Source organism: Vicia villosa, linkage group LG4 (genome assembly GCF_029867415.1).
Source record: "Vicia villosa cultivar HV-30 ecotype Madison, WI linkage group LG4, Vvil1.0, whole genome shotgun sequence".
In the NCBI taxonomy this organism is placed as follows: Eukaryota; Viridiplantae; Streptophyta; class Magnoliopsida; order Fabales; family Fabaceae; genus Vicia; species Vicia villosa.
Genome location: NC_081183.1, coordinates 188638476 through 188710564, shown reverse-complemented (window position 1 = coordinate 188710564; position 72089 = coordinate 188638476). Strand labels below are relative to the sequence as shown.

Genomic DNA, 72089 nt, shown 5'->3' with positions numbered 1-72089 from the left:
GCCAGGCATTAGCTGTTATAGAGTATTTGGTATCACATGGATCTGAACGTGCAGTTGATGACATTATAGAGCATACTTTTCAGATCTCTGTAAGTGCCATTCTCCTGTATTTAGCTTGTTTGTCTTGCAGTTCTTAACAGTGCTGATTAGTAAATCATAAGAGCATTTTCTTACATAAACATAATTTATTTTGATTGGTAAAGGCACTTTCTAGTTTTGAATATGTTGAGCCCAGTGGGAAGGATGTGGGACTCAATGTGAGGAAGAAGTCAGAAAACATTGTGTCCCTTTTGAATGATAGAGAAAAAATAAGTCAAATCAGAAATAAAGCTGCTGCAAACCGTGACAAGTATGTCCAATTTGTCAATATTTCAATCCGATAATGATTTGTTAAACTAAGCTACTATTATGTTCTCAGCAAACTATTTTCTTGTTTTTATTTTGGGGTGCTTAATTTAGGTATGTTGGAGTTTCATCTAGTGGAATCACATACAAATCTGGGACAACCTCGTTTAGTAGTGGGAGTTCCCAGAGCAGTAGTAAATATGGAGGTTTCGGTTCAAGAGACAATGATAGGTATAGTGATAGCTATGGAGACAAGGGGCGCTATGATGAAGATAAAGTAGACAACGATTACTCAGGAAAATCACGCCATGGTGTCTCAAGTAACGATCAAGAAAACTCCTTCAAGAAGGGTTCTGCACGGTCTGTCAGGTAGGGTGTGTCTAACTGCTAATATAGTCTGCAAATAATGGTAAATGTATTTTATGTTTGTTCAGTAGTTCCAAACTGTAGTTAGATTGTATTGCGATAAATATTAGTTCCAAAGTTTGAATCTGGTGTACCTAGTAGTAGTAGTAACTACTTATATCTTTCTTTACCTTATACATTGTTGGGGGAAAAAAAGGCTTGAACTTCGACACTAGTGTTTGTTCTTCATCATGGAAACTTGTTATTTAAAAATGAATTATCTTCTGGAAAACATTTCCTTGAATAATATTAGTTAGCAGGGCACTAATTGTAATTTGCTCTGTTTTATTTTCTTATAGGTTTTATGATTCAATTTTCTTGAGAAGAGAATGTATCTTATTGATCTATTACAATTAAAATGTTGGGAAGTGCCCATAACAAAGATTTCGAACTGATTAAAGTTATATAAAAGCTGAAATAAATTTGTACCTAGTCAAAGGCAGGCAACCCAATACATACTACATGCTCACAGGATAGATATCTCAACAAGCTTTTTTGACTTTTGAAAACATTATGTAAGAATATGGCTAATGGTTGAGAATTGAGATACTTATCTCAACCCATCCTTTTACTTTCTATTGCTTTTGTCTTATGCATGGATAGACACATTTTTCTGCCTCTTCATACTGCAATCATTCTATTCTGTTACCCGTATTCTTATTTCGGAATGTCTTCCTTGCAGTAAAAGTAAGGAGAAGATATCATCAAGAGCTTCAAAGTCATCTGCAAATGCAAGTTCAGTTCCTTCCCAAAGTACAAGTGTAACTGCAAATGATACTGAGGATGACTTTGATGATTTTGATCCAAGAGGAACGTCTACTAGTAAGTAATCTGAACACAGTCTTCAACTTTGTAGTTGTTGATTCAATTCATTGAAGAGAAGCATTAAGTTATTCTTTTTAAGCTGAGTTTAAATTACCAGGATGCTCATTTTACTGTTTTATGTGTGGTGCACCTGCAACTTTCATAATATCAAATTTAGTAATTGACTAGTTTTTATCTTTGAATTTGTATTTTTTTTTTTCAACAGAGACTACAGCTGGGAGCTCAAACCAGGTTGATCTCTTTGGACAAGATTTGATTGGTGACCTCATGGATGCTCCAACATCTGTTTCTGTGGAAAAACCAGCAACTAATGATGTGTCAGAGGTTGATCTCTTTGCAGATGCGGCATTTGTATCAGCACCACCACAAATGGACAAAGGAGCTAGTTCTCAACCACAGGTTAGACTTCGTTACCTATAATTTTTGTGTTGCATTTTTTTCCTCATGTCATCTACCATGTATTCACATGTTTAACGGCATGAATCTCCCCCATTAAGTAGGTCCTATCTCAAAACTTCTAGATTCCACATTCATTGGGGCTCCAATAGCGGGAATGTTGCCAATATTGAATAGGATTGTTAGACTGCATTCTACTCCATTGATGTAAATATCTCTGGTCTATTATTTATGATGAACTATAACTGAACTAAATTTGAGACTGAAATCCCTCAACTGTAAAAGTTAGCATGCTGGAATTGTATGGAAGGAAGAGCCATGAGGTGGAACATGGTACACCATTGGCAGATATTTGGTGTTGCATAAATTTTCACACGTGTGTATTAATTGCTGTGATAAAAACTATTCAGCTTATTAAACTGATTATAATTTATTCATATTAGAGAATAACGAATCTGGACGTTTGTTTAGGAGACTCCTAGAACTACAAGAGAGAGTGACTAAATAGAGGGTGGTGGGTGGATAGTTAAATAATTAAAGATAAATGGAAAACTATAGCCCAAACCATTAAGAGAGATTTAGAATTAAATGATCTATCATTGGAATTAATTCATGGCAAGATAGTATGCTGTTGTTGGATTCATGTGGTCAAACCCACCACCTAGTGGGGAAAAACTTTGGTTTTTTACTTCGGTATTTTTTGAAAGAATTGTTGATTTACCTGCTTAACTTCTTTTCTTCACATTTTCATTCAGTGCTTAAATTCCATTTATGTGTATCTTATTGATTGCATGGACAGGAAGAAGTGGATCTCTTTTCTTCACAACCAGCCATTTCTTCAGCTACACCAACAGTTGACTTGTTTTCCATTCCTGCACCGGCTGTGCAGCCTGACAGCAAGTCGGAAAACTCTGTTCCTGTGAATAACAGCACTTTTGATCCCTTCGCTTCTGTTCCACTAAATAATTTTGATGGATCTGATCTTTTTGGCGATTTTACTTCTCAATCTGATACTGTATCTTCACAGCCCTCACCTAATGCTATTACCGATGGTAGTACAAGTGCTAAATCTTTAGCGGTCGTTTCACCTAAAAAAGATGCTTTTCAGGTGAAATCTGGCATTTGGGCTGATTCCCTAAGCCGTGGGTTGATTGATCTCAATATATCTGCTCGTAAGTTTTTATGTTGACTACTTTAACAGCTTTTTCAAAGCATAGTATATTATGTGTTAAGTTGCTGCTATATACTCTGTACCTGCATACCTTCACTCACAAACACAAGAAATCATGTACCTGCATGTCTTCACTCACAAACACAAAAAATCATGTTCCTGCTGTCTTCACTCACAAACACAAAATCATGTACCTGCATATTTCAAATAATCTGTAATTGCACGGTCCTTTTCATCCATGATTACATCAGTTGGAAATTCCGCTATTTTTGTGGTCCGCCCCTAGCCATGTAATTGTGGCATTTGGGCTGCCTTCTTTGCATTCTCCGACACCTTTCATTGTGTTGGGTGTGAAGGGTAGATATAATCTTACATTACTTAGAGATATCATCTGTGTAGTGTTAATAATGTTTGAGCACCTTCAACTTACAAGTCGGTTTTGTAAGGTTGAGTTAGTAATAACCCAAATTTTAATATGCTATTAAAGTCTATCCAAAATCTATTACACTGCCTGCCATCAAATTTCTGCCAAGGTTTGTCAGAATCGAGAGTTTACTTTGAATCGAAAGAGGATAGTAAGATCGAAAAATTGTAAATCGCAATCAAAATCGGTGGATTCTACTCAAATAGTTTTGTTGAATCAAAAGGGGAAATCAAGATCGCATAATATATATATATATATATATATATATATATATATATATATGTACATATATATATATATATGTATATGTACATATATATATGTACATATATATATATGTACATATATATATGTACATATATATATGTACATATATATATGTACATATATATATGTACATATATATATGTATATATATATATGTACATATATATATACATATATATAATATGTATATATGTACATATATATATACATATATATAATATGTATATATGTACATATACGTATATATATATATATATACGTATAATATGTATATATACGTATATATATACATACCTATTATACGTATATATATATATATATATATATATATATATATATATATATATATATATATATATATATATATATATATATATATATATATATATACACACACACATATATATGTACATATATACATATTATCTACATATACATATATATATATGTACATATATATATATATATATATATATATATATATATGTACATATATATACATATATATATATTATAGGAATTTTACTCTGAATTAGGATTCTACTCACGATTCAAATCGTTTAAGGTGAGCAAAATCGCAAAATCCATGGATTTCACGAGTCTGATCGCGATTCTGACAACAATGATTTCTGCTATAGCGGCACTTGAATCACACCCTAGATGTCTAGTCATGTGCGTGATGAGTGTGTTAAGATCCCTAAATTGGATGAGAGATGACATGAGCATATTTTATAAATGTGGACAATCTTTACTTTACAAATCACATTTGTAAGGTTGAGTTAGAAGTTAGAACCAATCTAAAATTCTATGAACATCCAAAGCATAATTTACTTTTTAGGGTTCTAGTCTTGTGGGATTCAATCTAGTGTCTAAAAGGTGATTAATGCATCACATTGTAGTATGTGTTATCTTGAAAAATGATGCACAAGTCTCTTGCACAAGATTATGTACATAAGTTTGGTTGATGGACCAGTTTAAAAACTACTTCGTGTGTTTGTCCACTTCCCTGTTGCTCCCCATGTATGTGCACAATCACGAGTCAATGGTTAAATGATGCGCTCATGAAATAAGTGCACTGTACTAGTCTACCAATTATTTTAGCAGCTTCTGTAATTATCTTATATTATTTTGCAGCCAAAAAAGTATCCCTTGTAGATGTTGGAATTGTGGGTGGATTGAATGATGGGGCAGATGAAAGAGAGAAAGGCCCTCCAGCTGCATTTTACATGGGTAGAGCCATGGGTTCAGGATCTGGCCTTGGTATGTATGGTGGCACTCCTTCACAGCCAACAACTGGAGACGACATGTTTTCGAACTTTGGCAGCCAAAATTATCAATTTGGTGGGTTCCAAAAGTAAAATTAACAAGCTGTATACTCCTTTCACTTATTCTTTGTGTGTCGGCATTATCAAGATTGTTGAGCTATTTGGCATGTTGGATTTTGTTAATATGTATTTTTCAATCTATTGTGATTATATTATTATAGATTCATGTTACTGTTGCATCTTAATGTTGATTACAAGTTCCAGTATACTGCAGTGCCCAAAGATTTGGTGACACTACTTTAAATTGTAAAATGCATGGTTGCCTTGGCCTTTTTTTGGTTTTTTAGTCTCGTTCATTCGTTAAAGATGTTGAATGAAAAGCCTTCTGGTTGTGCTCTGATAATTACAGCTGCAATTCAAAAGCACTGTTTACCCATAGGATTGTCAGATCAAAAGCTTCTCTCATTCGGAATAGTTGTCTTTGCGTTGGACATAGAAAGAGGGGAGGAAATGGCGGGGGAGAGAAAAGTCAGAGAATTTTGAAGTTGAGGAATAATAGGTTATAGAATAATCCTTTTACTGCAAAACTAAACTAATATGTAATCTATAATCTAATGTGAAATAATATTATTTTAGTTAAAAAGTAATGTTGCTCGATTTGAACACGTTAATTTTAAAAATTAATCAATTCCAACATTCAATAAAGACCCCAAAAGAACACATAAATTGTTAGCAAGTTAAATTCAATTGCTTTTCATTTTAAAAGATCGCAAGTGGCTTATATTCATATCCATTTGGTCTTTCATAAATATATAGTTTTGTTAATGAGAATATTTCATTGTCTTTGCAACGGCAAGCATTCTTCACCCTTATAGGTATACAAGTGAAATATGTTCATACAACTGCAAACAATTGAGATGGATTAACAAAACTATTTGATAGATATCTTATATATAAATGCAAGGTTGTCATGATGGCAACCCTAGCCATGTGTCATCATGATAACAACTCTTCACAACTTTTGACACATGTCACTCTAATATCAATCATAATTCTATTTTAAAAAAAACTAATTTTACATTAATAATTATTAATAAAAACTCTAATTATAAAATACAAACTCTAATTATACAAACTCTATATTAAGATAAATAATAATTATTATTATAATATTTATAATAATAATAATAATAATATAATAATAATATTAAACCACCAGTATTAATAATAATTATATAATATCTAACTAATAATAATATTAAAAATAATAATAATAATAATAATAATATATTCAATCAGCACTATTATATCTTATTATTTTAAATCTCATTTTTTATACAAAAAGTCTTTAATTCTCCAATACTAATAATAATAATATAATAAAAATTATAAATATATATTTAATTTTAAATATAAATATTAAATAAGTTTTGTTTAAAAAAAATGTCAAATAGATATGTTATAAATTTTTTATAATTTATATCCCATTTAACATTCTTTAATGTATTAAATCCCACTGCAATGTTAAAAAATTATGCTTTTTTAATTATTCTCTTTTATTTATTTTGTTTAATAATAAAATTATAATTTTTATATAATCATGAATTACTTAGTTTTTCTAAATAATAAATACAAATAAAAAATATAAAAATATTAATAAAATTGATATAATTATATAATATCCAAATATCTAAAAACAAATATTAAAAAATGTATATAACTAATTTATGATAGATAATAAATAAAAAATATAAATACAATATATATATATATATATATATATATATATATATATATATATATATATATATATATATTTAACATTTTAAAAATATAAGTTAAAAATCTCTCTTTTCCACATTTCAGATTTAAATTTAAATAATAATAAAAAGTAACATCGTTATTTTTTTTATAAAAATTAAAAATATTATAGTATATTTTTCTTTATATTTTTAAATTTTGATTTTTATAATAATATTTTAAAGTTTTCCATATCATGTTGATTTAATTATTATTAAAAAATTTCTCAAATCGAAAAAAGATATGTTAGAGAATTGAAGTAAATAAAATATTGTGAATAATAGTTATTTTTAAAAATAAACTAAATATTAAGTGATATGATAATTTAAATGTTATATACATTTTATTTTAATACTTTCATGGTATAAAATAAAAATATTTTTCCCAAACTCAAAACTATATGTTAAAGAAGTGCAGTAGATAAAATATTATAAAAATAATAATTTATAAATGGAATTAAAGATAAAATGATATGATAGTTTAAAGTTTATAAGCATTTTATTTTAAATCTTTAGTAATATAAAATAAAAATATTTTTTAACTTTATTATAAAAAAATTCATGTATATTAAATATTTATTTATTTTATTCTTTTTAAAGATTATATATATATACTGGGAGCTTATTAAATCTGATGTTATTGCTGCTGTTCTCCAATTCTTCTCCCAAAGCTGGCTGCTGCCTAACTATAATGCTAATAACCTGGTCCTCATCCCTATATGCAAGGAAGCTAACTCCATAAGTCAATTTAGGCCTATTGCTTTAGCCAACTTCAAATTTAAAATCATTTCTAAGGTCTTAGCTGATAGGTTATCCTCCATTCTTCCTTTTTTGATTTCCAATGAGCAAAAGGGATTTGTGGCTGGTAGGAACATAAAAGATGGAATATGTCTTACTTCTGAGGCTGTTAACATTCTGAACAATAAAAGCTTTAGTGGTAACATTGCTCTTAAGATTGATATTGCTAAAGCCTTTGATACTCTTAATTGGAATTTTCTCCTTCAAACTCTTTCTTGCTTTGGTTTTGATAGTAAATTTTGTAATTGGATTCATGTTATTCTGCAATCTGCTTATATTTCTATAGGCTTCAATGGCAAGTCTTTAGGCTACTTCCAGTGCAATAATGGTGTGAGACAAGGTGATCCCTTGTCTCCTCTGTTGTTTTGCATTGCTGAGGATGTCTTAAGTCGCAACATAACAAATCTTGTTAATACTAACTGTATAAACCTGATTAGAGCTAACAAAAATTGCTTGATTCCATCTCACACTTTATTTGCGGATGATATAATGATCTTTTGCAGGGGTGACATAAAATCTCTAAGCTCTATCTCTGTTCTTCTCAATGAATATGGAAACAGTTCTGGGCAGTTTTGTAATCTCTCTAAATCATTGATTTATGCTGGGGGAATGAGCTCCTCGAGACATGATAATTTGGCTGCAATCTTAGGATTCACCAAAGCTTTTCCTCCTTTCATTTATCTTGGAGTGCCTATTTTTGTAGGTAGACCTAAGGCATGCTATTTTCTTGCTATTGCGGATAACATTAAACTAAGGCTTGCTGCTTGGAAAGCTAAGATTCTCTCCATGGCAGGCAGGGTGCAACTGGTGAAGGCTACAATTCTTAGCATGTTGGTTCATTGTCTTTCCATCTATAGTTGGCCTGGGAGCATAATCAAGATGCTGGAAACCTGGTTGAGAAACTTTATATGGTCTGGCAGCTTGGAGAAAAGGAAAACTGTCACTGTTGCTTGGAAGGTTTGTTGCAAAAAACAGAATGAGGGTGGTCTTGGTATTCTGTCTTTGAAATCCTACAACCAAGCTACTAATCTTCAGCTTGGATGGAGCTTTATGAATGACAAGCAAAGCTGGACCAGTCTTCTTAAATCCAGAGTTATGAGGAATGGTAGATCCATAAAGTATGCTATCAAATCCTCCATTTGGCATGGCATAAAAGAAAACCTTAATGATGTTCTGGAAAATTGTATGTGGAGCATAGGGAATGGCAAGAAGGTTAATTTTTGGCTAGATAATTGGTTAGGTGAGCCTCTTGCAAAAACTTTCAACATTCCAAATCAATTCCATTCTGCCATCAAAACTATGGTGAGTGATTGCTGGTGCAACAATGCCTGGAACTTAAAGAATAACATCCAAATTGCCTATCCCAATATTCTTAAGTTGATTGAAGGAGTGTCTATTCCAATTGAGGACATTGAGGATTTATATGTTTGGAGAAATACCAAGAATGGTCTGCTTACTTTAAAAGATGCTTATAACTACATTGGCAAACAAAGGCCTGCGGCTTTTTGGAACTCGTGTGTTTGGGACTTGGATTCTACACCTGCTCACTCCATGATTGTTTGGAGGATTATCCACAACAAACTCCCTACTGATGAAAATCTCAAAATGAGAGGAATCTCCTTCCCTTCTATATGCAGCCTTTGCAATTCTTGCAGTGAAACATCCTTGCATCTATTTTTTGATTGTACTTTTGCAGGTCGTATTTGGAAGTGGTTCACTAACCAACTCCAAATGAACTTGGTGGTTAGTAAATTAGAAGACTGCAGGGAAATTCTGAATCAGTCTTGGTCTCCTCAAGCTAGGGCAGTGATTCGGGTTTCCATAGCTTGTATCATTCATCATATCTGGTCTGCTAGGAACTCAAACAGGTTTGACAACAAGGTGCCCTGCTGGAAATCCTTTGTGTCGACTATTGCTGCCCATGTCAAAATGGTTGGAAACAATACTAAAAGGACTTCCAATTCCTCTATGCCTAGCTTCTCTCTGCTTAAGATGTTTGATGTTCAAATCAGGCCTAAGACTCCCACTGTCACTATGGATATCCTCTGGTCTCCTCCTACTGTTGGTTGGACAAAATGTAATATTGATGGCGTAGTGGTTGGAAATCCAGGTTTGGCTGCGTGTGGAGGAGTGTTTCGTGATCATAATGCTATCCATATTGTGAGTTTTTGTGATTTTCTGGGCAGGGAATCTCCTGAATTTGCAGAGCTATACGCTGCAATCTTGGCCCTGGAGGAAGCCAAAAGAAGGAACATTAACAAGCTGTGGCTTGAAACCGATTGCCTATACGTAGTTAACGCATTCAGAAACCGTGCTTTGGTGCCTTGGAAGCTTCGTTCTCGTTGGCTTGTGTGTTGGAGTTTCACGATCACCATCGATTTTATGGTAACACACATATTTAGATAAGCCAATTTTTGTGCTGATTCTTTGGCTAATGTGGGTTTAAAATGCAAGACCTTCAAATTATTCTACTTTGTTCATGAAGATATCTCTAGAGATTACTTGTTAGACAAGTTGGGTACACCTAGAATTAGAATTTGTCATGCTGGGGTTTAGGCTTGGTCCCCCCCTTGTGTTCCTTTGTAATCTCTTATTGTTTTAATGATATCTTCTTTTCTTTGCTTAAAATATATATATATATATATATATATATATATATATATATATATATATATATATATATATATATATATATATATATATATATTAATTTGAAATGTAAAATAGGTGTTTTCTCTTTTTTTTTTTTTTGACTTTTTATATAAATACATATATTTTTAATCCTAATATATTCTCATTTCTAAGATATTATTATTGTTATTATTAGATTCATTTGTACGAAATTTATTTTTAAAAAATAATTTCATTATAAATATGATACTCAATATAATATTATATATATATATATATATATATATATATATATATATATATAATTTAATAAATTGAAACTATATTAATACTACCTCCGGTCCTATTTATAAGAAAAGATTCTTTTATTAGATACATTGAATAAATAATGTATCTAGACAGTTTATTGTCCACATATATTATTTATTCAATGTATCTAAAAAGAGAATATTTTCTTATAAATGGGACCAGAGGGAGTAATTATTAGAAATATATGAAAAATATATAACATTCATCTAACAAGATAACAAAAAATATATATTTAAGAATTGAAGTAGCAAAAATATTATAAAAATAATAATTTTAAAATAGAACTATAGATTATCTGATATGACAGTTTAAAGTTTACAAACATTTTATTTTAATATTTTAATAATATAAAATAAAAACATTTTTTAATTTTTATATAATATTTTTTAATTTTTTAATTCTTATATAATCCACTAACCTTATTAATCATCCAAAACTCATATATTATAGCAATAACTATCATATTACTTTGTCTTTCATATTGTAGTTATTTTTGGAAAAGTTATATGGCATTCAATCCATTCATTATAATAATAAATAAATAATTAGAGTAATATTTTCATCTCCCCTAACCTATGATAAACTCCTTCATTTTTTTATAAGTTATCACTATTCTCGGATAAGCTCATTCTTTTATTTCATTCTAACCACACATCAATGTTAAATGTTTTGAGAAAATTTAATCATCTACTACAATATCGGATCAAAGGATTAGCTCCTGAAGTTAACTAATGTTTTTTTCTATTATTATTTAAATTCATTTTACCATTTAGTTTTTCTTTTTCAGTGATTACATTATTATTAAAAAATGTAATTATTTATCACGGACTAATATGTACTATATATAATTAATCAATAATCATGTAATTTTATTTTAACGTTCCACTATTATTCCAACTCTGCTATATATTTCTTCATGCTAACATAAGAATTAAACTTTTGAATGTTAGGTTGAGATTATTTTAAGGTCATATCTTCATCTTCATTTTCTTTTATATTTTGTTTTCATTTCATTAAAAAAATCACATTATATCATAATAAAACTTCGGTAATATTCTTTTCATCTTACTCGCACGCTTTTCCCTTTTCAATCTATATTTTACTTATTTTCTTACAATTGATACTTTTTTATATTAAAAATATGATTAACAAATTATTAAGAGCAAATTATACAAACTTACCCGTGCATTGCACGGGCAAACTACTAGTTATATTTAAATTCCAACAAAATTTATTTAGATGAGAGAACAATGCTCTTTCGTCTCTGACAGCTTCCTTCGTTTGATCGGCTTCATCAGATGCCTCCTCCTTCTTCTTCAACTCGCGATGTTTGGGTGCTTCGAGAGAACTTGAAACTTCTTCGACAGTAACTCTCGAAAGATTCTTCGACTCTTCTATTGCTCATATTATATTTTTGAACTTGTCTGTCAAAGATCTCAAAATCTTTTTGACAATTCGAACATTAGTCAATGCTTCTCCATTTCGACTCAACTTGTTTGCCACCGTTTGCACACGCGTTATGTAGTCCGACACTGACTCCGTCTCCTTCATCTTCATTCTTTCTAATTCACCTCGAAGAGTTTGCAATCGAACTTGCTTCACTCTATCTGCTCCTCAGAACGCTCTTTCAAGAGTGTCCCACACTGCTTTCGACGTAGTCGAACCATGATTAAATAAAAAATAATAAAAAAATATTTTCTCTTGCCTATATGTATTTGTGTTTTGTAGGTATCAAGCCAAAATATCAGGCGGTTGTAAGTTTTTCTGGTACCTTTTCCCAAAACATGATTTAAAACAAAATTTTCAAAAAAAATAAGGTGCAATCGATTTGCACATTTGACCATTTTTCAGCACTTTTCAAATTTTGAACTAAGTGCAATCGATTGCATAGCACAAAATGCTGAAAAATTGGGCAATTTTCAAGTTTGTGGGCTTGGGCTCTAATTGCATTTTTTATTTTCTTTTTAATTTCGAAATTAACCACCAATTAATTCATTTTGGCTCTAAATTTCATTTTTCAAGCTTAATTCTAAATCACCATTGGATCTTTCTTTCTCTCCAAGATTAAATCCAAGCCATCCATTCTCATTCAAAAATTCTATAAATAGAGGTCTAGCCTCATTCATTTCTTAAGCTTTAAAAGCCAAATAAACTCTTCCAAAATTTCTCCTCACTCTTTCATTTTCCCCAAGTCACCCACACTCAAAGCTCTTTCTCTCTCTTTTTCATAAGAATTGTGAATTCATCACTAGAATTCAAAAATTCTTGAGCTAAGCCTTCATTCACTCTCTTTTTCTTCATCAATTGAATTTAAAGAGAAATTGGAGCCTCTAGGAACACCAAACAAGGTGACAATCAAAAAAAGAAAGTAGAAAAAAGTAGAAGAAGAAAGCAAGTCAAAACAGCCCCAAAATAGGCCAAAAATCACATTCTACGAGGCAGAAACCGGTTTCTCAAAATCAGGGAACCGGTTTCTGCTTCGATTTTTTCAATTTTTTTTTTGTAAAATCAGGCAGAGAAACCGGTTCCTGTATTTCTGAAAACCGGTTTCTGCTGCGATTTTTGCAGAAACAACATTTTCAAAAGGGAAAAAGTTCATATACACATAATATCAAACACCTAGTGTTCTCTTGATCATTGAGCACGAAAACTCCACTATATTTTTCAGATCTTAACATGAATGGAATCAAAAAATGAAGTGCTCAATAGATCAAAACAACACAAAAAGCAAGTAGATCACATTTTGCAAGAATTAAAATCAACACCTACCACTTAATGATCTTGATGAGCTTGTAGAGGTAGATCTTCAAATTTCTTCAAATCAACATCACAAGAACTTCAAATCACCAAAGAAATCAAACAAAGAATCAAAAATGTTGAAGGCTTAGCTCATGATTTGATGAATTCTAGTGTTGAATTCAACAAATCTTATGAAAAAAGAGATAATGAGCTTTGGTGTGGGTGTGTTGGTGGAGAGAAAAAAAAGTTGAGAAATGATTTTGGAAGAGTTTATTTGGCTCTCAAAGCTTAAGAAATGAGAGGACGAACACCTCTATTTATAGAATTTTTCAATGCACATGAGTGGTGGTGATTTAATCTTGAAAAGTGAAAAGTAAATCTAATGGTTATGATGTAATCAAAATAAACCATATAGTAAAATTAATGATGAAAAGAATATTCACAAAAAATAAATGATGTCACATGCTACCAAAATTGAAAATGCACATGAATTAATTTTTTTAGAATTTTCGCACAGGAAACCGGTTTCTCCATATAGGGGAACCGGTTTCTCCTTCGAAAAAAGTGGAAATCAGTGGTGGAAATCAGTTCCTCCAAATAGGGAAACCGGTTTCTGTAGGTAAATTTGCAAAAATCCCTTTTTTAATGGATGCTCTGACTGGGTACCTGCAAAAACACATAGAAGCAAAATTTTTTTTGTATTTTTGTTAGAAATCAATAATCAAAGCAAATATGCATCAAATACACAGGACAACAAACAAAGTGCTTGGTAATCTCAGAGGGACAAACTTGAAGATAGGATAACCGAGGGAACCAGACCTAGTTTGTGATCTTAATGCATTGATAATGATGAAAATATGAGGGATCTTAGGGGCAAAAATTGGGGTACAATAGCTGCCCTTATTTAAGTGTCTTCTATCTGGAGATAAGAAGGGAACCTTCGATTTGACAGGATAGGAGATACTTAAATATAAGATAAGCCCTATTTTTGGCCCTAAGATGCCATGTGATGCAATGTTCAATGATTATGCAGTATGTGGTAATGAACGATTTCCACAGTGGAGACCAGACATCGCTGGGGAAATAAAATGGTAATGATGTCCACAGTGGGAGTAAGACACTGCAGGAGATGTAAAATAATAAGGCCATGCTGGGGAATCGTCTTAAACGAACGAAGCACCAAGATACTGGACTCTGGGGGAAACCAGAAAGGTCACACCAGGAAATCAGCAACGAACTCCGATGGGGGAAGGGGTAACCAACTCTCAGGGGAATACGACAAGAAGGGCTCATTGGCAATCATCCGGCCAAAATGAGGGTTCCAATGACAAGCATCCGGTCACAGGAGACAAGGTAAATTCACTGGCAAGCATCCGGCTATAGTGAGAAGAAATTCTTTCGGCAAGCATCCGGCCCAAAGAAAAGAGTTCTAATGACAAGCATCCGGTCAGAGAATAATAAAATTTCTGGCAAGCATCCGGCCAATATGAGAGTTCCAATGACAAGCATCTGGTCATAGGAGACAAGGTGAATTCACTGGCAAGCATCCGGCCATAGTGAGAAGAAATTCTTTTGGCAAACATCCATAGTGAGAAGAAATTCTTTTGGCAAACATCCATCTCTTCATCATCAGCTTTTCCTTTTCCTTTCTTGGAAACATCACTAGTTCCATCAACTTTCTTAATATCATCAACGGTCTTAGCGAACACAGGTGCAAACACACGCCCACTCCTAGTCATTCGACTAGCATCAGCAATATTATCTACTTGAGACCAATGCGGAATTGGTATTTCAACACCTTCATCGAGCATTGTAGCTTGGTACTTGTATGGCACAACTCTGTTGGAGCTATACGGAACAGGTCTGGGCAAACTGATGACCAAAGGAGTAGCCTGCGGCTTGCTATAATACGTCACTTCCACGGGTGTTGGTATGTCAAAATGAGGCACAATCACATTAACAGACTGATCTGTAGGGAAATCTTCATCTGCAGAAAGGTATTCATCATCGGACGCATCGAATGATCCTTCGACTATATTGATACTGTCACTGCTAGGAGCAAACCTTCTGACCATAATCTCAATGATCCCATCATCTATCAATCTCTAAATATCACTTCTCACAATCTCGCAACCTCGATGATCCGAGTTACAAACTGAGCATTTAACATAGTTGTGCACACGTTGCCCTTCAATGAAATGGAACTCGACATGTAAGTTCACCAGATTGGCATTCGTTTCATTAACATTTCTTATCGGAATTTCCATTGGTGCACCAAATACAACATTTACATTCACTTTAGGGTTACCACTTGGTCTCACAATCTGAACCAGGTTCTCATCCATTACTCTCTAGAGATCATTTTTAATCAACTCACAACCTCTGATATCAATGCTACACACATCACAGCCATTATGATCATGGGAAAAGTATCCCACCTTGCACAAGGCAGCATGCAGTCTCACAAGATTCCCATTGACTAAATTCACATCATAAATCCTGACTTCCCCATCAATCATATTCACAACATTCCCATGATTGGGTAAAGGATTTCCTTGCACATTCGGGCTCATGTCCTTGAAGGATAACAAACCGGATTTGACCATTTTCTGAACTTCAGACTTCAAAGGGAAACAGTTCTCAAGATTATGCCCTGGCGCTCCTTGATGATACACACATGTCTGATCGGCTTTGTAGTACCATGGCAACGGATTAGGGACAGCTGGAGGTGCCCTTGGTTGAACTAGATGCTTCTTGACCAAAGCAGGATACAACTCAGTATAAGTCATAGGAATTGGATCAAACGGTTCTCTTCTTGGAGCCTGCCCTTGATGATCAACCTTGTTGTAGGGAATAGTTGTCGGAGCAGTAGCAACAACTGGAGTTATAGCAGCAACTTGCTGAGGACGGGAATAGCGCTTGCTTGGATTCCTGGACCTTCCTAAAGCATTCACTTCTTCTTTCTTCTTAGTAAATACAAATGATGGCTTCTTGGACCCACTGGACCCTTCATCTTTAGTCAATCGCCCTTCTCAGACGGCTTCCTCTAATCGGACTCCCATACTAACCATCTCAGCAAAGTTGTTAGGCACACTGACCACCATCTTTCCATAGTAAAACGGACCTAAAGTCTTCTGAAAGACCTTAGTCAATTCTTGCTCACTCAGTGGAGGTACAACTTGGGCCGCAAGCTCGCACCACCTCTGAGCATATTCTTTAAATGATTCCTTATCTTTCTGCGTCATTGCCCTTAGCTGATCACGATCGGGCGCCATGTACATGTTATAATCATAGTGTTCTACAAACGCATTTCCCAAATCATTAAAAGTATGAATTTCAGTGCTTTTCAGACTCATGTACCATTTGAGTGCTACGCCAGCCAGACTATCTTGGAAGAAATGAATAAGCAGGCGCTGATCATCTGTGTGAGTGGACATTTTCCTCAAGTACATCAGCAAATGATCACGAGGACAGGAATTGCCCTTGTATTTCTTAAATTCTGGAATTTTGAACTTGGCAGGTACCTTGACATTTGGGACCAAACAGAGGTCATTCACATTGTCACCGAATAATTCCTTCCCCTTAAGAGCTCTCAACTCTTTCTACATTTTATCAAATTGTTCCTGAAATCCATCCACTCTATCATAGAAATCCACACTTTCACTTGGAGGAGGAGGAAAAGGAATCTCAGGGTCTCTGTTGAAAACAGGAGTAGCATTCATCACAGGAGGTGTAGAAACAGCAACAGGCTGAGCCAAAGAAACTACTTGTGCAGCCGGAGTGTAACCATCAGGTACGAAGTTTTTAGGCATTCCCCACAGATATCCTTGAGGCATGCGGTATTGGGCGGCAGAAACCACAGGAACAGCAGTAACGGGAATGTCTTGAATCTCATAAATGACAGTAGCTTGAAATGAGTGAGGAGGAGGTGGAGGAGGTAGCGGCTGATTCTGAGCAGCCACCAACTGCTCAACCAAAGCGGTGAGGTTGGCCATGTCAGCCTTCAAAGAAACAACTTCTTCACGCAGATATCTGTTCTCTTGTTCGAGGTGATCCATCCTTCTCTTGGAGTTGGCTCGAGTATTGTATCGGTGCAACAAATTGAAGTCTGAATGAAGCAGAGGCAAGGGTAAGACACATGAGGTTGATGTGAAAATGCAAATGAGTGTTATGATGCATGATATGCAATGCATATGCTCCTCTTTATTAAAAGAAACGACAAAAATATCTTGGTGAATGCAGATTGTAGTTTATTGTCGTTTATGCAATGAATAAATAATTTATCATATGTATATTTTTTTAAGTTATATTTAAATAATTATATTATGTAATTTTAAAAGTAATTTAATTTACTAATATTAATAAAATAAAATAAAATTACTACTATTAATAATATAAAAAAAATAATATAAAAAATACTACTATTAAAAATATTTAAAAAAATTTAAAAAAACTAAAAAAAAGAAGAAAAGCAACGTAGTCGCCACTTGGAGTGGCGAGTTGCTGAGTTGTCGCCAAATGAGGTGGCGACTACGTGGAGTTTTTCAAAAAAAGCGGTCATTTTTGTAATTATTTTGAAAATATGGTTATTTTTGAATTTTTTTTAAAATCTTGGTTATTCAAAAAAAAATCGATAGTTTGTTGTTGAGATTCTTTACTCCGATGGATGGTAGCCTCTTCATTATGGGAGATAGTTAGTGGTTGAGATCGTTTACTCTAATAGATTGTAGTCTCTTGGTTATGAGAGATAGTTCGTTGTTGAGATTTTGGTACTCTTGTGAATGGTAGTTGAAATTTTGGTGGAGGCCAGACTCAGGATGTCATGACATCTGATCCGACATTACAAAACAGACAAGACAGACATAAGTAAAACATTGCATAAAATAAAGAACACAAGGAATTGTTAACCCAGTTCTGTTCTAACCAACCTACATCTGGGGGCATACCAAGCCATGAATGAAGTTCACTATCAGTAGCATTAATTCAGAGTTAAACCATCACTGTTTACTCCTCCTCACTTAATCGAACTACCCAATGACCCTTCTACCTAAGATCCTCCCTTAGATATAAAAACCTTTGCTTACTTCCAATCACCTCAGTGATGTCTAGTAGTTACATCCCACCAACTACATCAACGACTTGGCTCCTACTAAAATTAACAATCAGCTTGAAGAAACCTCTCTTCAAGTACAACTAAAAGGTAGTCACACTCGTGACCAAACTAACTACACTCATTGCTTCACAGCTTCTGAGTGAGTAAAACAATCCTCTTGCCTTCAGGCTTTGAGGTACAAATCAGTGACCATCCCACAATCCGGGTGGTTCACTTTACATGGCTAACCCTAATGACTACATGTTTCTAAAACCGACTAGCTTGCTAAAACTAGGTTACAACTGCTTATTTATGACCTATTATCCCAACTAGATTTGGGCCATAAAAATAACAGCTTGAGGTTGTAACAAACTTTTGTAGTAACAAACTTCTTCAGGTAACAAACTGCATATCTCTTCTGCTACAAACAAGGTCCCTCTAATTTTTCTCCTTAGCTCTTGGACCTTCATAATGCCTTCAAAGTCACACCACATATGATGCATAATATTCCCATAGAATTCTGCATTAATTAAAATAGAACTGTAATGAACTTTAACAGTTTAGTAGCGTGGTGTCCTGATGTCTGATGTCTCGACATCTCATGTGACATGTTTTTCTAGATGTTGAAACTTTTCAACATAGCATGTTAAGGCATTCTATGTAGGATTATAAGTTTGAAATCCTACTGTACAAACATTGTTACTACTTATTATTTGTTTTATTAAAATTTAGCCAACACATATAATTTGGAACTTACAGTAGTCTTTTCATTATGAGAGATAGTTCACTGTTGAAATTTGTTACTTCGCTGGATGGTAGTCTCTTCATTATGAAAGATAGTTCGTTGTTGAGATTTTTTACTCCAATGAATGGTAGTCTCTTTGTTATGAGAGATATTTCGTTGTTGAATGCTCCAATTCGTGGTAATCTCTATGTTATGGGAGATAGCTCGTTATGGAATAATTGTTGGTACTCAGACGTGGCATATCTCGTTGTTGATTGGCCATATGATTCCGACAGGTATTGATAATTTGTTGTTGAATGCTCCGAATGGTGATGTTGGATCGTTGAATGGGTATATTATTACCCTTTTCATATGAAATATCTTGGTTAAAGAAGAAGTTTAGACCCGTTCTAGGTGAAACGCCGGAAATTTGGAAAACTTATTATTATGATGCATATTGTTACATTGAGTTGATGCTTACTGTTATTCCATGTCTTTTCTACCATCTTTCGATGGGTGTTGGTTTACTATCCCAGTTGAATCAATATTGATCTCCTTTTTTCTACTTCCTCTGTGAGCGAGTAGTTAAACGCTATTTGCTATAATGTTATCATTGAATTTTCCCTCATTTAGAGTTGATTTATCTTTCCACAGTGGAGCTGGTTTTTCTTCCTCTAAAATCGAGTTTCTTTCCCTAGTGGAGTTGGTTTTCCTCCTTTAGTATTGGATTTCTTTTCCCAGTAATTCACCTTCCTTGACGATTTGTTTTTCTAGGAATGCCTTCATTATTTTGCTTCCCCAATAGTGTCCTAGTCCACCTGTGGTTTTGGTTTACATTCATAATCATAAGCATTTTATGGCATCTCAAAGCCAACAATATGGTTTGTTTTGTATTTAAGTATCTTCTATCCCGTCGAGGCGAAGATTTTTTTCTTTTCTCCTGATAGAAGACACTTAAATAAGGGCAACTGTTGTACGCCAAATTTTCCCCAAATATCCTTATCATCTCATCATCACAATTTATCGAGATCACAAACAAGGTTTGGCTCTCATGGTTGTCCTATTCTTAAGTTAGCTCTCAAGAGATCGCCAAGAACCTTGATTGTGTATTGCGTATGTGTATGATTTGCATTTTTTTTCTTTTGCTAACCTCAAATTAAAATACAAAAAATAATTTCTTTTGTTTTTTATATTTTTTATTTATTATATATCAAGCCAAAGCATCTGACAAGCGAACATTTCCAGTGTTTTTCCCCAAACTCGTTTTGCACTAATTTTTCAAAAAATTTAATTGCAAATTGATTTGCACATGCGAAAAATTTGAAAAATTAGGCAATTTTCAAGTTTGTATCTTTAGCTCCAATTTTTCTTTTTGTTTTTTAACATATTTTTTTATTACCAAAATTCCACTACCTCATCATAATTAAACTCTATCATACACCTTCATTTGATGACATAATCACCACTTGATTCAAATTTGGCTCCAAATTCAATTTCCAAGCCTAATTCCATTCCCAAACCAAATTCCAAACCCCCACTAATTTCCAAGCATAAATAATATAAATAGAGGTCTCATTTCATTCAAATTCAAGCTTTTAATAGCCAAAATCACCTTGCTAAAAACTCTCTCTACTCTCTCCAAACACCAAATTCACAAAAAGCTCTTTTTCATAAAGGTTAGTTAATTCTTCATTGGAATTTGCTAATCTTTGAGCTAAACCTCCATTCAAACACTTTTTCTTCATCAATACTCTAGATCAAAGCTTGTGGTACTGATTTTTGGAGATGATTTGGAGCAATTTGTGAAGTGTTATTACTGTCAATTCTTCAAGATCTACAAGCGGTAAGTGAGTTCTTCATCTTCTACAATGTGATCTCTTGATAATTCTTGTGATTTAATTGATGGAACAGTGTTGTTTTTATTTCCATTGATTTTTATTTCTCAAAAATTTGTTGGAATTTCCGTGCTCAATTGAATCCAAGATCACAAGGTGTTTGGTGAAAAGTTTGAATAAGGATTTTTCATTTTGAAATGTTGTTTTTTCTGTTTTTAACAGTGAGCAATTGATTGCACCTGTTAGTGAAATCGATTGCACAACTTGTTTTCTGTGCAATTTTTGAAAAATAACACAATACAAATCGATTTGCACCTGAGTGCAATCGATTTTCACTGAAATCAAAATGGTTTTTTGGCTTGATTTTTGGACTGTTTTGGTGATTTTTCTTTTTCTTCTCCATTCTTTTGATGTTTTCTTTGGATTATAATCTTGAATGTAAAATTTGTCATTAATTTAAATGGACTCTGGGTATTGATGAATTTGGATAAATGTTCATTAATTTAAATCCATCAAAGGATGAATTATTCAATTTATTCTTGGTTCTTTGCGTTAGTGACATATTTAGTGCTTTATTCCACCAAAATGAGTGGTAAAACTTAAAGATGAAAGAATTTTGAGAAGGTGATCTAAGATGATCTATCATTCCCCTCCCTCTTCATATTTTCCCATTATTGTTTTGATTTGTGCTATATGTTTTCAGATAATGTTCTAAATATCATTTCTCTAACATATACGGTACATAGATCTTTATTGACCGACCTCTTTGTAGGGTGACTTCTATATAAGTAACTTGGAGATTGTTTAATATAGCTTTACATTTTGTCCCTCAAATCGGAAAAATGGTTCTTCGTGGCCCAAGCTGTTTACACTTGAAATTGTCCAAGTATGATTAGGTGTTGAGTTACGACCAATAAAATTGTTGATTCATCGTGTAGAGGTTTTGATTCTATGAATCTTCTGATGAGTTCTCATAACCTTCGACCTAGGCTGAAGGCTCAAACCGTCGTGAACCATATGATTTTCTTTTATTTCTTTGTATGATTGATTCTTCGTGGCCCAAGCTTTGGACTTGTAAGCCCAAAGATGATTAAATTTCGAGCTATAGCCAATAAAATTGTCAATTCATCGTTTAGAGGTTTTGATTCTATCAATCTTCGATGAGTTCTCATAACCTTTGACTTAGGCTCAACGTACAAATCATTATGGATCCTTCATATGAAACCAACTAACAACTAATCACTAATTACTAACATTTGACTTCCAACTTTTTTGTAATGTGTTTTTATCGCTTTACTTTAATTTTAGCATTCATTATCATGTTTTTGTTTATGTCATTTTCTATTTGTTCACTTGGACCTTTTATTTTGATTTTTGCTTAAGTCATTATTAAAGGACTAAAACCATAAAAATTGTTGACTTGGACTTGACTACAATTCCTATATTTGGTGATTTGATCTTGGACTTAGGATTAGAACCTTGACCTTAGCTCAGAGATTCTATGACTCTGTTGTTCTTTTGTCTAAAGTCCCTGGGATTTACTCTAAGGAATTAGGTTGTTATTTTCTTTGTGTGCAGGTTATTTGGTTTATGCTCATTCATGTGTGGGATTCCTCTAAATGCAGTCGTTACTCTGTCCGATTTTTGTGAAGACTTAATTTCATCTGAGGCATTACTTTATTTGAGACTTGGTATTTTTTTGTCTGGTTACTATGTTAGTTTGGTTTTTAATCCAAGGGATGGGAACAATGTATTGGCTTCTTGATGTCAAGTATTGCTTTCTTAATCGGTTAGATAATTCTTTTACCTTCACCTTTTACTTTTCCTGTACATATGATAGTCTCTTCATCTTCTCATAACTTCTTTAATTTCAAAATCCTCTCCCTCCTTTTCAAAACTCTTCTGGTTTTCTAACTTGAACCGCTTTCACAATAAACTTGGACTTAGGTCCATGCATTTTCAAAACCCTTTTTCTTAACAAAGAATTAACCAATTAAATAATACTTTAACATTTTTCTTAAAAAGACTAAAAAAAATCATTAACCTCATTCATACCTTTTTGAGCCATTTTTGGCTTTTCTCCCTTTAAAGTTTTTTTCAAAAGATTAGACTCTTGTTGATTCTTGTAGTGATACAAACTACTATACTTCTACAATATGTATTGAAGTGAGGCATTTTTCACTTGATGTTGAGTGATGCGTGTTGATAAAAATCCGAAATCTATCCTCCACTTCGAGTCGATAAGATGCTCATTTTTCATAATTGTGGGTAGTTAGTATGTTTACCACTCGGATATGACGAGCTCTTTATTATTCTTAAAATTAACAAACACACCAATTTCGGTATTTTTTACCCGAACTACATCGGTTTTTATTTCAACATTGTAAATTGTTGGTAAGTAGGCCAAGAACTCATTGGAATATCTATCAAATCAATAGTTGTAAAAAATAATCCTTTTCTCAACTCCACCATCTATTTCATACATATTTTTTATAGCCATATACACAGATTTTCAAAGAGGTTCCTGCGGAGAATCGTAGATATTTAGGGTGCCTAAAACCTTCTCTTTGCATAACTAACCCATGTACCTTGATCTCTATTTTTAGTTTAGGATTTATTCAATCTTTTTCCTAGTCCTTTGGATAAAATAAAAGCGCGGTGACGACTTCGTTAATTTTTACGATTTGAGTCAATCCAATGGCTTAGTTTGGAAGATTTTGCCGCTACAAGATACATCGAGGATTGCTCTTACTTACATGTTGTAACACCCCATACATACATCGCCTAGGATATACGTATATGACATTAAATGGTACACAAAACAATCATATATATGCAGCGGGACATAGATAAGTATTAGTACACATTACAACAAAAGCCGAAATTGTTATGGCCAAACGATACAAGTCTCGAAAAGTACTAATACATAATCTCAAAAGAGTACATAAGCGGAAAGATACAAAGAGAATAAATTGTCGCCAACGAAACACCAATGCAAGACTAAGCCATCTTAACCTTGCCTTTGTCTTGCCTCGAAGATCCTGAAAAAAATAATAATTGGAATGGGGTGAGATTAGTAAATCTCAGTGAGCCTCCCTATCTTAAGGGTTTGCTCGGTTCTACAGGGTACATGCATCATGTAACATCCCAATTTTAGTAGATTATTATTAATAATTATTATTAATTACTATTATGTGATATTATGTGAAAATTGATTTAATTGTGTGTTTTAATTAAATATTTTAATTAATTGAATGTATATTATTTAATTAATTTGAAGTTATGACTAGAATTGTATTTATTTGGTTATTGGGCCTAAGTTGAGATTTATGAGTAGTTGGGAGGTGTTATATTTTAAGCCCATTAAGACAACTATAGTTAGTATTGAATTAGAGGTAAAAAAAAAGTTGTTGTTATCATTTGGAGAAAAAGAGAAGAGAAGAGGAGATGAAGACAAGAGAATAGGCAAACCCTAGAATCCAAATCTTCAAGAGGTAAGGGGGAGAATCCATGTTATTATTTGATTATATGTTGTTGTGTAATGATAGATAACATGCTATAGGATTAGGTATTCCAAAATCAATGTTTTCATTTCAAATTAGAAGTTGTAATTTGAGAATTTTGAGGAATTGAACAAGATTTGATGATAGGAATAGGTTACCCATAGTGTATACATGTTATATGATGATTATATGATGATTATATGATGATAAAACGGAATTATAACTGGTTTAATGTGTGTATTTCGCAACTGTTATAAGATGTCATCGCAACAGGGAATTCTGTTCTGATTAAGGGCGCTTAGCGCACGGGCTGGCGCTTAGCACGATGGTCTGTTTGTTGAAAAATATGTTCTTTGATTGTTATTGCCATGGTTTGGGGGTTTGATTAATTTTTATTTATCATTAATTTACATGAATTTTAATGTATGTAATGATGAGTTTTGAACCATGTTTGAAATGTATGTTATGTTTTGAATGGAATCTTGTGGAATACTTGTGTTGACTTGTTTCCTATGTTTGATTGGTGATACATGATGATTGTATATGCTAAATACATTGCTTATGTTGTGATAACAATGATTGTTGTGCAATTGTGGAATAATTCATATGTTGGAATTATGTTGAGAATGCTTGGATAATTAAGATTAGTGAAGAATCTTAGTTTGCATTTGGTATTTGATAATTGAACATGCATCATTGACTGACCTTGAAATATGAGGTGGTGAAACTTTGGGTTCACAATTGCTCGATCCTAATGGGGTGTAAGTAGCGCAGGCTTTAAATCTTGTCTGAATTTAAGGTAAGTGCTTTGGTTCTAGTGAAGAGAATAGGAAGGGGAGAACGAAATGTTACAACAATCGGTACCACATACATTATTGAGTCACATTGCATCTTGTCTCATAAGTCATTAATGAATATGGTTTATGAATGTTTGTTTTTGTGATACTTGTTGGTATGTCATGTGAGTAACTTGAATTGGTGATAATTATCCTAATTGCCTTAATTGTGAATATAATATACATGAAATGATTGTATGATTATACTATGTGAAGGTATCATTTGAAGTGTGTGGAATTAATGAATATATGTTGTGTTCTTTATTACTTTCAATTATATAATTTTAAGTAATGATGTGAATTCTCACCCTTCTGTTATTATGTTGCCTTTACATGGGTAACGTGCAGGTTCTGAGGATAGAAGTGATTCGCAAGAGGCTAGTTGAGGAGTATTACTTAGTATTATTCCTACACTAGGTAATGGTCATTGCTCTGGTCATGTAACACTGGGTTTAGCTGAATATTATGTTTCCTTGAGATATTATGTAGTATTCGTACTTGTTTGTATTCCGTATGATGAGGTATTATGCTGATGTGGCCTTGGTGCCGGTGTATGGATCATTATGACATATTTGCATTATGGATTCATTGTTGTTTCATCCAATGATTATAGTATGAGATGTAATCATTGATAGTACCTGAAATATTGATTATTCCGCTGTGAAATGCATGATTTTCATTTGAAGCATGAAATTAAGTTATGTGTTAAAGATCAAGATCAGTATGCAATTAATTTATGTTTAGCATTCATGAAGCATGCGTGTATGTATAATTGGCTTGTATTATGTGTATGTGTATGTTTTATGTGTGCTAAAACCTTGTAACACCCTCTGTATGCGTGCATTTTATTTTACTCTGATTAAATAACATGATTATATTTTTTGGGTATAAAGGGGGTGTTACACATTGTAAGTGTTTTGGGTTGGCTAAGATTTTTGGTAAATTACTGTGTTTGTATGGTTGTCTTGACTAGTGTCATGACACCTTAATGTGAACTATACTTGATGAGCTAAAATTAGCTAATACAGGATTTTTTGTGAATGTCATGCAGAATGTCATGACATCCATAACTGACAGCAGGAGGCGCTGCAGTTTCTGTTTTTAACTATGCTATTATGTTTCCCTATTTAACTTAGGCTATATTTTAGGAAACTAGTTAATAGGTTATGACTGAGGACAAGCTGTGAAGTGTGCATCATTAAATGTTTGTTAGGTTAACTTGATTAACCCTAACTTATGTCTCAAGAAGCCCAAGGCCCATGCACAAAGTATTTAAGAAGAAAGAATCCCTAATTGGAAGCTCAGAGATTTTAGAGAATTTTACCAGAGTAGAATTCTATTGTTTTTGTTTTGCTGTGACTCGTGTGAGTTCATTGGTTTAGTTTTACTTGTGAACTAGTTAATTATCAATTTGATGATTACTCTGGTATAGAATTTTTTGAGTTGTATTTTGTGTACTCTAAGTTGTGAAGCACGAGTACTGTGTTCTTGATCAAAGCTTTGAAGCAGGATCAAGGTGTGTCTTTGAAGTGTGTCTTCAAGTATTTTTAACTTGTGATTAAATTGATACCACTACTGTGGTTGAGGGGGAGTGAGCGGGTTCTCAGGTCGTATATTAGGTAGAATATTAAGTGAGGAGTGTAAACTGAAGGTTTAACTCTGAATTGATATTGCTGATAGTGGATTCTCTCCCTGGCTTGGTAGCCCCCAGAGGTAGGTTTGTTAAAACCGAAATGGATAAACAATTAAGTGTGTTATTTACTGTACAGTCTGTTATTAATATTCTGTTGTACGTATTGAAGTGGATGTCATAACATCCAGTGTTACATCCATCTTAGAAACTAGAAATTTCAATTGGTATCAGAACAGGCACCCTGCCTGTTAATTTCTGGGTGAGATCTAGGGAGTTAATTTCTAGTACTATGGAAATGGAGTACTCAAGCAAGCCACCCATTCGATGGATCCAACTATGACTACTGGAAGCCTCGTATGACTGTGCAAATAAAATCAATTAACAAAGGCTGGATAGCTGTGGTTAAAGGATGGACTCATCCTGTGAATATAGCATAGCAACTGATGGAACTGTTACCCTGATTTTTGAAGAGAACTGGGATGCTAAAGGTATAGTTTTTTTTTTTTTTATAAATTACTGTGATCAAAAGTAAAATAAAATATATTTACATCGATTGAACGATTTCTTTTTTACAAAATACACTATATCGACCAAATTCTATAGTCTTAGGTGTGGCAAAATTCTAAGGCTTAAATGGTTGAGCTAACACAGGTTTGAGGAGGTCTATAATTTTTTACAAAAAAGAAAAGAAAATAGAAGAGGTCCATATTTCAACTAGCTACTAATAATATCATAATATACTATTTATAACTAAAATTTGGTTGATAAAAATCAATTTTTTCCAGTTAAAATCGCTATTAGTTCAAAGCTAACCCACGCGACTAAACAATATTCGACAACAGAAGAGAGCTACCCAACGGTATATTCTCTAGTCCATTTAACAACAATCTATTTGAGCAAGTCTATTAATATGTATGCCTAAAAAATCTGTTAACATGCATGACATATGACATAAAATAGCAATGACAAAGTCGGCACCTAACGAGAGAATTGAAACAGTTTATTCAGTTTTGATTTAGACATATCTTGATTATTTTTTTATTTGGTTTTTCACCGTCCAACAACGGATGCAAGTGGGGGAAAAGGACTCAAGTATTAACAATTCCTATCCCCTTAATCATTCCAACTATTCATTGGCAGCAAGTCCCAGAAAACTGACTGATTGCAGAAATTTGATTGAGAGAGAAGTTAAGAGTTTTCAGATATACAATAATCTACCCCTCAACATAGCCTCGGCTTTCTTCACTTGTTTCGCCGGTCCTAAGATGAAGACCTACAGAAAAAGATACATACATATAATAACAAATCAATACCAAACCACCAATCTACAGACTGAAAAATAAACTAAGCAGCTAGAAGCCGGAGCTTATGAATCACATGGCACAGTATACTGATATACCAACCTTGTCCGGTGGACCCCTGGCACCCCCAATGAGAATCTCCGCACTGCACTAACGAGTTCAAAATTATTAAAAAAGAATGCTACAAAATGGAGAGAATCGAACTATACCAAATCAGAAGGATCCAGATTGACTGCAGCCACAAAATGCTGTAGTCCATAAACTTTGATCATTAGATGGAGATCGGATGGTTTGAGTTTTAAATTCTAAAATCTAATTTACAACACAGCTTAAAACCAGAATCATCCGTCTTATCTTCAATGCAAGACTAAAATTACAACTACAGAAAATGTTGACTGCGTGCAATCCATTTCCAAAACGAATTGTATTTACTAAATCTAGGAAATAGAAAAGGGAGAAATGAGTTATTACTTGCAAGACTCCTTAATTGCCATAATCGAAGCTCCCTTTTTCCCAATAATGCATCCCATCTTTCCTTTGGGAACATCAAGAACAGAAAGAATTTCTTCCTCGGGACCATTTTCATCAACTTTAAGAGTATCTACAAGAAAGAAGCAGACATTCTTTAAAACAGTGGATAGCATGAACCAATCAAACAAGCATTCCTAGTACGTATATGTATCAAAATAGTAGATTAATATAAAATGCTTAAAATAAAAGTGAAATATTTCTTATTAGTTGTAACGAAATCAAATGCACAAAGTGGACCAAAGCTTCACTGAGCTATAATTCATTTTGCATGAACCTCAAACAGGAGCCACAATATTGAAAAATGGAAAGAACCCCCGAGCCTCACAAACAATGAAGTTATAGTTCATAGTTTCATACAAATTTGTCCCTTATATTTACAGAGGAGCTGATATATTCCCACTTTTGAGGTAACTTTTCAACAGGAAAGTTGTGTCATTACTATTATGAATGACATCATACATTGTATTATTTTAATTTCAAATTAAACCCTGTTGGTGCAAACTGTAGGAAGATTGAAGGGATAAACTGGCAAAATAATATGTCCAAACAGACTCATAATATTAAAACAAGAAAATATAATTTGTACATAATATTATTGTCCAGATTTAGAATACCTGGAATTGGAGGTAGAGACGGCCAATCAGCATAATCATTACTGTTCACACAGAAACAGCGGCAGTACAAGGCCCCACGAACAGTAAGATGCCATAAAGATCGCTCAGTTAATTTTGCCATCATTTGGTGGTAAATGTAGAGAAGGAAACGGACATCATCGGCAGCAGAGTGGATCATTTGTTCAGATAAAGGTCTGTAAGTCCAAAACTTGGGGTCCTGACAAAACATTTAGAAATTATGTCATTAGAGAATTGAGTTTAGTACAGATTATATAAATATTTCATATTTTTTAATGAATCTCTTCCATGAATATATGCCAACAATGGACAAATAAAATGCACAAGTTATGATATACAACAACAACCAAATTTTATCCCACTAAGTCGGCTCGGCTACCACAACAATTGAAGATTAATGAAGTTCCACTGTTTCTTTTATTCAAAAACTTTCTACAGTTACATATTCAATGCCATAATCAGATCTTTAATATGCATGATGGAATCAAGCATAAGAAAACAAATAATTTTAACTTTATGAGAAGGAAAGTGAAAAAAAACCTCTAATCCATCAAATTATCATTTTAAAAACCAACCTGTCGAAGAAGGACCCGGACTTCTTCCTTGTCAGCATATGATAAGCCTGCATGCAAACCCACAGAGAGAATAATGAATATTGAGAGAGAAACTAATCGACTCCAAAGAACTTATCAGGAAATATTAATCATCTACGCCTAGAATAATATGGTCAATAATATAAAGAAACCATGACCATCAAAAATATTTTAATGGATACCACGACGCATTTAGTACCACAATATCGAGGATCTGCAAGGAGAGCAACTAGTGAGATGTAGTCGTCTGGCAATCTCTTTTGTCCTTCTTGCTCTTCTATAAGCGAATAAGCAATCTAAGCAAAAACAAGAATTATGATTAATAACTCAATAAAGCATAAAAATTCTCAGTAATGCTAATGAAGAAAAAAAAGGACAACATGATATTGATAAGGGAAATTATACAATTTTCATCTCTTTCCTTGTCTTGACTGAGATTTCATATTTTCAAATGGATCACTTGGTGGAGAGGATTATGCAAACTTCTTTGTAGACTTTCATAAGTTTTCACCATAAATATTTTTTTTTGCAGTTAGTATAAGTTTATAACAATTCCCCTAAAATTGAAGTTTATTCATTATTAGGCTATCAACATGTTTCAAATGAGCAAATTTGAAAAAACTAATTTGAAATACAATGTGGAAAGTAAACCATAGCTGGAAAGAAAACACAGCCGTGAAGTGAAACTAGAGACAAAATAGGAAAAAAGTGTACTACTGAAACGATAACTCGGCTAGATGGTCAAAATAATACACATCTAGAAATGTTGGCAGCAATGCTACCCAACCAAGAATAAATTGAAGGAAAGATCTCTAACAAAAATTTCACAGCAAGCAATCATACAAAGCAATGCACGGACTCCTTAAAGTTAACCAAGAGGAACATATGGAGTTTAACAAGAATAACCTCAAATTGACCCAAGAGCTATTGGAAATGAATCAGGCTCTAATTGGTTATAAAACAGCTCGTGCCTAGAAGATAACAAAACAAACAAGAGGAAGTGGAGCCAAATCAGCTGGTAGCCAGGTGAAACTTGTAAGCTGGTGCAAAACATAGCCAATTATGATGGTTCACAGTACCGTTGAAATGGAAAGAGGGCAGCGTAAATCGCAGTTAATAGAAATTACAGCCAGTGTGTATGGGTTTTTAGAGGATATAAGAGGATTTCCAGCAACGACTGGTCACCATTGCTATGTATTGTTCTCTATATCAAGGTTGTGTAACTCAAGAAACCAACGTAAGCTTTTAGTTATAGTACAGATACAATAAAAGAAGATAATTGGTTAATTACTATCAATATAAGAGTAAACTATGGTAGTTAAAAAAATACAGCTGAGAGTTGACTAAACACTAATATTTTAAAAGTATTTAACAACAATTAAATTTGTTTCCCACTAGATTGAGTTGACTATATAGATATCATAGTATCCTATCATAAATCATGTTTGATGAGATTCCATTTAAATCAAAATCCTTTTGATTTGATCTTATTTTTTGTTCATTTCCCAAAGTCCCCACTTCTAACTATTAATTAGATTATTCTCGATCTACTCAGTCAAGGGATCGTAAACGATGAGAAAACATATCTAGGGAGCATATTCAAGCTGGCATGTAAAATGAGATCTCATTCTAAGAAATATGTGTTATCATGGATATGGAAGTAGTTTAATTTGCCAACTAAGATGCTGGATTCCAAGATCAATGGAGGTAGTCTAGTAATAAGAGAGCTCACCTGGGTATCCACCACGTTGTTTAACTTGATGCCGAATTGAAAGTACAAGGCCTAGAAACCAACAATATGTTAGTAAGGGCTCAAATCATCTGATCAAATCAGAAATTGTTGAGTTGACAACTTAAGTCTAAACTTTTTTTTTATTTCAATAGTGTTTTTTATAATGTCCAAGAAATGTTTCCTAAACTTAAAACAAATACAAATAGCGGCGGGAAAAATGGAAATCAGAAACCTCACTGTCACGTTTGCAATCATGAATCACTTTTGTGATATAATCAGACTCAAGTGCAGGCTTACAGGCTTGGATAAGCACATCTCCCCCCACAATTGCATCAACAAGGTATATAGCATCCGGAAATGCAAGCTGCACAAACATAAATTTAATCATATAACAAGAGCAAACATACTAATGTCTAATGGTAGCATAAAATCATTATCGCTTAAAGATAACAAAACACAGTAGAAATCAGATGTTGTTTTATACGGACACATCTAGCTAAACAATCCAATTAAACTACTTAATCAGTAAACTACTTTAGAGAGATCAATTAAGATCTTATTCACAAGCTATTCCGGAAACTTTGAGAGCTCATTGAAATCAACAATAACTTGAATACAAATTAAGATCTTATTCATTAAAACTCTCCATATAATATATACTAAAGCCTGACATTAAGATCCAAGTTCACTCTGTGTTTATGCACGAATTAGACTTTAATATCAATTTTAATCGTAATTTCAAACCATCACATTACGATCACAAAAATTTCAGACAATTACCAAATAACGTGACTGAAGTTTCAAACCACATTGCATCATTCATGCATGAATTAGAACACAAGCACACAAAAAAATCAAGAAAACGTAAAATAACCTGTATTATACAAAGTTTTCCATAGCGACACAAGTCAACAGCCTCACAATCAAAACCGATTACGATATGCGACTGAGGCGAAGGTTCGAGAAAATCCACCGGAAGTTGAGAAGCTTTAGTCACTACATGAATCGGAACTCGCGGTTCCTCTTCTTCCAGAACCTTCTCACCTAATTCAACAAAATTTCATCAATCAAAATCCAAACAGTAAAAAAAAAAAATAACAATAAAATATTAAACTAAAAACCGATCAAAATTACTAAACAGTTGAAGAATTATGAATCATCGAAGCTTTGAGAAAAACGAATCCCTAACTGAATCGGAAAAGACGAAACCAGAAATGAAGAAAGAAAAGAATGAAAAAAAAAAAAGCGAATCAAGAAAACGTACTGTAACGAGAAGGAGAAGACGGAGCAATGGGAAGGTGAGTGATGTACGACGGCGGAGGAGTTGGAGAAGAAGAGTGACGCGGCGGAGGAGAAGAAGCCATGTGATCGGAACCACATCACAGGGTTCTTTCTCTCGTTGAAGCTATGACTTCACTCTTTTTCTCTTTGAGTTCTTTTTTTCCCTCTTTCTCTTTTTTTTTCCTTTTATATTTACCAGGAAATGAAAAAAATTGAAATCAGTGTGCAGTGCACTTTAACCCGTTTTCCCTGTTGAATATTCCAAGATTTCTGACGATTTTATTCGACTAGATTTTGATTTTTGACTCGAGGAAAAAGTGTTATTCTTTATTTTTATTTTTATTATTTTTAATAATTTTTTTTATAGAATGCATGTATTTAATTTTAATCATATACATTGTCCTATAAAATAATTTTATATTGTCTGTCTAATAAAAATATATCATCTAACATATGATATAAACATTTTAAAATTCAGTCTAACATGTGAAAACAACAATTTTAAATGACGTATAAAAATAAGGGAAAAAGGGATATGCCCTAGACGCTCATTGTCAACCAATGACGATTATGAATTAGAATAGCTCAGATTAAAAATTTAAAAAAACTTGTATGATATGGTAAAACGTTATATTTTAATTAAATAATGGTGTAAAACTTTTTTTACACTGTCAATGCATAATCATTAAACTATAAAAATATTAATAATTTTATGAAATAATAATAATAATTTAATATATTGGATTTGGATGATGTCAATGCCGCATAATACGGATGTCTAGTAGGGGATGGATGTACAACAACTTATGTAGGAAAGAGACATTTTAATTCAGGAAAGGATTGAGATGGTAAGTTATTCCCTTTTTCACATATAAAAAAGAAAAAGAAAAAATTGTACAAGTACAAACAAATAATATTAATTTGATGATGCAATTAAAATAATATTATATTAAAATAATAAAATTATCATTCATTGATGCCGTTTAATTTAACTTTTTATTGAATTATTTTCTACTTTAGAGAAGTAGGACCAAATAACATTTAGCAATTTTTTTTATAAAAAAGTGACTTTTATTTTAATAATAAAAATATAATTTAAAGAGTTTCTATTAAAGTATTTGAAAGTAACTTTATAAAAAAAAGATTATTTAATTTAAACCGGATTTATACCGGAGAAAATCATTTATGAGAATATTGTGTTTGCCCACTAACTAATTCATAGCATGAATAGAAGGCAAGGGAAGATAAGATACTTTGTTGTTAAAGTTGATTTGGCAAAGAGTGCGATAATTTAAGTTGGACCTTTGTTCATAGAGTGCTTATGGAGTTGGATTCCTCCAAATCTTAATTCAAGTTATTATGTATGTTATGACGTATGTGTTAATGAGCATAAGGTGGAATGGGAAACATGCTAACTACTTCAACTCTACTAAAGGTTTAAGACAAGGAGATCCAATTTTTTCCTATCTGTGTGTTCTCTGTATGGATAAGTTGTCGCATATAATAATGGATTCTGTTAAGTGTGGACAGTGGAAAGGAATCAAGGTAGACGGGAGGTGTCTAGTTATTTTGCATTTGATGTTCACAGATGACCTCCTCTTATTTGGGAAGGCAACAGGTAAGCAAATGATATGTGTTAAGGATGTCTTGGACAATTTTTGCAGTATATTTGGTCAGAGAATTAGTAAGAACAAGACTACATTTCTTTTCTCTAATAATACGCCTTTACATGCGAGAAAAAAGATCATTCGTCTGTTTGGGTACAAAAAACAACGGAGTTGGGGAACTGTCTGGGGGTTCCTCTTACCAGGAGAAGTCCTAAACAAAAAGATTTCAAGCATATCATAGAGAGTATTAAGATTAAACTAACGAGCTGGAAAGTTCAACTTTTGTCTTTTGCAGGTAGAACAACATTGGCTAAGACGATTATTGAAACAATTCCAACGTATACAGTGATGACGTGTTCCTTACCAAAAGAGTGCATCAAGGAGATTCATAAGCTTTAAAGAGACTTCATATGGGGAGACAAAGTTGACCAATAATATATTCATGCGGTCAAATAGATCACTCTTATGCGGCCAAAACACATAGGGGGCTTGGGTTTCCGAAATTTAGTTCATATGAATAAAGCTTGTCTTTCTAAACTTGGTTGGAAAAGATAATAGTATGTAGTTCCAGGTGGCTCAAAGGAAGTATGTCTGAAGAAATAGCAACCTTGTTACAGTCAATTCTAATCAGCAAGATCAGAGCTTGTGGAAGAACATTATTAAGCTTTGGCCTAATTTGAAATCATAGATAATTTGGGATATGAAGAATGGCTTCGTAGTGAATATATGGAATAACTAGTGGCAAAGATAAGGTGTTATTCAACAACATATGGAAGCAGACAATAACACGTTTTCGCTGGAGAAAATGGAAGACTTAGTGGATGAGAATCAAAAGTGGAATCTCTATCTGCTCAATACTTTTTCCGCTTCAACTTTTTTAGGTCTTAGGGCCTTTTGAGTATCCTAACCCTTTGGTCGAAAAGGTTAATCAACTTTCCCGAGAGGGACAAAGAGGGTCAAGGTTTTGTAAAAAGCAAATTGGTCTTTAGATCTTTCCCATAACAAGGCAGGAGAGTTAGAGAGATCTTAAAAAAAGTATCAGAAGAATTAGTAGAAGGCTGAAGGCAACCATCATGTTATGTGCCAAAAGAATCTTGAGCTCTCAAAGTAGTTGGACAAGTTGTTACAAGAAGACTTTATCTTCGTTGAGGATGCATTTGAGAGTGCCTTGAACTAAATGGCATATTTTTATTCGATTGTGCCAATTTATTGAGACATGGTTTATCTTAATCAAATCATCGAGAATGAGAAGGTGGTTTCTCTTGAGAATTAGTGTGTCCTCCTTTTTTTACCGACATGCTTGTATACGACATATAATTTGACGTTCACGTCCTATAATTTATATACATTTTTTAGTTTGTTATTTATTCGTATTATACATGACTTGTGATAATGTTTTTGGTCACAGGTTCATTTCTCAAGGGCTTAGCTTTTCCTTCGATTTTTATGCTCAAAGTTTATTAGACGTCTCTAGGTATCGTGCTCGATCAAAGGTCAGTATCCCTTACCAAGCCCTAGGAGGAAACCTAGTTCGAGGTTGACATATTGGCGAACCCATCACGACCTTTAGAATAACTAAATACTAAGAGAGGGTAGGATGGTTATTTTCCATTTTTAGGCTTGCTTTCTTTGCATGTACGCATTGGCATCGTGGGGTATTTGTTACTTTAATAATATGCATGCAGCGTTAGAAAAAAAACATGAGTCTTCATGTTGGTCCTACTGTAGGGTCTTATATATCATCTCTGCTCCTGAAAGGTCAGCACTTATCAACACTGACTCATCATGTATGTTGTGCTACTTCAACTTTATATGGATCAGTGAGGCCATTGTATCTAATGTTATTGTGATGAGTTAAGCCATAGTGTAGTTGTAGGGGCTTTTGCATTGAACTTTTAGGAATTAGAAATCTATGGTCTGGTATCCCGCCCTTTACGTAAAGTGACCATCAATTCATTGTACCCCCAAGGACGAGTAATTGTACCATTAAAGACCCATAGATCGGACCCCCCATAGGGCCACAATTTCCCCTTCTTCATCTTCATATTCTTGAAGAGGTCTGAGTACATGATGTCATATGAGCTGCCTCTATGAACTTGAACTTTAGAAACATCAAAGTTAGCAATAGTAGTCGATAATCGACCTTTTTAGCTTGCAGTCAAAGTACTTCATTTCCTATTTTTTGACAGTTGTCAACTAAAAAATCTCTTTCTTCATCGTAGTCTTAGAAGAGTTCCTCGCCCTAGGGGCGCCTCCTCTTATGGAAGCGATATACTAGCAACTTCCTTGATGTCATTCATCTTCTTCTTTGCTGCTTGCTTCTTTACCTTTACCCGACCACAACTTCTACAATCTTACTAGGAAATTGTTTCTTTTTGGGAGAGTCCTTTCGGCCTCTCTTGTCATCCTTAATGTATTCAGATAAACACCCTATTTTTTATTAGCATTTCAATCACATCTTTCAATTGGTTGCAATCATCGATGTTATGGTCATAACTCTTGTGGAAATGACAGTACTTTGACTTATGAGTCAGTGTTGACTCCCTGGGCGAAAATGAGTTCCTTATCCCGACCTCCTTGAACTCCGTGCTAGCGCACTCCTTCAAGATCTTTTACTGTGAAGTGTTCAATGAAGTGTGTGAGTCAAAATTTTAGCGGGACATGCATTAACTTTCCTCATGGCCGACCTTGGGCCAGGGCATCCAGGCTCACGAACTAGTGCCTAAAAAACCTAGGGACCTTAAAATCGGGAAAAAAAAGTTAAAAATTATAATATATACAATTGTTTGCAAATATATAACCCAAAGTCATGGTAACAAATGAGATTGGAGCCAAGGTGGTTGCGAGTTCGATTCTTGTCTGAAGCTGTTTATTTATCGTTACATTTTTGTTTTACTAAAAAGGCACGTTTGATTCCTAACATAAGCTTTTTATGTAATTTTACATTTTTACTTTATTAAAAAGCCAATTTGTATTAATATCACATTTTCATTTTCCTTTATTAAAAAGGCAATTTGTATTAATATCACATTTTTATTTTACTAAAATGACAACTTGTAAAAATAAAACTACCGTGGGTGATCGTGATTATAAAAGAATGAGTAACCACTTTATGATTACATGATCAATGATTATATATGATCTAGTGGATGAAACTAAATCCCGACAAGATCTATTACCTTTGAAACTCACTTTTCTACATTTTATTGCTGCCACTTTTGTTACTATTTTATATCACAAACATCTTTGAAAACCTACTTAAATCATTATTAACTGTTAAAAAGCTTATAGTATCGCACTAGTTCATATAGAGACGATATAACATACTTACTTTTGATTTACTAGACATCCGTTAGTATGCTAAAACATTTGCATGTTTCAAAAAGTTTCTTGAGGACAAGCAACAAGCTAAATTTGGAGTTGTGATTATCCACCATTTTACTATGTATTATCATTGTTTTAGTAGTATATTTGATGTTTTATCAGTGCTTACATATTGAAGTTAGATGGTTTTATAGACTTTATCTGTGGTATGAGGATTTTAATTGTTAAGAATGTTCCATCCGTCATATGATCTTTTGGGAAAGTATTAACGTGTTTTATAGGTCAAAGGACTGAAAAAGGAACACGACAAATATTCAGAGGGATTCACAAAGTTTATTTTTCAGCACGTTTTACATCATGAGGGACGTGTGGTATTTTAGTCATATATTGATCTTTGTAAATCGGATTGACAAGGGGACGTTGAAAAATGAAAGCTAACATCAAGGGATACAACTCGTATGAAGACACCTAAGGCTAATTGTGCATTTTACCCTCTTTCTGTACGCGTATGGACGACTTGATTTGTCCAAAAAGCCCAAAATTCATATTTAAATGAAGGAGATCTAATTTTCTTGAGATATCTTGAACTTGGACGGAAAAATATCATCTTGGATCAAGGAAAAAATGATAGGAACAATGGGAAGTGCCAAATTCAATGGATTGCCCCACCAGAACTTTTTGTGATTATTGTGTAATGTTGATGACTTTTATTATGTCTATTGTTATAGTTATGAGTAGCTAAACTATCTAATGCTAGAGGTGAGTTATTGTTCTTGATTGAGTTTGTATTTATGAATTGACATTTGTAATGACTAATATTTTAATCCTACACGATTCATTTCTTTTCGTGCTTAATGCTTTGTCTTTCTGACAAATTGAGAAATAATTTACGGTTATCTGTTAGGAAGAACTTTCAATAGTAATGCTCGATTGAAATACTTTATATTAAATATCACCTAGGATTAGGGATACCATATAGAAATTTCTTTTTTTTTTCTTGATAATTAAATGCTTGAATTCATCTATAATTCACTATGGCCATAAAAATCAATTTGAATAGTCTAATGTTTATTCACTAAGGACTTAGAAATAAATACCCTTAAGAACCAATAATCTGTAGAGATAAAATAAGTTGTTACAAGGTCAATTTAGGATATCAAACGAGTTCAAATTGATACCCTCATTCCTAGCATGCTCTTTTATTATTATTTTCTACTCTATTAAATTTGTCATAATTTTATCTTTTGCAAACAAGCAAATCAGAACCCCCAAATACCTTTTTGTTAAATTGAATTAAAATACAAACTATAAAATTTAACACAATTCTCGAGATCGATACTTCGGTAACTATCAGTATTACTACTTTGGTAGATTAGTACACTTTCTAATTTATCAACTATCTCTCATTACAGGAGTTCTCAAATACCCTTTTTAAGTCAAAATCATCGGCTAAGAATATAATTTCATGGCTCATGCGATCATTACAACACCTATCTAAACCCAAAATATTTTGCATATAATTTACGAAAATGATTCAAATAGGATTCACCAACTCAAGGGTGTCAAACTTCACAATTAAACATTGTAATATTCGTACTGCTCTGTAACACGGGTTCTCAAAATAATTAAATTCATAATTATTTAAATGATATCAACATATAACTTTTAAACTTCGCAACGAAATTCATAGTCTCAACTTAATTTCATTTATTCAAATAAAACTTCATAAACCTCATGATTATTAAGGTCGACATCAAGGAAACTTCTCAAATAACATCATTAGTGTAAATGTAAAATTTAAAAGACAACAACTTCAAAAATCAAGCGTTCCTGACCCGATGTCATGTATCAGAGCAAGACACCCCTAAATCAAAAGAAACTAATAAATCGATCTGAATCTATCCTCTAAGCTTCAACGAACTATTCTTGATCACCTGCAAGTTACCCACGTTTCGAGGCAACATTTCCAAGCATAAAGGATGAGTAATTACAAATCATTATAAAAGATATAAGAAATAATCATAGTAGTTGTACAACAATTATCAAAGATCCCACTCTTCAATCATACTTCACATACTTACATGCAATATCAATTAATTATTTCATTCATTTTATGAGCACATCAATGATCAACAATCATCATACAAAACGTCATTTAATCACATATAATCAAACGTCACTTAATTTAATATCGTGCAATGCCAAAAAGGATGCAATGCAACATCATTGGCTCATGCATGTGATACCAAAACTTCATTGATGACTCAGTCATCTTTATCTCCAAGGATCCCCACCAATAGAATTGATTCCCGCCGGGAACCAGAGCACTTCACTATATCGCACCCAATCCACACTATGGGATTGAGGTCGTCACTAGACTAGTGTCCTAACACGGGACCAACCGTCCTGCAAACATCACCAGACCAATATCCTAACATATGTTATGAATGTATGATTCACAACGTCATAATAAATAACGACAACGACTATTCAAAATGCATCATCATTCATTTACTCATCATATCATACAATCATCACCCAATTACATCAACATCACAATCATCTCGATTAATACCACACATACTTCATATTCATCATGTTATAAACCATCACAACAACAACTCATTACAACAAGCATATACACACTTATAATCTTCTTTACAAACACATATCATAATCAAACATTCACATACACAAAAGACATGCATATAGACATATAAACAAGTTTCATGTCATTGACAAATGACCCTCAAAACCCATCCAATCATGCTAGTTAAATTCCATAAATTTAATCATAATTAACTTAAAATATAAACTCTCATAATCTCGAAACAAGTTTACAAAAATACAACAATTTTCGTCCCAAGTGGCCGCGCTAAGCGAGCCCCACTGGCTCTAAGCGCCAAACTCTATGGCTTTGACCATATTCTTTTAACGGACACGCGCTAAGCGCTCTATGCGATTCTATAGAAAATTCCTGTGCGATCAGCATCAGTCCCATACAGGTTCTTAACCCTATAACACATTTTAATCGTCATTTTCCTGCGACTTAAGGCATAACAACCTATTTCTAACATGTATTTTCCATCGCAAACATCACAATATAATTATTCATCGCAATACCAACAATCATCATCAAAATCTAAACCTTCAAATTCATAGAAATATGGAATTGATTCTAGTACATGTTACTACTCATTCTATTGTCAAATACTAACACTATTATTCATACCAACAACATATTCCATACATCAATCATCATAATCTCATCATAGACGTCATATTTGTTAGTTCTCTATTTTATCGATTGACATTAATTTTAGTAAGACAAATATTGCAACAATATGTTAAATATGATGTGTTAACTTGCTAAGAAGAACTGGTTGAGAAAATGTCCTATTTTATGAAGAAACATGTTGAGATGAAATGTTTCATCATCTGGAGCAACATGTCGGACAAGATGTCCTATGCAGAATCATTCAACATTGTGACTGTTTGGGCTGGACTGTTGGATCGGTTCGAGATTTAACATGTGCAAAATATTTTGGAATATTATGCAATCCTATGTGGCACTGATTTTAAAGGTGTGGAAGATTCAAGTCAGAATCAAGAAGAATATGCACTTTCTAATTATGGAGATAAATTAGGAAGATTATGATTGAAGACCTATTTTTATGCAGAAGTTTCTGCAAATTTGTAGCAGCTGATATGCTGTGATTTGAAGCCCAAATCCAGTTGGGAAAAATGTTATAAATAGAAGCATTGTAACATAGGAAAGGTGCCAGCTGGAAATGTAAAGTTTCATACTATTAGGACTGAGTTTGTAAGCCACTCTATAGGAGAGTTGCTATGTGTGAGCCTCTCGAATATCATTCTTGATAGGAGAGTAGGACCGGTGTTATTGTTCTTGATCAAAGCTTTTAAGAAAGATCAAGTATTATTGATTAAGAGGTTTTTAATCTAGTGTTTCTTGTAATTGAAGATTGAGATAAAAGGCCGTCAATATCAGTAACTGAGATTGTTATTGTGAGACATCACTGCGATGATTTGAAGTGAGAGGGGTTTCTCTTATCTAGGAAGTTCTTAGGTAGAAGTTGCACTGGGTAGGGATTAAGTGAGAAGTTGTAAACCAGAGGTTTTTTAGCTTCGAATTGATGCTACTTATAATGGATTTCCTTTCTGGCTTGGTAGCCCCTAAAGTAGGCGTTGTTGTAAACCGAACTGGGTTAATAATTCTGGTGTGTTACTTACTTTTCAGTATTGTGTATGTATGTTTATACCTTGCCTATGTGTTTTGTTCGTATCAGATATCTCGACATGTCATAAGACATATGAAGTCTGATATATCAAAATTTCAATTGGTATTAGAGCAGACATCCTGTTAGGCTCTGGGTGAGATCATGGGAAGGTACTTTTTGGTACTTTGAGAAATGAAGAAGGTTTTACTGAAAAGGTGATGAACGTGGACAATTCATATTTTTGTTTGAATGATCCCTTGAGAAGGATCATTCATTATGTGTGACAGGGTGTGTCACGTTTCTGTCTGTTGTTATCAAGCTTGTAGCTTTGGTGGAGAGCTGCTGTTTTTGGGTTTGATTTATTTTCAAACCTATGTTGTTCTGTTGACACCTGAATTGTGGTGTTTATGTGCAAGCATGATCAAGCCTTGCCCGAAGGTTATTGAGGAGTTTTTGTTTATTCCGCTTCATCTAATAGAAAACTCATGGTGGTTCGTGTGTCTCTGGTGTTGAGGCCGTAGCAAGGTTTGTTCTTCTCTGAAGGTGTATCCTATAATGTTGTGATACGCGAAATACTTTTTCAACCAAATTATTAAAGTTGCCAAAGATACTTGAGGTTCATCTCAAGTCCACTCATAAAGGCATTTATCAATAAATTTCATGAGAATCTGAAGAGAAGTTGATCAATGGTGATCATATACATCTGCATGGATATTTCTAGTGTGTGACTAAATTAGAAAAGTGATTTGTTGTTAGAAGATGGACTTCCATTGAAGACCTTAAATATGAATTTCCGATAACATATCAAATTTTCAGTAAGATTTTTTTAAAAAAACAAATAAGTTTTTTTATACTATTGAAAATTTCCAAATTTTTGATAAATTCTGAAAAATGTTATAATTTACCTAAAATTTCCTGTAGTGTAAAATTTTTTTGGTAAGAAAAAATGAACTATGGAATCCGATTATTTTTTCTGAAAATTTCAAAAAAATCCAATATTTTCTTAAAATTTTCAATAAACACAAAAGTAAATTTTAAGAACATAAAAGTAACAACACCCATTATTGAAGAGTTGGAGTGTCCTGTATAAGTCTTGCGGTGACATCTACTTCAAGGTCTTCAACCAATAACACTAGGAAACTACATAAAATCTAGCGGAGAGAGAGAGAGAGGGATCACACAGTCAGAACCATAGAAAATTTTCTTTCCCCTTTCGTTTAACTGTTTACAGCAACTAGAGGAATGAGCAGAGGGAAAGGTGATGCTGCCGAGAAAGTGGGACCCATGTTCCCAAGGCTCCATGTCAATGACACGGCAGAGAAAGGAGGACCAAGAGCACCGCCGAGGAACAAGATGGCACTGTATGAACAATTTAGTGTTCCCTTTCAAAGATTCAACCCTAATTCTAATTCAAATTCTTCTAATTCACTTCCTCTAACACGTTCGTCAAGCTTGGTAAGTTTCTGATTTTATCTAGTTTTAAGCCCCTTTTGATTTGGTGAACAATTTTATCATGTTATATAGATTTTATCTTTTAGTGCAATTTAGATTTAGGCTTTATATGATCTATGGCTTGAATTGTGGTTGAAGAATAGAAGAAATAGTACACAAGGAATTATGCTTAGGTTTTCTACTCAGATTTTATCTTTTATGAGGCACAATTGTTAAGAAACTAGATAGGATTATATATGTGCTTGTTTATTTCTTTTTTTAACATAAATTAAGTATAGTTGGTTTTAGCAATTTAGGGGATTTAGTGCGTGCTTGGTTTGGCAGAAAATTGATTTTGATTATGTAAAATTGATTCAGGTTAAAAGTGAGTGGAAGATAAAGTGATTTATGTTTGAATAAATTTCTGCAAAGAATTGAACAAGAAATTTCAGTGTAAAAATCACGTTTAGACTGAAAAACTACAAATTTTAGCTTCTAGTAGAATCAATTTTGGAAAGAATAATCAATTCTACTCTAAGCAACCAAACAGGTCAAAATCAATTCTACACGCACAATCAATTATAGGTGCTCCGAATGGGAAATCAAACATACATTTATTGATTTTGTTGTTTTCTTACTTTATGTATGTGTGTGTAAGTAAAGATGTTAGAAGTGTTTGGGTTAGCTTCTCAAATATAGTTCTTCATTTATAGAAAGGTCCTAATAAGTTGATAGGTGTTTGTGGAGAAGTTAGTTGAATGAGTTTTTGAAGAAATTGAGATGAACAAGCTAATTTGAAATTAATTGTAGAGCTATCATGAAGAAACTCGTAGTTATGGTAAAATTCTTTTTCCATTAGTGTTTATTGAGAAATTTACTCAAGCTGGCTTATTGTCACATCCTAATTCTTGCAAAGGCTCAATGATGTATTCGGATAATTGTTGGGATAGACCCAAATAAGGTGTCACCAAAGGTGCGCTGACAATTGAACTCACTGTTTGGTTATAGAGGCCACATTATATTGTCATGAATGACTTTGTGTTATCATCTCTAACATGAACCAATATGTTTGAAGGGAAATGACCCCGAGAGAAGTTATATTTCTCACCAATCTAATGGAGCAAACATGCACACTTTGTCACCACAACTTGAACATAGAAAAAAAGTAGATGGAGATGATAGTCGTGCATATGATCGCTCGAGGATTGGTCAATCTAATGATAAAACAATGAAGAGTTTCAATGGGGAAAAACTCACTCTTACGGGCTCTGGGAATTTTGGTTGTTTAGTATCCGGGAAAAATGTTGGTGACAAAGATCAAACACAATTTGGCTCCCTGCTCATCAAAATGAGAAAAGATGTGAAAAATAAGGGTGAAGCGCATCTGCAAGAAATTATTGTCAGTCCAGTGAGGCAAGCTGAGATGATTTCAGATGAAGAGGATCAGAGTGATGCTTGCCTACAACAGGAATCCAATAATATGGAACATGGTGGCAGTCTCATTGACTCTGCGATGGATATGGATAATAGAAACAGCCTTGTATTAAGAGGCTGCTTTTGTTCTACAGTGGACCAAACCAGTGTACTTGAAGCTGCCAACCATACCGAGTATGATGATACAAACATTGACAGCCCAATAGAAAATGGAACCTCAGAAGGAAGTGATGATCTATCCAAGAATTCCACTCTAGAAAATATGCCAAGCCCGAAATTTTCTCCTGATGGTGTCGTAGAGTTATTAGGTCAACAACTATTTTGGAAAGCAAGACGAAAAATTACCAAGTAAGTATCGTCAACTATCTATAGCCTCTGCTTTTGTAGTGGTCTTAAATTTAGATTGCTTCCTTCTGAACCCTTCGCTAATGTATGATTGGTTCATTCTTATTTGTATTCAGACTGTTTGATTTTTAGTAAATAGAGTTTGGTGAATTGAATACAATAACTATATGGTTTATCATGGAAACTGTCATAATTTGTTTGTTTTCTTGTACTAACTCGCAGATGTTTAGAAAGAAAAAAAATCCTAGTTTGTTTTGGTAGAAGTTTGTCTTGTCTACCATAATTTTGAAATTCCTTCCCCATTAGATAACTTCAATGCATTTTTTATTTGGATGAGGTTTGGTTCAAGAATATATCATATTTTTGCCTATTGCCTTTTTGAGTTTAGTCTTTATTTGAACCAGAAACAATAAAACTGCACAACTATGCTTTGTTTGAAATTCCCGAGCTTTTATGTTTCAAATCATGTGAGAAAGCTCGTTAAAATATATACCAATTCATAGACTGAATTATTAATTATATACACACAGTCATGGTATAAGATTTGTGTCTAGTTAATAAATTTCAACCCTCCTGGAAAAAATGATGTTAGATTTCTGAGAAAATATGACATGCATGAGTTATGGAAAGGTAGATATTTGGCTTAATTGACTGGTTACCTCTGAGGTGACATGTGAATCTTTGATTTGTTCAGTGTTATTGGTTTATACGCTTGTCTTATCAACTGGTTGACATGATCATATCTAGTTCTGAATGTATCATTTCATTTTTGTGTCTCAAATCCCATATTGGACGAGTATTGTGCAATTTTTTTGTTTGAACTCTCATTCCTCTCTACAGTCAACAGAGAATGTATGCGGTCCAAGTGTTTGAATTGCACAGACTGATAAAGGTAAAGTGATCTTACTGAGTAATTCACCCTTCAAAGTTCAAACATGTTCATGCCAAGTAATTCATTTTATTTAAACAGGTTCAACATCTGATTGCTGAATCATCAAATCTTTTTTTGCTCGACGCTGCTGCTATTTTGGGAAAATCTCCTCTGCAGGGATCTAATTCTAAAAGCCTCTCATTGGAAGAAGTTGTTGAACCTCAGACACAAAACCATAAACAGCAAGACCACTCTGAAAACCTAAACCATAATTTGGAATGCTCTACTGAAAATGGAGTTGGGAAAACATCGTTTTCATCCCAAAAATCAGACCAGGCAAATGCTGGTTCACAGTGTTTTAATCAATCACCTGGACATCAGTGGTTAATTCCTGTTATGTCTCCTTCCGAGGGGCTTATCTACAAGCCATATCCCGGTCCTGGATTTCCTGGAGCTGCATACGGAGGATATCAATCGTTTGGACACAGTCCTCCAGATGGTGCATTAATGAATCCTGCCTATGGAGTTCCAAATTTTCATCATGCGATTGCGATGTCACCGTTCATTCCTCCAAGCAGTTATGCATATTTCCCTCCTCACGGCGTGCCAGCAATGAATCAATCAGCATCAGGGTTAGTTCCTGAACAGGTAAACCAGTTTGTGGCACAGGGTTCTCGTGATCGAAACAGTAATTCATCTTTAGCTGGAGCCAATTTTGACACTCATAATCAAAGCTCGTGTAATTTTTCAAATCAGAAAAGTGGAGCCAAATTACATGTCTCAAAATCTAGGCCATCTAGGGAATGAGAGCTAGCAAATAGTCCTAATGAAAAGACACAGGGAATAAGAGATGCACTTCCTTCTTCATTTACGGTTCCATTAGTATCAGATGAAGTCTTTCAATCGCTTGAAACAAGACAAAAACCTCAAGTAATCAGAGTTGTGCCACATAACCCACGGTCTGCAACGGTATCAGCTGCTAGAATTTTTCAGTCAATCCAAGAAGAGAGAAAACAGTATGATCTATTATAGTGTTGTTTGTGAATGTGTAACCATTGAGTTGAGTTTATAAAATGGATCAAGTTTCTGTATTACTTTTGTTGTCGTGTATTGTATCTCTAAATCAAAATATACTTTAGTTAACATCTATCAAAATCAACAAAGACCTACATATTGACTAGAATAGTTTCTTATTGCATCAAGATAAGCATAAAACATTCAAAACTCTAATGTTATTAAGGGCACATTAGATTACTACCGGGTCCTCCATAATAAAACTCAGGATCTTCAAGATAATCTGATTGATAGTAAACATCATAACAATTATATTCATCGGAGTAATATTGAACCCATTCTGGAATCTTTAGGCTCGGATAATTATCGTGAACTCTCATCCTTAATATGGAAGCCGAATCGCCTCTAGAAAATTGTCCGTTACCCATTTGTGTTTTGGTATGAGGAGTATGTCCAACAGTTGTACTGTAAACTTCACCACCCCATTCCACTGATTCCGCATTGTAGCAAATTGCTCTAAATATTTCTGGTGGCCAATAACCTATGTTGGTATTCTCACCATATTGCACCCACCAATTGTTAGTAATTAGATCCTAAAGCAAAGAAAAAGAAAGATTAAAAATGAAAAGAAAAACGAAAAAATTTCCATAATATTTTTAGTTCATAGAAATGAGTGACCTTATAGATGTAAATAGTTATTTGGTATGGAAGACCACCAGGAACTGGTATTGGATAAATTGCAGCACCTAAGGCAATTTCATTGCTGGTTTGAATAAATCCAGGACAGGTCAGATCAAAGCAACCTGTTTCGTGCGAGCCATCGGCCTGCAGAAATTGGTGTTCCAAAGAATTGAAGAAATTTATTAAACTTTTTCGAATAAAGGTTAGTCTATAACCAAAATAATTAAACTAATTGTATCAGGTTAATACAACTGTATATACTAACCGTCCAATATACGAATAATCGAGTCTTCCTGTCTCCATATACACTAGGATTGACCTGTAACAGGTTTATCAAACACAAAGATAATGAAACCGTTGACATATGAACCATTTTAAACCGTTAACGAAGCATATAAAGTTATGAGTTGAAATGCATTTTTCTTGCAAATAAGCTATTTTGATGTATAAGTTACTTCTTACCGCCCAACCAGATTCAATACACTCATAGTCATTGTAAGATCCATTCAAAAGAGAAACCTGAGCTGTGCTGTATTCATCATCCTTTTCAACCGAAGGACTAAAAACTCTAATGTCTCCTTTACCTCCCAAATAGCGGAATCCTGTGGCGAATACTATTGCCTTCTGGTTCAGATAGATATCAAATCAGCAAAGTAGAAGAGTTTGTTGCTTCAACTACAAGTAATGTCATGCAGAAACTTCCAGATTATTATTCAGCCGATGATTAACTTGTCTGTTTAAAAAACTTGGTTTCTTCCTTCCATATTCATTGATTGAGTGAGCCTTAAGAAGCTCTCTCTTCCGTATTCGTCGAACCGGTATTGTTCCCTTTGGGCAACTTCCACTTTTCTGCCATATTTGGGATGTTACTGTCGCATACGACTCATCATCCTTTTGCTTCATCATTGCACTCTTTGTTTTACTTCTAGTCCTTTCTATGGGATCCTTCTTAGCTGAATTGTAACTTGGAGCCATCTGATTAAGTATTTTATTTTATGCAGATTCATAGACTAGTGAGATGAAGTAAGCATAAAGAAATCATGTTTTGCAATCATATATAGAATATTCACCTGAATTTTGTGATCTTTCAAAGCAGGATGATCAAACGCAGGTTGCTTTTTAATGTTGACGCAATCAATAATATCTCCATCTTCACTCTACAAGCATGGAAAAATAATATAATTATTATGCTTAGCACCTTGTGTGACAGTTTAGGAAATATGAAGAAAACGAACAATGTTTCATATTTTCTAATATATCTAACTTCCAAAAAATTTCTGTTACCTGAATGGTTTTTAATGAGTGTTTTCTAAGATGCTTTAGTTTTCTCTCAACTTCCAAAATCCTCTGTTTAGATAAAGTGCCATCACTATTAGTACCGGAAACTGTAATTAACAGCATCAAGAGAATGAATATTACTTTAGATCTCATCGCTGAAAAAAAACAGTTTATTTATCAATTAAACTTGTATAAATGTGTAATGTAATAGCTAATTATTATTGGTATTGATTCACAGAACATGATTGAATGGAAGACAAAGATATGTTTATATATAATATAGTGATACATAAGACATTTATTGGTAACATGAACTATATATGTACATTGCTTAACTATAAGTTAGGTAGTGATGTCTGCATGAGTTACCCGTCTATATATTTGTCATTCATCCTTTGTTTACATCGAAACTTTTTCAAATAGTTGAAATTCAAATGCATGCTTCATAAATCAGCCACCTTCCCATCAGAAAAGTAATTTGGAGAAATTAATAATTTAAACATGATGTAACTGTCATGACTTCAACTAAACTCATTTTTTATATTGAATTGTTTTAAACATGATGTAACATAACGAGTATATGCTCGCCACATGGGCAAGACCATCATAGAAAGTTGACTTGGTCTCTGAGTCATATATCAAATATAGAGATGTATACCCTATTATAATACATGTTTAGAATTGTATAAATCGAATCATTAGTTTGATACTGAGTGCATACATAAATGTTTAAATGACATCTTGAAACAAATGACATCTTGAAACATGTACGATACAAAATACAACAAAACATGGTACATGAATTATAATAGATGTTTACACATAATATTACATAAGATCACACAACAGAAATAAAACATGAACATCAGAGTCTCCAAATCTTCAAGCTATCTTACTCTTACCCTTATCCTTCTTCGAGCTACCTGAAAATAAACAACATGATTGGGATGAGATACTATATCTAACTGAAGTTTTATCTATACGATGAGTCCGCTCGGCTCTAAGGTTCTAAGGTTCTTTATTCCTATTTTTCGTCTTACTAGCACTATACTCGTGTTCTATTTCATAAAACTACGGAAAGAAAGCTTATTTCCGCTTCTTACACCACGTGAAAATTTATATCCTATTTCCACTAGCCATGTAGAACTTCGAAGCTCAAATTGCATTTCAATCGTCTTGACAAACAACTAATTTGTTGCCAACTAAGGCAAGGTCTTATGGGTTTACATGCCTCCCTTCTCTCAAAATTATGTCCGCTAAGAGGATTCAAGATGCCACCCCCTGAGTTATATCTGACACCCCCCGAATTCAATGAAAAGACCATTATAATCCTACTCAAAATTTTCACCAACAAATTTCAAAAATCTTAAGCGATACCGAAAATTCTTTGTAAATAGTAAGTAGAATACCAGAAATTTTACGTTCATACCGAAAATTGTTTGAAAAAATTTAGTGGAATATCGAAAATTTCAGAATTTCCGGTAGAATTTCTCAAAAATTTCAGAATTTCCCCGATCGTTTAAAATTTTTGAATCAATACACTGCCAAAAATTTCAACTTTCAACTAAATTTTCGGTACAGAATAGTAAAATTTGAAATTTCCAAAAAAATTGTAATAGACAGGAAATTTTGTTGATACTAGAAATTTTCATCATGGTACCGAAAATTTTGTTCGGAAATGTTGATCTTTTTTTGAGAAGGGGTATTTTTGATAGTAAAAAAAATGGGGGGGGGGGGGGGGGGGGGGGGGGGGGGGGGGGGGTTGCCAGATATAATTTTGAGGGTGACATCTTGAATCCTCATCCACTAAGGTATGATTTATGGGTTTACATACCCGTTTCCCTTCTATCAAAATCATATCCACTTAAGGCGAGTTCTTTCGGGTTTACCTACCCTCCTTCTCTCGGGGACTTACCCTCATAATTTTCGAACTAAAAATTAGGAAACCCCTAGGAATCATGACTTTCAACTATTAGATTCCTTTTTTTTCCCGGAATCATCGCATCGATATTTACCAAGAATCGAAGTGTTATTACACTTCCGAGAATTTCGCAGCGTTGGATTCTAACTCGATTCTATGATGTTCTCACTTGCCAATTAATTTCACTTAGGAAAGCACATAGGGGTGGCAAAACAGGCCGCCCACCCCGTCTTATGCCCGCCAAAAAAAGAGCGGGACGGACAAGCCCGCCAAGCGAAAATGACATAAAAATCTAGCTCGCCCCGCCAAGGTGGCAGGTAGGCGGGCGGCGGACTTCCCCGCATATTTTTTTCATTTACTTTTTTTTTCTTCATATTTTAACAGATTAATAGGCTTTCTTTTACCTTTCAATTATATTTCTCATTTATTTTTTAGAACAATTTTTTATAAAGCATCTTTTTAATAAAGTTTACTTAAAAAATATTGCATATATTCACAAATAAATATATAAAATAAACTCATCAAGAATTAAAGTTACTATAATTAACTAAAAAATGGTGGATTTAAGGTGGGACGGATTAAACGAATAGACGCGGTGGACTTTGGCGGGTGACGGATTTTAGCGGGGCGGGCTTTAATGGCAGGCGGACCCAAAGTTTCAACTCAACCCCCATTTTTGGTGGGTGCGCGGGAAGAGTTGACGGGCCACGACACGTTTTTCCGCCCCTACAAGCACATATCTACGATCAATGTGTGTTCACATTTATTTTTCATAATTGATTTAACCTAAGAGAATTTTCTCTTATTTTAAATATCAATTAACCGATTGATTCTCATAAGTTCATTCCTTAAAGATGTCCTTTATTTACCGTACATGATATCAAGAGTTTCCAACATACTTAACCACACTTAATCTCTCATGTCATTTTAAGATAAGGAGCATCATCTACCAATTAGGGTTTCAAGTACTTATGCATATAATCAATGAGTTTTTGAATAGAGAAAAAAAAAGGTGCCAACACGACCTGCCCATGCTCACCAACACGGACCGTGTTGGGTTTAGCATACCCTCTCATACAAAAACCAGAGGGGGACACGGCCAAGCCATGTCGGCCTGTACGACCTGTTTCAGACTCAGGCACGCCCCATAGAGAAAGCCAAAGAAGGACACAATTCCCCTGTGTCTAGCCTAGCATTTTAGGCTCTATCTCATTTTGTGATTTTCACAAATTTAAGACCTATTGTACAAAATCTAGTATAGTCACACTCAAAATAACATGATCATTTCAATGGAATGTACCATAGAACAATCAACCAAATACTTCACAAGGATAAATTCATGTTATCATTCTACCATTATTTGCCTCACCCCTAATCAAAGGAAAACATGTTTCACATTTCATTTGAGACAAAAAATAGAGCATGTAAGTTTCATATCAAACAAACGTGATTAAACAAGAATATAAGAATAATTATCAAGAAATAAACACAATATCAAATTATCTAATTCCCACCCTTCAAGCATTCTCCCATATTGGTGCTAATCCCAAATCACAAACCTTTGAAAACCCCACATTTGAAGCTCAAAGTTTCTAGTTTGGTGGAAGGAAATGATGAGAATGATGGTTTGAATGATCTAAGTTTTGCTCTTGACACTTCTCTTCAAGAAACTTCAGACTACTTGGACATGCAAGGAAATGGTGCTTTAAACTCAAGATTTTCTTCTTCTTCTTCTTCTTCTCCTTGCCAAATCACCACCATATCTCTAGCTCTCTTGCTACTCAAATTCTGAATTTTAGAGTGAGAAATGAGTCAATCTCTCACATTGTAGGCTTATAAAGGGTGGTCACAAAATGCCCATATTTCCCTCGATACTTATCTCCAACTGCTAATGGTTGCCATCACTTGCTAATTATGGATATTAAGGTTTCTAGTAGATGCAAAGCCTATCAATAAATAGATAGTGAGATGCTTAAAAACTTAGGTTTTATTTGGGAGTTTGGAGGGAAAGAAGGGGAGGAATTTGAAAAATAGGATGGATTGGATGAAAAGAATAGAAAACTTTTAGTTGGGAGGATTTTGGGAGGTTTGTATTTCTTCGTAACACCAAAAATCCCCAAATTTGAGGTAGTTCAAAATTTGTATTAGGGTAGGGTTTTGGAGGGATTAGGCAATTTGTTCAAATATAATTTTTTTTGTTATAGTATTTCAAAAATTTAAAATATATTAATGATAAACATTATTTTATCATTCGAAATAAATTTTTTTTTCAAAAAATGTTAAAAATTTCTCTATATTTAAAAAAAAATCAATTTTTGAAGTTCTCACTTCCACTCTCCTCCAAACTCCCAAACAAAGTCTTAGGCAAACAGACAAGGAGGTATAGAGGCCTTAAACCCTTATCTTCACTCTGCTAAGATTTGAGATACGCCAATCTCTGAAAAAATTTAAGCCGGTCTCATTGATAGATTTTGACGAAATCAGCGAGTCACAGATACAATACCACTATAAACAACCAAATGGTGGTGATCTTAGACCAGGCAAAACAACTCACCATACATTTAACATCATTGTAGGAGGTTTTGTCGGAGGAGGAAGATTAAACTCCTCTCATAAGAGATATGTCCACCAAGTTATGCACACCGTAAACTCGACCTTATAGCTTTGCTCTACTTTAGTACCAGAAGTCACCTTTTCACAATTGGATGTTGCTAAAAACATACCCTATGTCCCATGGTCATCAGCGTGCAAATGTTCAATCAGGATATCAAGCGATTGCTTATAGATCTCAGAAATTTGAACTATATACTTTATTGAGACACATTCGAAAGGTTGCATTGGGATTTGAAGCACCTACAATCGTTTAAAGGCTCCATGGTTGGTTCCAGAGAAAAACACGTGCTAATTTGTGGCTATATCCCCATTAGAACCATTTTTGGATTGGACGAGAAGGCCAAATCTGTTTAAGTCAAATACCTCGTTGTGAACATGTCCTCATCATACAACACAATCATAGGTCGCCCCACATTTAACATCCTAGAGGCAATAGTATCCATACTCTACCTGGTGATGAAGTATCTTTTGGATAAGGAAAAGAGAACAACAGTTGATGAAGAAGTAAAAAAGCTAAGAGAAGCAAGATTCACTAGTGAGGTAAAATAATCCACCTGGATAGCTAACATAAATTCAATTAAATGTTAGTTTGGGGTCCAAGCAGGAAAATTAATAGACTTTATATTAATTAGAAGACGGATACATGCCACCCTGGATAAGTGTCAAGTCATAGTTAACAAGAGGAGTCTAACCAACACTAAGGAAGTACAAGGAAAAAGTATACACTATCTTGCTTCCCCCAACGCGTAATAATACGAAATAATTCAAATATAAACAACTATTCACATATAGGTTGTCACACCTCTCATCACGAACCTGCTCTATAACACTTTATTAAATTAAAACATATAATTTAAAACACTTGTCATCACATGCTCGCCTTTACTTAGGCTCATCGCATCGAAATTATTCAATAACCATAAATCATCTATTAAAATAAGTCACTTAATAACCATTATTTGAAATAAAATACTGTTATGGAAAAAGCCTTCAACATTCAAAACAACTCAAAAACATCAGGAGTTATAGCATGTAACTCTCGCAATAACAACACATAATAAATATCATAAAAGTTTGCCCGCTCGATGTTACCGATCAAAGCAACAAATTCTAAAACGCATAAAACAGACAATAAACAATGAATAGCTCCAACAAGCTACCTTCCACACACAACAACTCTACTCCTGATTATCTGCAAGATATTCATGGTGAACAATATTAAGCAAAAGGGATGAGAAATAATCTTCAATATAAATTGGTGTAAAGAATGAAAGGATTGATAAACATACTACATATCATACATTAAATACACAACCAACATCATTACAATCTCACACCCATTCCACAATAACATATACATATATGCAATGAGACTCACGACACAATATGACATTACGCATGTGGTACCAACTCAACATTTGGTTCTCTCAGGAACTGGGTCCCCCCTTATGAACCCATGACCTCCTTCTGAGATCCAAGCCCCCCTTCTGAGTTTGGGACAATCACTGCTCCCCCCTTCTGAACTAGTGAACACGACTCTTTCAATGACACGACACAAATGATGCATGTCATACCAATAAATGCAGCAACAATAACCATGTTTAAGGCCCCCTTCTGACCGTAAACAACATGCATTGACACACAACAACAATTCCCCTTTTCTGAACTACTATCTAACAATCACAACAACAACAATAATACATAAATAATCACCTTATAGTTATGCACATACAACATTTAGTAATATTCACAACATATCGCTAAAACATCACCAAACAGCATCATATGCATTCCATTGCTACACCACTTAAACAATGACATTTGAGTAAATCAATTATTATTCAATAATGAGAATCCACCATGATTAATTAATCTCGTAATATTTAATTAACAACACCAAACATAACTAAACAATAGCCAATTATAGACTAAACTGTAAAGCAACATAAAAAATATTTTCATCACCGCTAACCATCTAATAACGTTACACAACAAGTAAAATGACATAATCATGTCCTTAAGTACACATTCAACAACTATGGACATTACCGTAAGGTAGTCCTCTGTGTTAGCTTTCTAACTCTTCGAACCGCGCGTTAAATGGAGTTACTAAACTCCAGATATACCACTTTCAATTATGTAATTTCCCACTGCAAACAATGGTAACCGGTTACAGGCACAAAAAATAGTCTAGTAACATATTTTTCACCATTAGAGGTATTCCAGACCTCCGATTTTTATTCGGTAAAAATCCTCTATCTCAAACTTCGACATACTACAATTAACCAATGATTAAAACAACAAATCACAATATATCACCGATTGGCATCAACAAAATCATCACTTTTCAAGGTTTTCAGGTTATGTTTTCAAAGTTTCAACAACACAACATTGGCAATTAAAAAATTTCAGGATTTATCGAACACCACATATGACAACACCTTTAAATACCTCACATTTTAGGGTCTCGTTTTTGAGAGAATGTGAATATGACTTTGCCTAAAAAGCACTTACCCTACCATAGGCTTGAAAAGCTCTATACATTGAATACATACCCTTTAAAAGATTTTTTAGAGTTGTAACATGACTTAGGTAAATGTGGATGATTTTGGAATAATATGCTTCACAGTTCGGAATTAGACACATTATCCTTAAACTATTCTATTATAATTTTGGGCTAAATATGTTTTTACTCCTTATAAATATCTCAAGTTTTGACTTTTAGTCTCTATAAAAAAAGTTATGTTTTAGTCTTTATAATATTGGTTTTACATGACGTTTTGGTCATTTTACAGGGACTAGAACTACGTGCATAACTAATTTTGTAAGGACTATGTTGTGAAAAACGATACCAATAACAAAGTGTAATAGGGAATTAGGGAAGAGAAGAAGAACACAAGAATTGGTTATAACTGCTATTCTTTCACTTTATCTTAAAACAAGATTACAAGTTTACAAGAATAACAAATAACCTCTCACACCCTAAATTAGGATTTGCAGCTTAGCAATGATGAGAGACTAGTATGCTATTTATAATAAAACCTAACATACTAACTAATGGGCTTTTTCCGCAAGACCCATTACAAGCCAACTTAATAAACAAGCTAACTTAACAAATTAGGGTTTAAACACTAAAACCTAATTTAACATGCTAACAACCCTAGCATCTTCGACACCTGCATCCTCGACCATCTTCGACTACAGCATGCACACTTCGACACCAGCATGTGAGCAACCTTCGACGTCATGCTTAACCCTGTCGAACTGTCGAACCAAGAAGCTACCCTTCGACCATACTAGAGTTCGATCCAATATCTCACAGACTAAAATATGATTTTTTTTATAAGGACTAAAACTCAAAATTAGTAATTTTGTAGTGACCAAAAACATATTTAACCCTATAATTTTTAACCATAAATGGGATGGTACTAACATTCCAGATACTTTTGACTCTTTTTTTTCCCACATGTATACTCGTTCTTATTTATTTATTTATTTATTTTTATGGATACCCTTTTCCTTTATTTTTGAACAATATATCAAAGTCTCTCTATATTTACAATGACTATGAGTATGACTATCATCCAAAAGTTAAAATGTTGGTCATTCAAAGGAAAGAATTTTCTGATGTCAGAGGATGTGAACTACAAGTTTGTTATATTTATTATAGTTGTAACTAACTTGTCTCGAGTGGTTAGTAGTTAGAGTTAGTTAAAACTTAAAAGTACTCTAATTATGCTACTTGCTCACCTATACTTAAAGATATTTCCTTTATTCATATCAATGATTAGATATCAGAATTTTATAAATGTTATTAAGGGCACATCATATTACTACCAGGTCCTCCATAATAAAACTCAGGATCTTCAACGTAATCCGCAAGATATCGAACGTTGTAACAATTATATTCATCTGAGTAATAATAAACCCAGTCTGGGATCTTCAGCATCGCAGAATTATCATGAATTCTCATCCTCGATATGGAAGCCGAATCAGGCCCAGAAAATCGTCCGTTACCCATTTGTGTTTTGGTATGAGGCGAATGTCCAACCGTTGTACTGTAAACTTCACCACCCCATTCCACTGATTCAGCATTGTAGCAAATTGCTTTGAATATTTCTGGTGGCCAATAACCTATGTTGGTCTTCTCACCATATTGCACCCACCAATTATTAGTAATTGGATCCTAAAGCAAAGAAAAAGAATGATTTTAAACATGAAAAGAAAAATGAAAATCTCCATAATAGTTATAGTTCATAAAAATGTTTGTGACCTTATAGATGTAAATAGTTATTTGGTATGGAAGACCACCAGGAACTGGTATTGGATAAATTGCAGCACCTAAGGCAATTTCATTGCTGGTTTGAATAAATCCAGGACAGGTCAGATCAAAGCAACCTGTTTCCTGCGAACCATCCGCCTGCAGTTCCATAGAATTGAAGAGATTTATTAAACTTTTTGAATTAAGGTTAGTCTATAAGCAAAATAACTAACTAATTGTATGTATATACTTACCGTCCAATAAACGAATAATCGAGTCTTTCTGTCTCCATAAACGCTAGGATTGACCTGTAACAGGTTTATCGAGCACAAAAATAATGAAACATTTATATTAAAGCGTCACGCATTAGTTATTTCGATGTATAAGTTACATCTTACCGCCCAACCGGATTCTATACATTCGTAGTCATTGTAAGATCCACTCAAAAGAGAAACCTGAGCAGTGCTGTATTCGTCATCCTTTTCAACCCAAGGACCAAAAACTCTAATGTCTCCTTTACCTCCCAAGTAGCGGAATCCGTCTGCAAATACTACTGCCTTCTGGTTCACATAGATGACAAATCAGAAAAGTACAAGAGTTTGTTGCTTCAACTACAAGTAATGTCATGCCGTGTTACTAACTCAACGTACCGAGTGATTTTGTTGCTGTACAAAGGAATCGAGATTATTATTCAGCTGATGATGATGATGATTAACTTGTCTATTTAAAATACTTGGTTTCTTCCTTCCATATTCATCAATTAAGCGAGCCTTAAGGAGCTCTCTCTTTCGTATCCTTCGAACAGGTATGGTTCCCTTTGGACAACTTCCATTTTTCTGCCATATTTGGGAAGTTACTGTCCCATACAACTCTTCATCCTCTTGCTTCATCTTGGCACTCTTTGTTTTACTTCTAGTCCTTTCTATGGGATCCTTCTTAGCTGAATTGTAACTAGGAGCCATCTGGTTACATATTTTATTTTACGCAGATTCATAGACTAGTGAGTCGGAGTTTGCAAAAAGAAAACATGCTCATAATTAGTATGTATTTGGTTTTGCATTTGCAAAAATCAATTTTGAATGAAGAAATGATAAATATCGCAAAAATATTTATCACAAATTGGTATCTTTCAAAGCATGATAATAATCACCTGGATTTTGTGATCTTTCAAAGCAGGATGATCAAATGCGGGTTGCTTTTTAATGTCGATGCAATCAATAATATCTCCATCTTCACTCTACAAGCAGGGAAAAATAATATAATTAAGCAGTAATGTTAATTAAGCTTAGAAAATCAGAAGAATACCAAAAAAAACTCACTCAATATTCAACAGTGTCTGATATTTTCTAATATATCTAACTTCCAAAGAATTTTACCTGAATGGTTTTTAATGAGTGTTTTCTAAGATGCTGTAGTTTTCTCTCAACTTCCAACATCTTCTGTTTAGAGAAAGAGCCATCACTGTTAGTATTGTAAACTGTAATTAACAACATCAAGAGAATGAATATTACTTTAGATCTCATGGCTGGAAAAAACAGTATATTTATCAATTAAACTTGTATAAAAGAGTAATGTTACAACCAATTATTATTGGTTTTGATTCACAGGACGTGAAAGAATGGAAGACAAAGATATGTCTATAAGACTTTTATTGGTAACATGAACTATATATGTACATTGCTTAACTATAAGTTAGGTAGTGATGTCTGCATGAGTTACCCGTCTAGATATTTGTCATTCATCTTATGTTTACATCAACACTTGTTCTAATAGTTAAAATTCAAATGCATGCTTCATTTATCAGCCACCTTCCCATCAAAAAAATTAATTTAGAGAAATAGTTGAATTGTCATGACTTCGCCTAAAAACTACTTCGTCTATATAGACCTTGTATTTGAGGGACTGTGAACCGTTATGACTTAATAAAAACTCATTTTTTATATTTTATTGTTATAAACATGATGTTTCGCATCCATATTGCATAGAAATCCAATCCATTTGATAAATAACCATGTATGAGGCACGAAGAGTGGAGAGTGGCCTCTAGTATAACTAGTATGTGCTTGTCATGTGGACAAGATCATCGTATTAAGAGGTTGACTCGACTTTATGTTAGGAAGTTGACTCAGCTTCAAGTCATGTATCAAATATAGACAAGAGTCACGCATTTGAATCTTAGACAAAGGGGAGAAGACGCTAAATGGCAGTAAAAAACATAACATAATGATCGGAGGCATTACGGCCGTCGGTCGGAACCACAAAGGATCATTACTTATTCACATATCACTAACCCTGAAAGACCTCTAAATTCTCGTAAAGCACGCAGAGGGTGTGTACTATTGTACTCTCTGGAAACACATTTGACGCCCATCGTAAGACTCATAAAAATGACTTGCACCACACTCTATCTTAAAAAAACTCTAGTAGGCTGATCACCGTTCCACTATGGTAAGGGCTTCCTCAAGCAATGGCAATTCAGATGCCATAGTAGATATGCATGTCACTAAGGATGAATTACATCATCAGAATGGAACCGTTCATAATAGCTTTTGAGGGAAGTACGGTACTGCTATCAACAACCAATTGGTGATCTTAGACGCAGACAAACCGACTCCCATATGCCTAACACCATTGCAGGAGGTACTAGTATGAAGCTATATCCCTACTAGAATCATTTTCAGATTGAGCAAGAAGGCCAAATTCGTTAAAATCATATACCTCATCATGAAGACTCCCTCATCATACAACATAAACATAGACTGCTTCACATTCAAGGTCCTTGAGGCGGCACTATCAACACTCTAGATGACGATGAAGTATCCGTCGGATAAGGAAGTTGAGGCCATAATTTCAAGGACATCGAATTGAGGTTAAAACTAACCATCCCATTTGCCATTATTTGAAGAAGCCATACTCAATAGGAAAAATGGTATCCGTAGGTAGACCTATCTCAATATAACATCAGTTTTGTCTTAAGAGGAAGCATAAAATCTCAAGTGCTTGTCGATTTCATGGGAGGGTAACAATCATTATGATTCGATACCCTTAGTAAAATTACTAGGCACTATCAAATGTATTTTGTTTCTTTGAAGTAACTTATGTGCCTAGAGAAAAAAATTCATAGCCGATCTCCTATCAAAACTCGCCAACACTAAAAAGTAAGGCCACAACAAGTAGGTGATACAAGAAACATTATCCACCCCTAGTAAATCATAGTCAACAACTCCATAAATACATTATGGGCCAAGAGTTGGATATCACCAATAGTTTAGTTCCTAGCAGATGCTATAATTTCCCCGAGATGATGATGAAGCAAAAAAAGGTAAATAGATAGTTGCAACATACATATTGGCTGCAGGCAAACTATACAAGATGGGAAGAGCTACATCAATGCTAATATGCTTGGGCGAGAATGATATGATTTTGATGTTAATGGAAAGTACATAATAACATTTGCGGAAGCCACAATGGAGGAAGAGATTTGGCCAACAGGATGTGAAGAGTCGGTTATTAATAGAAAAATATTCTAAGAGACAATGTTGATTTTGTCAACAAATGCTAATGATTCTCTAACTTACATCATTCTCCTGCAGAGGTCCTTCAATTAGTGACTTCACCGTGGCTATTCTATCAATGAGACGTGGATATCCAAGATCACAAAGATAGGTTGATGCTTTTCTATTAGAAATTAATAGTTTATAAATTTGGGTTTCAAGATCATAATTTTTTTTTGCACTTAGTAATATTATTCTCCACTAATTATGAAAATATTTCGTATAAAATGGTTGTTAATCCAAGATTAAAAATTTTCAAAACAAATAACACATTTTCTTCTTTTTATCAACTTTCAACATCCGCAATTTTTCAATGCATAACTTTGAGAAATCCACGCCTTATTTTTATTCATCTTTTTTAATGTTTCTTTTATCTTGTCTGTGAATTTGACGGTAGTAATTATAGTTTTGATTCTCTTCTTTATTGTTGAGGTTGCTAGAATCCGATGAGATATCATATTTTTCATCAAATAAATTGTAGAAATATGTCTTCCACCTATCCTTTATTATCTTTTTCTTGAACCAAGACTTTGTCTTCTCCATCTTTTACACACTTCACTTGATGCAAATTTCTTGCCTTTCTTTCTCTTCTTTTAGTAAACACACACACACACACTTCTTCGTCCTTGATTCCTAAAGATTGGTATGATCTGTAAAGAAAACTTGGATTCTTGCTTCACTGACCGCCTTCTTGGTATTGTTCTTAATTTTCTTATATTTTTTCTGAGCTTTGACATTTTAACACCTAGACCACTCTTCAAAACAATCATTTTTTACTTTAACTTTACTTTGAACACTTTCATTCCACCACCACCACGATTCTTTATCGTTAGGCCCAAAATATCTTTGTTCTTTCAAAATCTCTTTAACTAGTTTTCTAATCTCATGGGTCATCTCATTCCACATATTATTTCAACTTTCTTGTGATCGTCTAAACCCTTCCTCCAATATCTTTTGTTGGAAACATTCTTATTTTCACCCTTCAAATATCACCACTTGATATGTGAGACTCCGATGTGACTTCTTATTTTTTTTCTCTCCTCTTGGTTCTTACATCTATAACTAATACTCAATGATAGATAGTCAAACTCTCTCGAAAAAATTTTATAGTCAAGCGAATTTTCCTATCTTACTTTCAAATAAAAACAAAAATCTATCTAAGCACATGCCACCCAACTCTTATATGTGATAAGATGCTCATCTTTTTTTTTCCTAAACTAAGCATTAGCTATAGTCAGATCAAAAGCCGACGAAAACTCCAAGATAAATTTATGCTTCGCATTTACCTCTCTCGAGACCATACTCTCATGCACGCCCACAAAACCTCTTGTTACACTTCATAAATGTCCATTTAGATCCACTCCTAAAAAAACTTCTCTCCATGAAGTATATCATAAAGTAAGCCTTCTAAATCCTCTCAAAATTTTCTTTAAAGATGATTTGCTAATCCAACAAGATGTGTGTAAGCACTAATAACATTAAAAATAGTTTGTTTTACTATAAATTTCAAGACTATAATTCAATCTCCTACTTTTTGTTTACATTGATAATATCCTTCTTCCACTCCTTGGCCATAATAATCTTCCTTGTCCATAATAATCTCCACACCGTTTTCAATCTAACTTTTTTGAATTCACCAAATTCATCCTAAAAACTTTCGAGATACATCTCAAGATTAATTTTTAACAAAAATAAAATAACTACTTAATTTACGAAGGATGAGTTAATTTAAGGTACGATGTAACTGATAAATTATATATTTTTTAAAAATAAAATCAAACATTTCAAATAGTTATGACTAATTAACGGTATAAAATTGTTGGACAGTATATTTCAATTAAATTTTATGAAAAAAATTATAATTCATCGTTCATTTTAATAAGAAAAAATTCACTCTTTATAATCTATATGTTAAGAATAACTAGATATTGAACCTAACTTAAGTTGAATTTATGAAGCCAACTATGAAAATGATGGAGGAAGTGGAATGAAACTTTTCTATCTTTCAAAGTAAAACTTAGTGTGTCTTTTACATTTACCAAAGAGGTGTATTTATACTAGTGGAGAAATTACTATTATAATTAGTATCACTATTCTATCTTTGACAAATTATACATCACCAATAATTTGTCATTACTATTCTAAATTTGACTATTAGATAGAAATTTCTAAATAATAATAATAATATTCTTTATTATTATAACACTCCCCCTTAGAAATATCTATCATGGTGCTCCTTTGAAACCTTGTTGAGGGGAATCTTACGGGAACACACGTTGCCTCGTTAAAAACCTTATAAGGAAAAACCCATTGGGATAAAAACCTTAATAAGGGAAAAAAGAGTGCAACATTATGCTCCCCCTCAAAAGAACATACACAATTAGCTCTTTTTCAAAGATCTCTACGATGGCGCATTCCAATATTTTGCACATGCTTCTTGAAAACCGATGTAGGAAGTGCCTTTGTAAATAGGTCTGCCATGTTATCACATGAACGAATATATTGAATATCAACCTCTTTATTTCTTTCAAGTTCTTGTGTGAATGAGAAAAACTTGGGAGGAATATGCTTGGTTCTGTCACTTTTTATGTAGTCTTCTTTCATCTGAGTAACACATGCAGCATTGTCTTCATACAGAATTGTTGGATTATTATCAATTGGTAAACCAGACGCTCCTTGAATATGTCGAGTTACCGATCGTAACCATCTACACTCTTTGCTTGCTTCATGAAGGGCAATTATTTCAGCATGATTTGAAGAAGTTGTTAAAAGTGTTTGTTTTTGCGATCTCCATGATATTGCAGTGTTACCATATGTAAATATATATCCAGTTTGTGATTTAGCATTATGTGGATCTGACAAGTACCCTGCATCTGCATAACCAAGCAAAACTGGTTTTGTATTGTTAGAATAAAACAAACCAAGATCAGATGTACCTCGAAGATATCGAAATATGTGCTTTATTCCTTTCCAATGTCTTTTTGTAGGGTATAAGTTGAATCTTGCTAGTAAATTTACTGCAAAAGCTATATCTGGTCTTGTATAGTTAGCAAGGTACATGAGTTCCCCAATAGCACTGAGATATGGTACTTCAGAGCCAAGATCTTCTTCATTACCTTCCTTAGGTCTAAATGGATCACTGTCAACATTGAGTGTTCTACCCATCATTGGAGTGCTCAAAGGATTTGCTTTGTCCATGTTAAACCTTTTCAATACTCTTTCTGTATAATTTGCTTGATGTACCAGTATACCATTTTTAGTATGCTCAATTTGTAAACCAAGACAGAACCTAGTTTTTCCCAAATCTTTCATTTCAAATTCTTTCTTTAAGTAATCTCTTGCTTCCTTAATTTCTCTATTAGTTCCAATGATATTTAAATCATCAACATAGACAGCAATTATTACAAAACCAGACATTGTTTTTCTTATAAAAACACAAGGACAAATAGGATTATTCTCATAGCCTTCTTTAAGTAAATATTCACTTAACCTATTATACCACATGTGTCCTGATTGTTTTAACCCATACAATGACCTTTGCAACTTAATTGCATACATTTCTCTAGGTTTTGATGTATCGGGCATTTTAAATCCTTCTGGGATTTTCATGTATATATCAGTGTCAAGTGAACCATATAAATAAGCAGTAACAACATCCATAAGATACATATCAAGATTGTTAAATACTGATAAACCAATTAAATAACGAAAAGTAATGGCATCCATAACAGGAGACTATGTTACCTCATAATCAATTCCTGGTCTTTGGTAAAAATCTTGTGCAACAACACGAGCTTTGTATTTTACAATCTCATTTTTCTCATTTCGTTTTCTTACAAAAACCCATTTATACCCAACTGGTTTTACATCTTTTGGTAAAACCGTAATAGGGCCAAATACTTTTCGTTTTTTAAGAGAATTTAATTCAGTATCTACTGCATCTTTCCAATTTTTCCAATCATGTCTATTTTGACATTCACCCATAGTTCTTGGTTCATGATCATCGTTTTCATTCATTATTTCACATGCAACTGAGAATGAAAATATCTCATCAATATTCATACCTTTTCGGTTCAACAGATTTCCTGTATTGACATAATAAATTGAAATCTCGAGATCATTCTTGTTTTCAGCTTCATTATTGATGATCTCATTATCACCATCTTGTGCTTCTTCGAGAGCACTATTTTCAATTGTGGATTTATTATTATTATTATCTAGTGTCTTTTCAAGATCATTTTCAATCAAATCCACCTTTTCTATTCCCTTTCTTTTTCGGGGATTCTTGTCTTTGGATCCCATTGGTCGGCCATGCTTCAAGTGTGCCTTAGATGTACTTGCTACATCATTTAGATTTGAAAACTCAATCCTAGCTGGGACATTTATTGCCGGTACATGTGACTTTGTCACTCTTTTCAAATTTGTAACTGAATCTGGCAATTGATTTGCTAAATCTTGTAAATGGACTATTTTCTTTACATTTTCTTCCCATGATCTATTATATGGGTCTAAATGTAATAAATGGGGCACATACCATGTTATGTCCTTTTCTACCTTTTTATTTTTCCCCCTAGAATTGGAAATTTTGTCTCGTCAAAATGACAATCATCAAATCTTGCCTGAAAAACATCACCTGTTAGAGGTTCAAGATATTTAATAATAGATGGTGATTCATATCCCACATATATTCCTAACCTCCTTTGAGGTCCCATCTTTGTTCTTTATGGTGGAGATATTGAGACATATACTGCACAACCAAATATCTTTAAATGAGAAATATATGGTTCCTTACCAATTGCAAGTTGATAAGGGGTATGTTTATGATCAGCACTTGGCCTTAGACGGATGAGTGCTGCAGCATGTAAAATTGCATGACCCCAAAATGTAACTGGTAGTTTAGTTTGCATTATTAATGGTTTAGCAATATATTGAAGACGTTTGATTAATGACTCTGCTAAACCATTTTGTGTATGTACATGAGGAACAGGGTGTTCCATAGTAATTCCAATTGACATGCAATAGTTATTAAATGATTCAGATGTAAATTCACCTGCATTGTCAAGTCTAATTTTCTTTATAGTGTAGTCAGGAAATTGAGCTCTAAGTTTAATAATTTGTGCAAGAAATTTAGCAAATGCCATATCACGACTTGACAATAAGCATACATTTGACCATCTACTAGAAGCATCAATTAATACCATAAAATACCTGAATGGTCCTGACGGTGGATGGATGGGTCCACATATGTCTCCTTGAATTCTTTCAAGAAATGCAGGCGATTCTGTCTGAATCTTTCCTGGTGAATGCTTTATTATTAGTTTGCCAAGTGAGCAAGCTTCACATGGTTTATCATCTTGTGTAAGTTTTAAACTTTTCAATGGATGACCATGTGTACTTTCAACTATTTTACGCATCATTGTTGAACCAGGGTAACCTAAACGGTCATGCCATAAAATCACAATTTTGGGATCTTCTTTTACTACTAAATTGCATTCAATTTCATGTATATATGTGTAATGTAAACCAGAAGGCAATTTTGCTAGTTTTTCTAAAATTTTCTTCTTTCCCAAAACATTAGAAGTAATATTAATGTATTTCATAATACCTTCAGTTTCAGTTTCAGTATCGTATCCTTGACGATATATGTCATTAAAACTTAACAAATTTCTCTTTGATTTTGGAGAGTATAAAGTATTGTTAATGACAAATGTTGTCCCATTTGGTAATATGAACATAGCATTACCTGTTCCTTCAATCAAATCTGCAGGACCTGAAATTGTATTTATTACACCTTTAGTAGGGTTTATTTCAGTAAAATATTTCCTACTTTTGAGGATTGTATGAGTAGTCCCACTGTCCGGAATGCAAATGTCTTTAACATGTTCTATGTCTAACCTTCTTAAAAATAAAAATAAGATTAAATAGATCGTAAATCAACACCATATTTATTAAACATAATATATATTAAACAACATAATATCTATTAAACGACATACAAATTATTAAGTTAATACATATTCAGATAATACACACATATCACACATTATTCAAACAGTTCCTTAATCCATTGATCCTTCAACGAAGTCAGCAGTTTCAAAATATGTATCATCATTGCTGGGTTCAATCTCATTAAAATTAACTTCTTTTCCTTTTTCTTCCACAGATGCCATTTGTCTTTTGCACAAATGATTTGGTGTTCTACACACCTTAGACCAATGACCTTTCTTTCCGCATCTGAAACATACATCCTCATAGTTTCTCGAGGGACCTTCTTGGATATACTTTCCCTTTCCTTGATGATTCCAATTATTCTGGTCATATCTGGGAGATCTATAATTATTAATATGACCTCGTCCACGTCCTCTACCACGAAAATGGTTTCGACCGTGGAAAAAATTTCGGCCATGATATCCTCCTCGACTATGACCATCAAAACGAGTACGACCATTATTACCATCAAAACGAGCATGACCACCACGTTTCTTGAGACGATTAAAACCACCACGTCCACGATTAAATGTTGTGACATTAATTTTAGGATATGTTATTGTTCGTGTGGGTCGTGACTGGTGGTTTTCTATAAGAAGTTCGTTGTTTTGCTCTGCCACTAGAAGGGCTGCAACTAAATCAGAATATTCAGTAAATTCCCTCATTCTGTATTGTTGTTGCAACAATACCTGGGATGCATGAAAAGTTAAAAAAAAATTTTCTAACTTTTCCTTTTCAGTTATAATTGTGCCACAAAATTCCAGTTGTGCTATAATCTGGTGCATAGCAGAATTATATGCAATGACACTTTTGTAGTCTTGGAATCTTAACTTGTTCCACTGATCCATTAATGAGGGAAACAAGACTTTTTTCTGATGTCCAAATCTTGCTTTAATTTTGTCCCACAAAACCTTGGGATCTTTAGCATTTGAATATTCTGTTTGCAGTCAATCATCAAGATGGTGCTTGATTATTCTATTCACTTTTGATTTTCTCTTTTCCATCTCATTTGAGTCGTCTGTTGATTCTCCAGTATTGTCTCCTTCAAGTATTTGTTAAGGCCCTCACATGTAAGGTACTCAATTAGATTGTTGTTCCACGTTATGAAGTTGTCTCCGGTTATGCTTAGAATTTTGAATTGATGCTTAAGATTTGACATGATTATATCTATAATTCAGATGAACATAATCAAAATTTAAAAACTAAAAAGAAATATCAATTTTATTCAATCACAAAATTCATGATTACATATTATTTAAAACCTCTACTAACAAACCAAGCTATGATAAGTAGTGGTAAGACGAGGATTATTATTAAAGCTACAAAATCATTACCTAATTCTTCATGCATAATGATCAGTGCATTTTGATGCACATTCCTCTACGGTTGTACTTATACATTTCCATGGTTTGCTTGTCTTATTTTTGTATTTTATAATGTTTTTATATTTTAATTTATTTTTATTGTTATTTGATTTTCGTATTTAATTTTCAGCTTTAGCAGTCTGCACGGAAACGATCATATCTGGAGTTCCAGGAGTCCGATTGAGGCGTTCTAATAATCGACGGAAAGCTAAGAGAAAGAGCTACAATTCTTATGTTGGAGTCGAAGTCAGAATCGGATTGTAGAAGGGCTAGAATATTCGTTGAAGTTGCAGCACTAGTTTTAGTTAAGTTTCGGGTCAATTAGTTTTGGGTCTGGGTCGTATGTTTGACCCAGTTGGGTTGTAAAACGGGTTGTAATCTTTCCCCTTAGGGTAGCAGCCGCGGGACTGTTCAGAATCATCTCCCATTCACGAAAAAACAAGGCTTGTACGAATTGATCCATGGCGAACTAATCCTTTCGAGTTAATCTTCCGTATTCAGGTTCCAAAACTATGAGATTAATATAATTTTGCATTATAATTCCAAATCCTTCAATTCTACTTTGTGTTTATCATTTGCTTAATCTGATTATTCGTAGAGTAGATTGTTTGGTTCGATTGATTTATGCTTTCCAATTTATTTGCGGTTTATCGTTGCTTAATCGTTAATCCGCTGTATGCTTAACCGAATGCTTAATTCGGCAAACGGGAAATATAATTCTGATAATGTTGTCGCGCTTGTTGATTGATGTTATAATCGAACAGGAATGGAATCCGCTTAGGATAGTAAAATTATAATAATCGATGATTGGTAGGAACTGAATCGGTAGATTGGCTTATCCCATAATCACTTATTTTCAAAACAGCTTATTTTCAGAATCACTTTTTTTTAAGAACTTTTTATAATTCGACCACCAAACCAACTCCCCCCTCCCAAATTCGATTTTACATTGGTTAATAAGAATAGGAATCCTTGAGAGACGATACTCGAGTTACCGTTACCGTCGTTACTACAGTTTTACAAATTAACTCGTTTTTGACCCGCGTGCGACAGCGGATCAAATTGGCGCCGTTTCCGGGGATTCTTGTGAATATTAACTAATTTTAGAGTCTTAGATTTAGTGTTTGTGCGTTTAGGCCGTAGTTTCCTCACGGTTTTGGTCAGTCCGCGTTTAGAGTCGGAAAAAAAAATCAGTTTTTGCAAAAAATTGTATTCGATTGTAAACTGTTTTTGCCTACTGGAAGTAGAAAAATCGTGCGATCAATACTCCCTTACTCTAGAAGAGTAAGAGAATTCGACCCCAAAATCGCCCAATTCATCGTTTTTCTATTTTTAATGATTTATTTTCTGTTTTCATAGAGTCGAAAAATTCCGAAAAAAATATCAAAATTTTATTTTTACGTCATTAGATTATTTTTGGTGTCAGTTTATTTTTTTGAATTATTTTTAATCGATTTGCTTCATTGTGTTGTTTTAGGGACATAGTTGGCATTTTCACGATTGTTGCTGCATTGCTGTGCACTAGTCCTGGCTACTAGGTCTTCCTGTCCTGAACTTGTTGCTTTTGATCCTGAGGTAGAGAGAACCTTGCACACACTTCGTAGAGCAGGCCAGGCTAGCAATAGTTCACCTTCACCGACCATAGCTGAGTCTGATTCTGAGTCTGACTATTTGCATAATTTGTTTGATTCTGATTCTGAATTTGCTTTTGAAATGGCTGAAAATAGAACTCTAAGGCAACTTGCAGCCCCTGATGTTAATTATAATGGCTTGTGTATTGAATATGATGCTGTTGTTGTTCCTTTTGAATTAAAATCGGGTTTAATACACTTGTTGCCAAAGTTTAATGGTCTTGCAGGTGAGGATCCACACAAACATTTGAAGGAATTCCAGGTGGTGTGCTCTACACCATTGAAGCCTGAAGGGATCACTGAAGATCATATCAAACTTCGTGCTTTTCCTTTTTCTTTGCAGGGTGCAGCGAAGGACTGGATATATGATCTCGAACCGAATTCAATCACAAGCTGGAATGCTCTAAAGAGAGTGTTTTTGGAGCGATATTGTCATACCCCAAAATTTGCCCATGCTATTTTTCATACACAACACCAAATCAAAAGACAAAGCTCCAAAACACAGTCTCCCACACAGAAGTTCTAAACTAGGGTTTGAATAATTCAGAGGAAAATCATTGAATCAATGGCTGGCTCAAGGTGGTTCCATAGGGTCACTAACATCCCAAAGTATCTCCATATAAAGTTTCAAGTCAAACAGAGCAAATTTAGTCCCTCAAATCCTGATTAGGTCAACAGTCGACTCCCAAGGGCAAAACAGTCATTATACAGTCAAAACTCAAGATATTTGGTCAACAACATTCTCATAACCCTAAAATCATCATTTGATCAAGGGTTGATCATGATGATGCAAGGAAAGATCAGAAAAGTCAAAAGTCAAAAGTTACTATTTTGGGCATGAACTGAAAAAGTCAACCAAACTTTGAAAATTCACCAGATATTCATACTTCATCAGAAAAATTCCCACCAAAGCTCATTTTGAAGGGAATTCATCCCTCTATCCAATGGCCCAAGAATCAGAGCTCATAGGTCAATGGTTTAAGAGATATGGCTTCATACATTATAGGTCCTTTTCAAAAGTCAACAAAAAGACACTTTCTTCAAAAGGTCATAAAATGAGAATGAAAAATGATTTTGACATGGAACCAAAGACATTGGTTAGAGGACTCCCTAAGGATTCTAAAAAGTACTAGATCACTTCCATACCTCAAAAATTGAGGGAAATAGGCCTTGTCAAAGTTGAGCTATCTTGGAGGGAAAAATGTGAAAGAATCTGAATATTTTGCAAATGGGCCCAAAAACTTTTGATTCAATCTTGCTCCCCAAGTCATCTAGAAAATCCAAAACCAATGCCACGAAATTTTAATGATTATTTGACTTTCTATTGATTTTTATTAAAATATGATTTAAATCAAATAAATCAAAGAAATTTGAAAAGATTTGGTTTAATTATATTCTTAATCAATTCAATCATCAATATGATCCCAATTATTAGTCAAATTTCGTGCAAATAAATTAAGTGAAGAT

At 33.7% G+C, this 72089-nt stretch overlaps 5 protein-coding genes across 5 annotated transcripts in view; 2 read left to right on the top strand and 3 right to left on the bottom strand.

Annotated features, from left to right (window-relative positions):
- Positions 1–5463, top strand: part of LOC131596444 (clathrin interactor EPSIN 1-like) — a 7014-nt gene extending 1551 nt beyond the window's left edge. Inside the window, exons 5-11 of the mRNA XM_058869093.1 lie at positions 6–89; positions 204–349; positions 460–714; positions 1433–1572; positions 1781–1974; positions 2771–3143; positions 4968–5463. Of these exons, the coding sequence (XP_058725076.1) occupies positions 6–89; positions 204–349; positions 460–714; positions 1433–1572; positions 1781–1974; positions 2771–3143; positions 4968–5191 (1416 nt within the window). The 3' untranslated portion in view covers positions 5192–5463. The remainder of the gene's footprint in view (positions 1–5; positions 90–203; positions 350–459; positions 715–1432; positions 1573–1780; positions 1975–2770; positions 3144–4967) is intronic.
- Positions 5464–27984: 22521 nt separating this feature from the next.
- On the bottom strand, positions 27985–33258 carry LOC131596443 (uncharacterized). Its single transcript, XM_058869092.1, has 10 exons — positions 33051–33258; positions 32661–32830; positions 32019–32150; positions 31787–31837; positions 30254–30350; positions 30037–30083; positions 29444–29660; positions 28770–28899; positions 28401–28443; positions 27985–28270 (listed from the first exon to the last, which is right to left on the bottom strand). The coding sequence occupies exons 1-10, from the start codon at positions 33148–33150 to the stop codon at positions 28196–28198; spliced, it is 1062 nt and encodes a 353-aa protein (XP_058725075.1). The 5' UTR covers positions 33151–33258; the 3' UTR covers positions 27985–28195.
- Positions 33259–43297: 10039 nt separating this feature from the next.
- LOC131596442 (protein EARLY FLOWERING 3-like) lies at positions 43298–47500 on the top strand. Its single transcript, XM_058869091.1, has 4 exons — positions 43298–43691; positions 44743–45449; positions 46287–46338; positions 46417–47500. Exons 1-4 carry the CDS (start codon positions 43479–43481, stop codon positions 47122–47124), a joined length of 1680 nt encoding a protein of 559 aa, XP_058725074.1. The 5' UTR covers positions 43298–43478; the 3' UTR covers positions 47125–47500.
- A 3-nt stretch (positions 47501–47503) lies between these two features.
- LOC131598555 (protein neprosin-like) lies at positions 47504–55645 on the bottom strand. Its single transcript, XM_058871141.1, has 9 exons — positions 55579–55645; positions 55399–55497; positions 49297–49445; positions 49083–49169; positions 48742–48987; positions 48475–48636; positions 48278–48331; positions 48010–48156; positions 47504–47924 (listed from the first exon to the last, which is right to left on the bottom strand). The coding sequence occupies exons 1-9, from the start codon at positions 55643–55645 to the stop codon at positions 47553–47555; spliced, it is 1383 nt and encodes a 460-aa protein (XP_058727124.1). The 3' UTR covers positions 47504–47552.
- A 1993-nt stretch (positions 55646–57638) lies between these two features.
- On the bottom strand, positions 57639–58256 carry LOC131598553 (protein neprosin-like). The gene is made up of 2 exons (XM_058871140.1): positions 58098–58256; positions 57639–58010 (listed from the first exon to the last, which is right to left on the bottom strand). Exons 1-2 carry the CDS (start codon positions 58254–58256, stop codon positions 57639–57641), a joined length of 531 nt encoding a protein of 176 aa, XP_058727123.1.
- Between the last annotated feature and the right edge of the window lie 13833 nt (positions 58257–72089).

Coding starts and splice junctions, on each gene's coding strand:
- LOC131596442 (XM_058869091.1), top strand. CDS start 43,479: ATGAGCAGAGGGAAAGGTGATGCTGCCGAGAAAGTGGGACCCATGTTC. Junction 45,450..46,286: donor GCAAGACGAAAAATTACCAA/GTAAGTATCGTC, acceptor TCCTCTCTACAG/TCAACAGAGAATGTATGCGG. Junction 46,339..46,416: donor AATTGCACAGACTGATAAAG/GTAAAGTGATCT, acceptor TTATTTAAACAG/GTTCAACATCTGATTGCTGA.
- LOC131598555 (XM_058871141.1), bottom strand. CDS start 55,645: ATGTCATTGTTTAAGTGGTGTAGCAATGGAATGCATATGATGCTGTTT. Junction 48,637..48,741: donor CAAGTTTTTTAAACAGACAA/GTTAATCATCGG, acceptor TATCTGAACCAG/AAGGCAATAGTATTCGCCAC. Junction 48,157..48,277: donor GATTATTCGTATATTGGACG/GTTAGTATATAC, acceptor CAATTTCTGCAG/GCCGATGGCTCGCACGAAAC.
- LOC131598553 (XM_058871140.1), bottom strand. CDS start 58,256: ATGGAACTGCAGGCGGATGGTTCGCAGGAAACAGGTTGCTTTGATCTG. Junction 58,011..58,097: donor TAACTATTTACATCTATAAG/GTCACAAACATT, acceptor TCTTTGCTTTAG/GATCCAATTACTAATAATTG.
- LOC131596443 (XM_058869092.1), bottom strand. CDS start 33,150: ATGGCTTCTTCTCCTCCGCCGCGTCACTCTTCTTCTCCAACTCCTCCG. Junction 32,151..32,660: donor GAAAACTTTGTATAATACAG/GTTATTTTACGT, acceptor ATGTTTGTGCAG/CTTGCATTTCCGGATGCTAT. Junction 28,444..28,769: donor GCAATTAAGGAGTCTTGCAA/GTAATAACTCAT, acceptor TCGTTAGTGCAG/TGCGGAGATTCTCATTGGGG.